The sequence below is a fragment of the Apium graveolens genome, chromosome 11 (genome assembly GCF_009905375.1).
Source record: "Apium graveolens cultivar Ventura chromosome 11, ASM990537v1, whole genome shotgun sequence".
Classification (NCBI taxonomy): domain Eukaryota; kingdom Viridiplantae; phylum Streptophyta; class Magnoliopsida; order Apiales; family Apiaceae; genus Apium; species Apium graveolens.
Genome location: NC_133657.1, coordinates 3,721,142 through 3,782,089, shown reverse-complemented (window position 1 = coordinate 3,782,089; position 60,948 = coordinate 3,721,142). Strand labels below are relative to the sequence as shown.

The 60,948-nt window shown below is 34.1% G+C and overlaps 2 long non-coding RNA genes and 4 other non-coding genes across 12 annotated transcripts; 5 read left to right on the top strand and 1 right to left on the bottom strand.

Annotated features, from left to right (window-relative positions):
* Positions 1 to 11,445: 11,445 nt before the first annotated feature.
* LOC141695201 (uncharacterized) lies at positions 11,446 to 21,772 on the bottom strand. 7 transcript variants are annotated; one of them, XR_012564364.1, is made up of 7 exons: positions 21,651 to 21,772; positions 19,916 to 20,454; positions 18,105 to 18,303; positions 17,115 to 17,347; positions 14,369 to 14,579; positions 13,002 to 13,231; positions 11,446 to 11,865 (listed from the first exon to the last, which is right to left on the bottom strand). It is a non-coding gene; the product is annotated as an uncharacterized LOC141695201 (long non-coding RNA). The 7 variants fall into 7 exon arrangements; XR_012564362.1 differs by having other exon boundaries at positions 11,446 to 13,231; XR_012564363.1 differs by having other exon boundaries at positions 11,446 to 13,231; positions 14,369 to 14,477.
* Positions 12,553 to 12,655, top strand: LOC141698814 (U6 spliceosomal RNA). The gene has a single exon (XR_012565315.1). It is a non-coding gene; the product is annotated as a U6 spliceosomal RNA (small nuclear RNA).
* Positions 15,215 to 15,410, top strand: LOC141699360 (U2 spliceosomal RNA). The gene has a single exon (XR_012565829.1). It is a non-coding gene; the product is annotated as a U2 spliceosomal RNA (small nuclear RNA).
* Positions 15,231 to 16,747, top strand: LOC141695200 (uncharacterized). The gene is made up of 2 exons (XR_012564359.1): positions 15,231 to 15,436; positions 15,514 to 16,747. It is a non-coding gene; the product is annotated as an uncharacterized LOC141695200 (long non-coding RNA).
* On the top strand, positions 16,624 to 16,739 carry LOC141698745 (U5 spliceosomal RNA). The gene has a single exon (XR_012565249.1). It is a non-coding gene; the product is annotated as a U5 spliceosomal RNA (small nuclear RNA).
* Positions 16,847 to 16,949, top strand: LOC141698918 (U6 spliceosomal RNA). The gene has a single exon (XR_012565415.1). It is a non-coding gene; the product is annotated as a U6 spliceosomal RNA (small nuclear RNA).
* Positions 21,773 to 60,948: the final 39,176 nt, after the last annotated feature.

Below are 60,948 nucleotides of genomic sequence, written 5' to 3'. Positions count from 1 at the left end.
CAGAACTTGTTAAACCTTGGCTTCATAAATGTTACCATGCCTGTATCCTTTCAGAACAACTTTGCATGTAGATTTGCTTACAACTTCACAGTGTTCTTCAAAGAAATCCACATGATAACCTCTGTCACAGAATTGACTAACACTCAGCAAATTGTGTTTAAGTCCTGAGACAAGAGCTACTTTTTCAATGATGACATTCCCAAGATTGATATTTCCATATCCCAGAGTTTTTCCCATGTTGCCATCTCCATAAGAAACACCTGGGCCAGCTATCTCCATAAAGTCTGATAACAGGGCTTTATTTCCAATCATATGTCCTGAACATCCACTGTCCAGAACTAGGATGTTTTTCCTGTTGCCCTTTAACTCAGCAGCATCAGAACTGTTATCAGCATTTTCCATTAAGGCATAGTTCACCTCACTTTCAGAATCAGAGGTGTCTGTCTAGCTTTTTTTCTTTGTGACAAGTGCCTTGCCTTTGTCACTCTTCACTTTCTTGCAATCAGGAGATATATGACCTTTCCCACCACAGCTGTAGCATTTGACATTTGAGTAATCTCCTCTGTCAGACTTTCCTCCTTTGCCTTCAGATTTTCTGAAACCCTTCTTATCAGAACTTGCACCTTTCCTGGAAAATTTCTTTCCCTTTCTGAATTTCCTGTATGCAATCATTGTGATTTCCTGTATGAGAGCTTTTTTCTTGCCTTTTCTTGAGGCAACTACTTTGGGGACATCCTCCTCATCCTTAAGAACAACTTTCCTTGACTTTCTTCCATTCCTCTTGCTTCTTTGTTCCATCTCAAGTTCATGAGTCTTGAGCATCCCATAAATTTCATCAAGAGTTGTTTCATCAAGAACATAGTTGTCTCTTATAGTGGTGGCCTTCAAATCCCAACTTTCAGGAAGAGCTAACATGAATTTAAGATTTGAATCTTCAAGTTCATATTCCTTGTCCACCAGTGACAGATCATTCAAGAGTTTGACAAATCTGTCATATAATCCAGTTAATGACTCATCAGGATTTGAGTCACAGTGCTCATACTCTTGAGTGAGTATAGTCCTCCCGTTCTTCTTAATTGAATCAGTTCCCTGACATCTTGTTTCCAAGGCATCCCATATCTTCTTTGCAGTCTTGCAGTTGATTACCCTGTTTGACATGACATTATCAATGGCACTATGCAGCAAATGTCGTACCTTTGCATCCTTAGCACTAGATGAGATATCTTCAGCTGTATATTCACTTTTTTCTTTGGTACTGTCTGTGCTGGCTGATCGGTAACTACAACAAAGAGCTTGGTTGGCTTATATGGTCCTTCATTGATTCTGTCAAGGTATTCTGGATCTGTAGCTTCCAGAAACATAGACATCCTCACCTTCCATATGGGATATTCAGATGGTTTCAGAATGGGAACCCTAATAGTCTCATATCGATTATGGATTTTAGTCCTTGGAGATTCTTCAGTTTTGGTGGGCTTGGTTGGAGTTTGTGTTTCTTCAGACATGATTGATTTTGGATCTTAAACTGTATGTATGCTAACAAATTGCTTTGATACCACTTGTTAGGTCACACACACTGTAGAAGGGGGTTGAATACAGTATTTACTACAATCAAATCGAATTAAAGAACACAAGTAACAGAACACAGATTTTATTCAACACAATAAACTCTGTTACAATATGGAACTGTCCTCTCTCAGTGATGAACAAATTATCATGAGAGCTGTTAGGGTTACAATGAATAATAATTTCGATTAAGATAACACATATAGTGTAAACCCTATACCTGTGTTTATATACTACACAGTTACAAGATAAACTTCTAATTGATATCGAATACAATTCTGCTTCCTAATATATATCAATGAGTTATCTTTTCTTCCAAGTAGTCTATTCTTCATAGAATTCTTCTTCATGCATATCTCTTCTTATATTTATCTTGATCTTCTTTCCTTTCAATCAGCCGCCTTCCTTATCTGAAAGTCTCCTTAAGTCCTGATATTATCTCCTGATAAATATCTCCTGCTAACTTAAGTTCTGATAACTTAAATTCTGATGTCTTGTTAAGTAAGATCTGAAAGCTAAACACAAATCATATTAGACATGACATCACAAATATATCTAACAACCACCATCAAGTGCGATGCAATAAAATCTTTTATTATATATTAATATTCTTTTTAAAATTTTAATTTGAATTAAATTCTTAAATTTATTTATTTAAAATTTGCAAATAATATTATTTCATGATAAACATATTACTACACGTATAGTTTCTTGATTTTCTTAATAAGAGGTATTTGAAACAGATAGTATTATTGATTAAACGATATAATTTTATTGATATTTGAACGTGTTTACAAATAAATAATCAAATTTTAATAAAAGCTAAGTTCAGTTCAAATAAAAATATAAAACAGTCATAAATTAATTTTGTTATATATAAATCAATAATTTATATTATTTTGTTCTAATTCGAGATCCATTACACCTACCAAATCCAACTAATTATTTGTAGTTTGAATTTAATTTTTTTAATGCCCATATCAATAGGATAATTTTGTTTTAATCTCGATTAATAGTATATATAATTTTGCTTGATTTGGTCGAATTATAATTTAATTTTAATTTTATTTTAGTTTGGTTCAATTGTTTAATTTATAGCCCCGATAAATATGTATTATTTTGTTTTAGCTCGGCTCAATAGTTTATATTTTAGCCGGATCAATAGTATTTATTATTTTGTCTTAGCCTGAGGCACATTATATTAATTAAATACAACTAATTATATTTAGTTTGCTTTATATTTTACCCCAAATCAAATAGTATAATTTTCTTTTAAGCCGAATAAAAAATGTAAATTATTTTGTTTTATAGAGACCATTACACCGAGAAATATATCAAATAATATCTATTTTACAGTTTGATTAAATTATTAAACTGCTTGTTATAATAAAGATTATTTAAAATTTATTTAAATAAAAATTAAATTAGTAGAATAAGTAAACTTCAATATCAATTAGAGTAATATAGATCTGAATAAATTAGAATTTATATTAATAAAATAAAATAATTTTAATATCAATTATAATAATATAGAGTACGATATAAATTAGAATTTAAATTTGGCGAGAAGTTAACCTAAATATCAATTAGAATTAGAATTGATCGACCGAACAACCGACTGACCAAAGTTTTAATGTTTGTCTATTATAAAGTAGTATAGTATTGAGAGATAGATATATGTTTCCTAAAATAAATAAAAATAATAATCTTAAAAATAAGATCCAATTTTAAATTATTTATAAATAATTATATTTAATATAATATAGATTTTATAAATCCTGAGAGATATGATCTGCCAAAATTAAAAGAATCGTATTCTTCTTGGTGTTCTTCTTTAATCTCCAGAGAAGAGGTGGGCGTGCGAGAATTTATAGCTCCTTGAAGAAGGTAAACAATGATATAAATATAAATTCATTACCGAATCGAAGTGTGTTCGCGTTAGAGCTGGCCAAACGAATGGTTTGGCTCGGCACGATCGCAATTCGGCTCACCAAAAAATCGTCTAACTCGGATCGCCACGTGTCAGGTCATTATTCGGCACAAACCGTCTAGGATAACGAACCGAATACGAACAGGAAATTCTGAAACCGGAACCAGCCCGGAATCGGCCCGCCAGAACGTATACGAATTTGTGAGTTTGCTTTAGTCGGCTCGGCACGCCACGTGCCGAATAATTCGCCTACAACTTCATTTAACTATGAGTTAAATTCTGTAATGAAATACAATTACTAGATCTTCAACTATGATATCTACATTATTATATGCCACGTATACAAATAAATTTTCAAAATTTGGAAACCTGCTAATCCATGTGCTCCATGTGTCAGATTGTGTGTCACAGTGTCAGTAAGGTAAGTAAGTACAATACAAATAAATAATAAATAATATATATCTGTGGAAGAACCGGAAAAAGTAACCGGTTTATTCGCCAATTCGCGAGTTGAATCGCGAATAATTCGGCACGGAACTCTTTCTTCACGTCTTATCAATAAATCGTATAATTCGTTTAATTCGCGGGCCGTTAACGATTTACTATTTTAATTGTTCGGCCCGGCTCGGCACGGACCGTTGTACTTCACGGGCCGTTCACGAGTTTAATGGTGACTTAACCGGCCCGCCAAAATTTCGGCCCGGCACGCTCGATCCGATCGTTTGGCCACCTCTAGTTCGCGTGTATTCAAGACAATTCCATTGTATATGGTAAACCGGAAAAATATTGTTAATTTTATAAAAGTATATAAAATTGAAGTTTTTTAGGTAAAATAGGCGTGTACCAATAAATAGATACCGTACCAAAAAAATTTAAAGATTCGTCTATTATATGTAGAATAGATGAGTTATAATTCTTCCAGAGAGAATTGTGTATATGATGACTATATAATTATTTTCAAAATATAGGGTAATTATTTATAATAAGGGTGACTATGTAAAATTTATTTTAAGGGTAATTCGGTAAAACCAGTGTATGCCAAAAAACAGGTTCAGTAAATATTTCGTCTTTTATATTATGTAATCAAACGAATAACAGTATCAACCAAATTTTTTATGTATAGTTTTTTATAATATAATAATAAGTATAGGATTAGAATTTTTATTCCTATTCTATAATAAAATATAATTAGATTTATAAAAGAAGTTGAATTTAATAGTAAGTACAATTGGAATAATTTAGTAAAGGTAAATGATCTAACGAAGTATTGTATTAACCAAATTTTTAATGTTTAGTGTCTCTTAACATATAATATAAATATAATATAGATAGATAGAAGCGTAATTACGTAAAAATCATTAAAAAGGACATGTACCAAAAGAGTTGCACAAAGAGACGGAGGGAGTAATGGAATTTTATGTTAATCACGTGCTACATTCTAACTGAAATAGAGAGATTATGTGTACGTGAGAGTGAGAAGGTTCTCGTAAGGGTTCTGTTCAGAGGCCCGAGGTCCGAACTGATGTACGCGTGGGTTTATTGAATATTGTCCTATATTAGTAATAATTTTAATAAAATAATATCAATATACTTTAATTGATATAAAATTTTTAAGTAAGGGTAATCCGGTAAAATCACGGTCTACCAAAAAACAGGTATCGTACCAAAACTTTTAATATTTTGTCTTTTATATGATAGTAATAGATAATCCGCGCAATGCACGGTTGTTTTCATCACTATATATTATAAATATATAATTTTAATATGTTGTCGTTAGGATCGCACAGTTGTTTTCTTCACTATATATTGTAAATCTATAATTTTATATGTTGTTGTTAGGATTCGAACCTATACCTAACTATGCTCATGATTTGATATGACAGTTCTGGATTGAGTGACCAGAGGACCGACAACCAAACTTCTAATGTTTCGCCTTTAATATAATAATATAGATAGATAGATAGATGACCTACAACCAAACTTTCAATGTTTTGTTTTTAATATAATAGTATAGATAGATGATTGTTTGTCTGATTTGTGTCTGAAAACCAAATATCATCTGCTGCTGCATCATGCGGTAAAATATGGTGGAGCACATGAAGAAATAAAAGTCAACTGAACTCTTGACACATTCATGTCTTTCTTCGGATCAGGATCTTTACCAAAAAGCTCAGCAACATAAGTACGTCAACTCATACCAGGGGTGACATCAGAAATAACAACATCACCATCAACAGGAAGCCCTAAAAAAATACCTACATCATGTAGAGTAATAGTGACCTCTCCCATAGGCAAGCGAAAGGTATGGGTCTCTGGCCGCCATCTCTCAACAAGAGTTGATATGAGACTCCAATCAAGCTGTAAAGATGCCACTCGAGCTACACTATAGAAATCCGTAGCCTGAAGTAAATGGACCATACGAAGATCCAGCAGTGGAAGATCATCTTGATTATTAGGATTTTTATGCCGACAGTTCAACATATCACCACCACCTAACCTCCAAATATCTGAAGATCTATGTGAAGCCTAAAGATGAAGAAGGCTAGGGTTAACATGACCCGGATGCACATCCTGGAAACATATATATGTACAAGTTAAAAAACACATAAACATATTATTTCAATTCATAAGACGCAATAAAGTAGAGTAGACACATAAAATAGATTAAACGGGACTGACAGTCATTGTTTACACGATAACTAATTCTTTCAATGATGGACAATTATGATCATCAATTTACAGAATTTTAGTACACTGTCATAATACAATAGCTGAAAATTGGGTACAATGAAATAGACTAAACTACCAGATCACAAAACACTTGTTGCTCTCCATATAATTTCCTAGATTTTTCCGAGTAATATATCAAATTAAAATTTAAAAAGGGCATACACATTTAAATGTAACAATGTAGAGATTACAATGATCGGAAACAATCTTTCTTACGGACATCTCAATCTACCCAGACCGTACTTACAAACCAAATTTATAATAACTCTCTCATTGTTCTATATCTATGGACTGTCTGTATGTCAACATAGACCATAGCAAGGAAATCCACCTTGCATCTCACTATCTATTGTTCTATATGTGGTGAGATGATGAATATGTAAACTTTTCCGGTTCCATTATGAATTTGCTTCAAATCAACAAATAGGATACAATTTAATATGGGAAGTAAAGAAACCAGATAAAATAGTCTTGTTGGAGGACATTAGTTTTAGGACCCAGTATAAACACCATAAGAGTAAAAGGCAATACAAGAATTATGTATAATCATACTAGATCTATTACGATTTAATGGTTTGTCAATAATTTAATTCAAATATATTTCTAAGACATGATAACTATGTTACACTTTACAGGTCTATAAATTTGGTCATGTAATGATAAATAAGATTCAACAACCTATATTAAAGGAATACTAATATCATGACAAATGACCAGTTATGACCTGCATCTTTATATTTTTATTCTTATAGCAACGTTTTATTTCTTAAATCAATCAGTCCAACTCATAGTTTCCTTCTTAACATATGGCGTTTCTTCATCCTTGACTCATTTGGCGAGTTTGCTTTTAGTAGATGTATATGATTCAATTCCTATTCTTGTTTGTAAATTATCCTTATTAGTTATGTATCTTCATATTTTTACACCAGAGTATAGTATAGTATACGGAGAGATACATCGACATTAAGCAGGTTTGGGATTATAAACTACTATCTCCTTGTGACTCATACACGGAATTCCAAATCCTAACTATGCCAGATGTCAATAATTCTCCCACGGGTTATTTCTATTTGCAATCATACACCCTACAGTATGCTACCTAAATGTCAGATATATTAGCATAGCTTATATACACTGATCTCTGCATTACCTTCTGGCCTCATAACCTAAAAATTCTACTACCTAAATTGCAGATATAATGGGAAACACCTCTCTATATGTATTCTGATACACAATTCTACCCATACAATTAGGTAACATATAATTTGTTCTTCAAATTCAAAGCAAAAATAGAACCCGAAAACAGATTTAATCCAATGGGTAGTTTAATCAAACTCCATTTATGCAATCAAATCATAAAAAACATAAAAACTCAAAAATTACAAAAGCACAATTATTTACCTCAAGGTTCATGATTATTGTAAGCATAAATGATTTTGAAGCTCTGTATCTCCTCTGCATGTTCGTGTATAATCCTAATGGACTTTGCGCTCGTCTTCGTCTCTGTAATAAAACCTGTAGTGAGGTTTTATTTTTTTAAAATAAAACACAAAACGGCAGACGATACTACGTTTTAGGGTCTTAAAAAAATGCTACATTATATAACGTGGTGAAGTGATACTTTGGGCTTTAATACCCAAAAGTGATAATTTGGGGATTATTTACTCAAATTGTGACAATTGGATTCATTTCTCCATTAGCATTAGCGTCATGGTAGTAACCACACTGGTCACCTTGATTTTGAAAAAAATCCTCCTCACTGAGGCTCATCAGAGCTGCATCAAACAAAGTCACATTTGTTTCCATTTATGTCACAATAATAGGCTAGATAGTTAATAACAGTTTTATCAACATCACTAAAAGAGTAGTAGAAATTATCATGGACATGAAACTTTCAAGCAATAATATGCGTTTCAAACGTGGTGATAAACTAGCTTTATTGCAAAAGTGGAACCAGACACTTGAGACTCTACACTTAATGTCAGCCAAGTGGTTGATTGAGACCAATTCAAGCACCACTTTTCTCTAATCTTCGGACATACTTAAAAACTTTTATTAACCCCTTTTAGATTTATTCTTATGAGTTATGCTATTAAAAACACCTCATATAACTTCATGACTCTCAAATCATCTCGCTAATCGCAGCATGCTCAACCTCGAACTCATATCGAAGCAACAAGTCAAAACCATGCAATTCAAACAAAATAAATAAATAACATCTCTCACTTTGAACAACAATATAATATCACTAAATCATAAAGAACAAATTATAATAAACAGAGTTTAGATCCAGGAGTACTAAACAAAAATAAAAAAATCATAATCAATATAGCAACATCGTAAACTGAACTTCAATAAATTCATGCAATATTATTGAATCAGATATCTACAAGTACAAAAACCTCAATAATCCATCGTATCAACTATCGATATTCATACTGCTTACATAAAAATAATTTAACATGCACAAATTTCGAGAAACGCGCCTACATACATTTGATGAAATGTAAATAAAATACAACTCTGACTTCAAACGTACCAGTTGATTTGAGACTTTATCTTGAAAATATTATGATTTCTCTCTATATATATATGTGTGTGTGTATGTATGCGTAGTGTGTGTATATTAATCTCAGCAAGTAATGTGTGCGAAAAACTAGTCCTTAATGACTAAAACCTGTATATACACTTGTACATGATCTAAAACACTTAAAACGGTGTAGTATTAAGTGTTGTATTGTAATTTTGTATGATATAATATAAGTAATAAGTTTAGTTATTATCATTTCTACCGAGTAGTGAAAGGGAACTCTTAGTTCTTAATAACCCTGTTTGCTTAGCACTTGAAAAAGTGTGTATGTAGATATAAAACAATAGATGATGCTGATATAATGTAGTCGTATAGGGCTAGATTGAAAGGAATAAGGAGGTGACGAATAGTTTATTGTCAAATATTTAGTTCGAAGATAAAGTGTGAAAACTGAAAAGAGCAAGAGAGGTGGTTAAATAAAATCTATTTCATTTTTATATAGAAAATGTAAGATCCACAAATTGTTTTAGCAAAATCACAGTGGGTATTGATTGGAATTAGGCTTGTAAATGGACCAGGCTTGGATGAGATCGACCTATATCCATATCCATATCTATTTATTTTTTCAGATTCAGATTAGTTCAACCTCAGATTTTTTATAGGCCGATTCATATCTGGATATGGATCACGAATTTCGAATCGGATATACGCTTCATTTATGTATATTTATTTTTTTTAACGTAACTTATTACAAAAGTTATTATAAATGGGAAACATACTAAAAGTTAAATATAGCATTGAATTGTAGAGTATTTGATTTTAACAATGCCAAAAAAAAAATTTTGTTGTATCCAAATGAAACTATTATGTGAATTGAGATAAGGGTATGTAGGTATGAAAAGTTAAAAGAATTAGAGTATAATTTAGAAATGAACCGGACTCTAAAGACCGGATCGAATGAAGTACAAACCATGGGTCTGAACTGAGGATAAAGATTCTAAATAAGGGGTTATTAACGGATTAGATCGGCCTAAATTCATATATGCTCCATTTATAATCGGATTTTTCTTATCGAATCGAATCTCGGATCAGATTTTTAATAGGTCGATCCATATCCGCTAAAATGGTCTTGAATCGTATCGGGTCGGATCAGATCTTCACTCCATCGACAGGTCTAATTGGCATTCACATAAATAGCCCTAATTAAAATATCACATCTCGTCACATAATTTTGTAAGTTTTTTTGTTCAATATTGTGCATGTAGCATTACTCTTTTTATATTATATTATTAAAATCAATGAAATTTAATTGTACTAAATTGTTGGGATTACTTTTAATATGTATTATATTATATTTTACATTTATACAAATTAAGGTTTTCTTTTATAAAAAAAAATTGATTATAATGTATTTTTCAATCAAGATTATAATGTTGAATTAATCATACTAAATGAAATAAAATTTAAATAAATAATTTCTAAAATTTATATAGTAATATAGTTATATGTGTTTAAACTAGAATATATTTATAATCGTAATATAATTAAATTTGTTACGATACATTTTAATTAAGTAAAAGTTTGTGGTTTGCAGACTATTGTGGGAGTCCATAGAGTTTACCCAGTACGCACCTATACGATGAAAAAGAAAAAAAAAGAGTAGAAGTTTATAGTATTAATAGGTTCAAGTACCTAAAACTGACTACCAAAGCAAGTATAAAAAACGAAGTACACTAAATTTATGCAAAAAATAAATTATCACAATAAAGGTGTTAATAAATTTTAATATTGATCCCGGCGAGTGAGTTTTTTTATTAGGAGATATTATCACTTTAGTTTTTATCAAATTTGACTATTCTAGTTTTCTGTAAAGGATTTTAGATATAATTTTGTAAAGGATTTTAGAAATAAAACCAACTTTAAAAATAATTTCGTAAAGAATTATAAAATTAGACATCTTTTTTACTTTTTTTGTAAAGGATTCTAGTATGTGCCCATGCTAAGAATAGTCTGATGAAATATTCACAAAATATTGATGAATACCTCATTAATAATTACACAAATTTCCACCAATAAAATTTTTACAACTCATCAATCACATTTTCTTAGCATGTGTCAATGTGCACACTAGACAAACTGTTTTTACTTTTATTTATTTAGTTCTTTTCTTTTTCTCCCATATTTATTTTGAATTATAAGTTGAATTAGATTTAATTTTAAATTGTTTTAAGTATTCACAGTTTGGTCAAAAGATTAGACATTGTCGAACCTTAACAAAAGAGTAGGAGTAACATATCAGCGCCTCCTTAGGAAACCTATTCATTCTACTACGCCCTTGATGTGCAAGAATAAATAGGTTTTAAAAATTCATACACATTTTATATAAAAAGATCTGCTTCAACTAAAAATCCCAATTCAATGATACCTCACAGCTCACACTACTATTTATTGTCTTAACTAGATCATTTTGACCCTTATAGGCTACTCCATCAGTTTCAACATACAAACACTTTCAAAAAAACCATGCACATTGAGAAAAGTGAACATATTATAATTAATTTGAATATAATATTTTAAATATGATTTATCTTGAAAATATAAATTAGAGAAATGTGAAATAGAGTTAATGTTGAAAATATAAACTTAAATAGAGACGACTAAATTGAAACAAAACTTTCTTCCAAATAGGACGTATTGTGAAACGAAGAGAGTAACATAAACAACGGCACTCACAATATTGCATTTTATATGCCTGCACAAACAAAGGTGGGCGTAATGCTACCGAGCATCATTTTAAGATGTACAATATGAGGCCCAGTGAGACTACAAGAACTATGCTAAAAATATGAAAACTCAAGGAATTGCCGCCCAGTGAGACTACAAGAACTATGCTAAAAATTTGAAGAGTTGAGGAATTGCCATCTACCTGTATACAAATCCCATTGTCGCCCTGGTTCAGCATTACACAAACTGTTGGTAACAAAGAGCTTGAACTATTCCAAGATCAGGTCCATATTCGCTTATCAAGCAATCACGACGTATTTTGAAGGGGACAAAATTGACAACAAGATGCAGAATCCACATAAAAAAGAAATTTGTTGCTATTAAAAATCTGTTGTGCAAGTCCAAAAAAAAACAATTCACTTCTATCAATTATGAGACAATTCTCTCATATAAAAAGTGACAATTCACTTCTGCAGACTCATTTCTGCTGTGATGTATATAGTCTTTAGCTTATAAAACCTCGTTTTAGTATAAAGTCCTGTGTTTCTAAGATTAGAATAACAGAATTCTATTTCCTAAAAGTTTATAGAATAAATCACTCTTACATTGCAAATGATTACTGTACACATAATAAGGATGGTTAAAAAAAACGAATAACCTAAACTCAGCAAAGACTTTTTTTGTCAGATAAACTCAGCAAGGTCTTGTTTGCATTTGTTTTACATTTTAATTAAGGTGTTTGGTTCCCAGTTTATTTCAATATTGTTACACTCATTAGCTTCGCTGTTATATTATATTATGTAGTAGTAATATATGTCTTATATATGGGGGCCTAGATGCTACTAAAGGATGGTTAGATTATATAAAAAAACTAACCAAACAAAATTTATGATAAACTAAAAAATATGGTGGACAAGTTGTGAATGTAAAGGTTGATATTAGAGCACAATTTTGGACTTGGGAGTTATGGCATCACTTTACTCTGATTTGTGTTAGAAGTTCAAATAATGACCCACATTGGCTAATGTAAGTTGCACTAGTATCGACATATAACCCAGTTGAAGGTCATCAATTTGTCCCTTCGGGGACATCCGATAAAATTGGAACGATACAGAGAAGATTAGCATGGCCCCTGCGCAAGGATGACACGCACAAATCGAGAAATGGTCCAAATTTTTTTGCCAATTTAGCAATCAATATTTTTTAGGATTAAACTATAAGTTGTGACCGTCTTTGGCGGGGATCAACAGACACTCTTACTATTTAATCCCCGTTTTCGATTAATTGGCAATCATTTTTTTACAGATTAGACTGAGTTGGCTATCTTTGGAGAGCACTGCACGCACACTCTGTCTAGCCGACCCTTGTTTTTCGGTTAAAATCACTTAAACTTGGGTCTTGGAGCAACTGACTCATAATCTAAACAAGATGTAAGATGAAAAACACTTAATTTGCATAAATCCAAGTTACCCTCTCATACTTCACTTGACAATAGAAGCAGCAATTTAAGATTAATTTCAATACCTGTTTCTCTGGTCTCTTCTATTTGTTATAGTCTTGACTGACTTCCAAAAATAATCCAATTACCATTTGGAACCAGCCCATCCCCATTCTCTTCGTCTTTTTTATTTGTCTTCGTATCAACTTCTAAAAGGAAGAAGAAGAAGATTGAAGATTGACAATTCACTGAGAGCTCCATGTTGTCCATTGAGAGACCAAAATCTTGAGCATGACTTTGACATATATTGAGTGCACTGAGTCAACCAAAAAGAACACTTGATAGAGTAGATTGCTCAAGAACTATATAATAAGAAGCATAACACAAATGATTGCTTAAACCATCAACCTTTCCAACATTTTTTCATTCTAAGAATAAAAAACTCAAGAACCCATTTTTCCACTATAACGAGAATTCCCGAGGAATATTCTTACGATGAAGAATTACACTTGTATTAACAATAACATAGGTCAGTGTTGCACGTCATAAGACCAATTCAATAAACAGCACGAAGAGAATACAAAAGTGTTTCCTAACCATAGATGACAAGAGTTTCAGAATCTCAGGAAGATGATCAGATACTTGCGTTTCATTTTTTTAATCACCTAGAAAAACGTGCAAAAAGTAGAGAACGGTCTATTTCTGTTTGGCACATCTACAGGATTTCAGAAGACTTCTTACATACTTCATATGTTTAATCTACGGTTTTTCTATGGCGGGCACACAAGGGCACACAAGGGCACCCAATAAAAACAAAATTTTATAACTTTAGCTTGTTTTGATTGGATAATGGTCCATAAATAATGAAGTTGACGCAATCATTATTGTAACTATTTTGCATGATTATGGACTCCTATCTATTACACAGTATTAGTTTAGATTTCCACTGGCTAGCTCTCTAGCATTTCCAAGTTTGGGCCGTAAGGTGGGATGGATGCATCCAATCAGGGAGATTTAGGTAGGAGTTCTTTGCTCAGAGAGATATTATACCCATCTGCACGTATTGTTCCCTAATATTGTAGTTTAAAGGCTTTCCCCTTGCAGTTCGAGACGCCTCTAGCTGTCGATTCTCCCACGATGCACTGTTTCAAAACTTTATTTACCTAAATTTACTTTGGTTTTCTGCCTTAAACCCTTCTTATCTTTGCATGTGCTAAACATTTAAGATGCAAATTTGATCCATCCAGGTATAATTACCATTCTACTCTCCCCAACATAGGATGTAACATTTTATACGAGGTTATAAAAGCATCACATTTTTAAAATCTTAATGTTCTTCAGAACACGCACACACACACAACCTCTCTTCTTCTCGTAATAAATCACATAAACTGGATTGATATGCAAAGATGATATAAGATAAAAGTAATTAAATCGCATAAATATAAGTTACCATCTCATGCTTCAGCTGACCAAGGAATCAGAAATTTCCGAGTACCTTGCAGTACTGCTTCTTTGAACCAGCCCATCATCACGCCTTTGTGTATTTTACTTGTCTTCGTCTAAACTTTCAAAAGGTAGAAACAGTCCACCGAGAATTACATGTCCATTGAAACCAAAATCTAGAGCATGGAGAGTTAAGGCTCGGATGTATATTGAACACACTGAGTCAACCAGAAAGAATACTCGCATTAATAGTTCTCAGAAGCATTACACAGATTATCGCTAAAACAGTCAAGTGGAGCCAAAATCATAATCTGTGACATGGTGGCCCGCGTTCCCGCACCCCTGCAAGTTGTAGTTCAAAATAGTGTCCTCCAATCCTATGTGGTTAAACTATAGCTGTACTACAATATATATATATATATATATACTTGAAGCACGTGACTGAAATTCCGAGTATTTTCCCTTGATATCTGTTAAGATTAAATTACACATACACACAATTTGGATGGGTTGAAAACGAAAAAAATTCTACAAATGCCAAGGAACTGTCAAATATAGTTCGCCATTTTAGTGAAGATGTGTTCTAGTCGTCTCTTGTAATATCTCATTCATTTGGGTATTTGTGTATGTTCTGTACCAAATAAAAAATTCACCATGGTCAGAAGATTTGTTTCCACTCGGACTAATTCCAAGTGATTTCAGCACACAGGTAACTCTCTTCTGTCCATAAATATGGCTGGCAAGCCGTGTGTATGTATTGTCAAAGTCAAAGACCTTGGTACCACATCGGGATAAATTTGGAAGAGGCATAAGGACTGATGTATAAATACAGAATTACACACAGAATAAAGTCATACCTTTCTCGGCCTTTTGGCTAAGATCAAGTGTAGTATCTGTTCTTATCAGTTTAATATCTGATATGTGGGCCATCGGTTCACACGATATTAAATTAATTTTTTAAGGGGGAAGGTCCATCACAATAGCTTGCTATTGGGGTCTTCATTTGTCGCCCAAGTGTTGCACTATTGCTCGGGCCTGGCGCACCCCACCAAATCATTTATTCAAAACATTTCAGGTTATTATTACAAATTTTATTCTAAATGGTAAATTTTATTCAAAACATTTCTGGTAAATTCCTCTCCAATATATCAGCAGAGAAGCAACAGGAAAATATCAAAGATTTGAAATGACTGCAGGAGCAGAATTTTCAGTATGGCTTATGGAAGAAAGCACAATCGAGGGAATTTGTTATCTAATTCATTTCCATCCGTGCCACATGGCAAAACAGAAATAATCAAAATATATATGGTCCTCTTTTCCAAAACATAAATCGGATTTTTTATCGTGAAAAATTGGCAAAAACGTCATGGTCGTTCCTTGGGTGGGCTCCTAAACAGGAAATGCATCGGGATGAGTCCAGGGAGTGCCTCCGGGGACTATATGAAGTGTTTCCAAGGTAGTGTAACTTCTTGTACAATAGCTTGCTATTAGGGTCTGCACGTGTCGCACAAGTGTTGCACTATTGCTCGGGCCTGGCGCACCCCACCAAATCATTTATTAAAAACATTTCAGGTAATTTTTACAAATGTTACTCCTAATGGTAAATTTTATTCAAAACATTTCTGGTTATTTTTACAAATTTTAGACTCCTAATGGTAAATTCCTCTCCAATGTATCAGCAGAGAAGCAACAGGAACATATCAAAGATTTGAAATGACCGCAAGAGCAGAATTTTCAGTATGGCTTATGGAAGAAAGCACAATTGAGGAAATTTGTTATCTAATTCATTTCCATCCGTGCCACATGGCAAAACAGAAATAATCAAAATATCTATGGTCCTCTTTTCCAAAACATAAATCGGATTTTTTATCGTGGAAAATTGGCAAAAACGTCATGGTCGTTCCTTGGGGAAATGCATCGGATGAGTCCTAGGAGTGCCTCCGGGGACTATATGAAGTGTTTCCAAGGTAGTGTAACTTCTTGTACTCACACCCTGCTCACCTATGAGGCAAGGACATGACGTAAAATTCCAGCAACGGATTCGTCAAGGTGACGGTTTCACTGTGATTTACCCAAAAGCTCTGACAAAAGGCTGATTTGTTTTTCAGATTTGCAGGGAAAACAAAACAAAAGGGAGCAGAATTCTCAATAGCAAGCCGGGTCATATTTTAGTGCCCAAACAGACCCATATAGAAAAGTTCAAGCAACCATGCTCCTCCCGCAGCAATATAAAGGGGCACTAATTCCTAACACATCTCACGCAGCCATGTAGAGAGCACAAAGCGAACTATTCTTTCGCCTTTTACTAAAGAATACCGTGTGCTCGCTACTTATAATGGCATACGATCATTTTTGGAGGGAGATTCCAGTGGAATTATCCCCTACAGTTCTAGTCTAATTTTTACTTAAATTTTATTCAAATGAACGGAATTGTCCCCTACGGTCCAAGTCTCTCCTATATAACCCAGTTTAAGATCATTTATTTGTCCCTTCGGGGACATCTGATAAAATTGGAACAATACAGAGAAGATTAGCATGGCCCCTGCGCAAAGATGACATGCACAAATCGAGAAATGGTCCAAATTTTTTTAACTTTCTTTTTGCAAAATTAGTAACCGATTTTTACTTTTTATCGGGGTTTAGACTAATATCACACTCTCCCTAGCTAGCCCTTGTTTTTTGGTGAAAATGACATTAACTTGGAACAACAAATTGCTATGTAAACGTTTAGATTGCATAAATATGTAAGTTACCATGTTACGCGAACCAGCGTCCCACTTCTTCGAACCAGCCCATCCTCATTCCTTTGTCGATTTTATTTGCCTTCGTCTCCTACTTCGAAAAGGTCAAAGACTGAAAATGGATTGTTCACCGAGAATCGCAACCTTTCAGATCGGAATCTTGACCATGGACGCCAAGGCAAAACATTTATAGAACATGTCAAGTCAACGAGAAAGAAAACATTGATCGGCAGTTGTGCTTGAGACTGAGAAATATACAATCAGAAGTATTACACTCATGCTCGTTAAAAAAAACCAAGCTTCAATACAATTCTTTAAATAAAAACCAAAAACTTTTTTAAAAGATTACTCGGTTACAACGTATATAATATATTTCACAATGGTCTATAAATTATGAAGTTGACACAGTCATTATTGTAACTATTTTGCATGATTATGGACAACTTCTATCTATTACACAGTATTAGTTTAGATTTCCACTGGCTAGCTCTCTAGCATTTCCTGGTTTGGGCCGTAAGGTGGGATGGATGCATCCAATCAGGGAGATTTAGGTAGGAGTTCTTTGCTCAGAGAAATATTATACCCATCTGCACGTACTGTTCCCTAATGTTGTGGTTTAGAGGCTTTCCCCTTGCAGTTCGAGACACCTCTAGCTGTCAATTTTCCCATAGATGCACCATTTCAAAATTTTATTTACCTAAATTTACTTTGGTTTTCTGCATTAAACCCTTCTTATCTTTGCATGTGCTAAACATTTAAGATGCAAATTTGATTTATCCAAGTATAATTAACATTCTACTCTCCCCAATATAGGATGTAACATTATATACGAGGTTATAAAAGCATCACATTTTTAAAATCTTAATGTTCTTCAGAACACGCACACACACACAACCTCTCTTCTTCTCGTAATAAATCACATAAACTGGATTGATATGCAAAGATGATATAAGATAAAAGTAATTAAATCACATAAATATAAGTTACCATCTCATGCTTCACCTGACCAAGAAATCAGAAATTTCCGAGTACCTTGCAGTACTGCTTCTTTGAACCAGCCCATCATCACGCCTTTGTGTATTTTAATTGTCTTCGTCTAAACTTCCAAAAGGTAGAAACAGTCCACCGAGAATTACATGTTGTCCATTGAAACCAAAATCTAGAGCATTGAGAGTTAAGGCTCGGATGTATATTGAACACACTGAGTCAACCAGAAAGAATACTCGCGTTAGTAGTTCTCAGAGGCATTACACAGATTATCGCTAAATCGATCAAGTTTCATAGCATTTGTGCAGTTTTAAAAATTTACAGAACTTCAAAACCATGTGATTCCTTTACGACTGAATTTTTTTTTTACCTATGATTCAAAATTCTTTATACTTAATTTATTCATGCTTTCTCGTTTTTCTTCCTGCTCTTTAATTTTTATCAGAGAATATATCAGAGCAGTTGCCCAAACATTGCAAACAAGAATATTGCATGAAGTATTAAGCTTCGTATTATCAATAACTTAGGTCCTTGTTGCACACGAATAGTTTACCTTCACATGAATAATCTATTACTAATATTACAATCCTACAAGTACACAATTAGAACCAATATAAATCACTTGCACCAATTGTAATATAGTAAACTATCAAAATATTCAAAATAATAAAAATTTATCAAGACAGAGATAAAAAATTTGGTAAATACTGAAAAGAAACCCGTGCATCGCGCAGCTTATAAGCTGGTAATTGTACTTTTAGAAAAGAATCTAATAACGATTCTAACTTAAACTGCATAACTGCATAAAAAACGTTAAAAAAACAAAACCTAATACGAGTTTTCGTAGAGAAGAGAAAAATTTAGTAGACTGATATTCAGTATCTAACAGCTACTTCCTAAATTCAACTTTTAACCGACTTAGTAAGTTACTTTAATTTATCTCACACACACATCTAAATTTCAGTTTGTAAGTCGGTTATGATTCACAGTAATAAGCACAAGCAAACTACACCTTAGTAGATAAAATAAGTCTTTTAGTTAAAATCAGTTTAAAACAATCAAGGATATACTACTTTGTATAGTAGGAGTTGCATATAACACTTTCTTGTAATCAATGTTCCCTCGTCGAATACAGATCAACAAACATGATGAAGGCCAATTGCCTAGGTTGGTGACCTCCGTTGCACATACGAGGGGTGCTTACCTAAGGTCTACCCGTATCTGTGACATGGTGGCCAGCTTTCCCGCACCCCTGCAAGTTGTAGTTCAAAAAAGTGTCCTCCAATTCTATGTGGTTAAACTATAGTTGTAATACAGGATATATCTACTTAAAGCACGTGAGTGGAAAATTCTGAGTATTTTCCCTCGATATCTGTTAATATAAATTACATATAAACACAATTTGGATGGCTTTAAAACGGAAAAAATCACCAAGAGTTGCAGGTTGTCCATTGAGATCGAAATCTTGAGCTCTTGACCATGGAGGCTAAGGCTTTAACATTTTATAAAACACCCCGAGTCAACCAGAAAGAACACTTGGACAGTATATCAACATTAGATATATCATAAGAAACAGTAAGCTAAAGCTTTATACACATCTATTAATTACAATCATAACGAATCTTCAATCATCTAATTACAGTGTCGATAGTTTATGTGCACGAATAATCCCAAGATATAATTTTACTATTCCTACTCTTTAATTTTTATCAGCAAAATTAGGAGCAATAGATAGAACATTATAACATTATGTATTTTCAATAATATAGGTCACTATTGCACACCATAAGCCAAAGAACAAGAGGGTTAAACGGTGATTTCTTTACCTACTTTGGAGGGGCAGATGAATCTACTCCTTGGGGGCAGGAACCGTTTTCTGGATGCCTTACAAATGTATCTGTTATTTCTCTCTACGTTACTTGTTCCAGTCACAACTCCAAAAAAGCAGCAGATTGAACAAGAACATTGTAATGAGAAGTGCAATGTGACACTCAGCTTATTTGGCATCCATCGAGACCATTATTGCATACAGTGGTGAAGGTTTTGACTTTCTTTTATCATCCACACAAGACTGGCATTGTTAGTTGCAAGTCTAAACATCAATGAATCACATGAGCAATACGATTTCAGTAGCTTTTATAAATCATCTATTGAAATACAATGTAAGGTTGGGCCTGTTGGGGGTTATTCACTGGCTTGCCCATTCCAAGTAGGAACAGGGTCATGGGCTTTAGGCGAAGGCCTGGAGTTCCTGGCCCCTAAAGAGGAGGGCACTGCGCTAGGCTGGCTTCACAGAGCAGCAAACACTTCCCTCTCCTGTCGGTGGAAGGATAACAGGCCAGTTCTCCACTTGTCCATCAAACACCTGATGGGGCAGTCAACCATACAACCATCTTTTTATATCTGGTTTTTTCGTGACTTCGAAACCAAACACACCTTACATTATCTAGCAAATTTCGCCAATTTTTTTTAAAGAGTGGCAGGATTTTTATATCTGGTTTCCATGACTTAAAACCAAAGACACCCTTACATTGTGTTAACAATGAGTACTGGTTTTCATGACTTAAAACCAAAGACACCCTTACATTGTGTTAATACTGACGTGTCTAACAAATTTCCCCAATTTTGAAAGGAAAAAAGAAAGGAGAGGCAGGATTTTTTTATCTGTTTTTAATTGACTTAAAACCAAAGACACCCTTACATTGTGTTAATAATTACGTGTCTAACAAATTTGACCAATTTTGAAAGAAAAAAAAGGAGGGGCGGGGTTTTTTTATCTGTTTTTTCATGAACATAAAGTTAGTTCACCAGATTCAAGTCACCGTGGATTTTTCTTGACATAATTACATGTAGACCCATTTCAAGCCGCTTTAAGCTGTTAAACATATGTCAAAAAACAGTCACTTAGACTAAAGTAAACATATGTCAAAAAACAGTCACTTCCACTAAAGTACATAGTTCACACACACGCAACATATGCTCATACAAAATAAAAACCTAAAGGTCATCTCACACGATCTAATCTACTTTTTTATGCCATCAATTAGCCACATAGATTTCTTCAAAAAATAAAATAGAATTAAGCAGCTCAGATCTCCTAAATCTTTCAATAATACATAAATCTAGATGTTACAAGAAGTAATTATAACATTAAACCCATACTTTTAACATATATAATTAGTAAGAGAAAGTATTATTCAATACATATATGTATAACTACAAAATAACTATCATCTCTCTCTATCCCTCTCCCTCTACCTCTCTCTCTCCCTCTCCCTCTCTCCCTCTCCCTCTCTCTCTTCTTTCTCTCTCTCCCTCTCCCTCTCCCCCCCTCTCTCTCCCTCCCTCTCCCGCTCTCCCTCTCCCTCCCTCTCCCTCTCCCTCTCCCTCTCCCTCTTCCCCTCTCTCCCTCTCTCTCTCCCCCTCTCCCTCTCCCTCTCCCTCTCCCTCTCTCCCTCTCTCTCTCCCCCCGACACATACACATGCATGCCTAATACACTAATACAAAAAACAAGAGAACAAACACAGCAGCGACCAAGAATAAGAGAAGAGTTTACTAACCGGAGATAAAAGGAAAAGCTTCAAAATCGCCGGATGATGATCGGAGAGATATCTCCTAGAAACTCGTGCAAAAAGTAGCGTACGCTTCGTTTCTGCTGGCCATTTGTTTGCCATGATTTTCTACCCACTAATTTTCAAATACATTAACTATTTTTCACTTTGTTAATGTTTAGCATCATTAATTTTTAAGTAAATAAATTTTTTGTAGTTTAGTCCCGGTCCGATGCCCGGTTAATATTTAATTTATTTAAAATGAACGTGTTAGTTTAGTGAAAAAATATTGGAAAATTTTTAATGATACTCTCTTAAAATTGATTTTTCCAAATGGTATATAAAATAGTTTTGGTTTACAAATGACACCATTCTACTATTATATCATTCTATATTGTTCCCCTATTATTAACTTCCGTTAGGAAAATGTTATAATTTTGGTATTATTCGGAAAAGTCGAGTACATTAATAATTTTTCTTAAATATAAATGATTAATGTGATATAGATGATATCTTATACAAATTAGGATATCCAAACTGACAGTGAAATATTCAGTCGACTAAAATTAGTCATTTTTTCAGAATTGTTATTTTCGTTATTTTTTTTGAAAATCAGTTATTTTTGTCAATTTGTTTCTACATATATCTCGTTCTAAATTTGAATTTTCTTTTATTCTCTTTTTTTTTAATACTAGAAGTGATAAATTTATAATCAATTTTTTAAATATATATATATATATGTCCAAATATAAGATGAAATGTTTTTACCTTAAAGTAAGCATAAAATTAAATGATTAACAAAAAAAAAGTATGTGGTCGTCTAGTTCTAGCTATTTTTAACTTTTGATTTTCTCGTAACTAAAAACTCTTTGATTTTTTATGTAATATTTCGTAATTTTTAGAATTGTAATATTAGAATAATTGAAAAAAAAGATTTAAAATTTGATAAAAAAACAGGATTAAAGTTAGAAGGTAGCGATGAGTCGATCAGATTTGAAAACAAATAACTTGTAAGTTAAGAATCACTAGTATATAGCCTAAAACCCGTGCGATGCACATATTATTTTTAATACTATATTATTTTTTGAATTTAATTTGAAATCAAATTTTTAATATTTGAAATTGATTTGCTTAAAATTTTAAGTAAAATGATTTGAAAATAACTATACATATATGTTAATCCCAAACAATCTAACTACAGAATTACTTAGGGGAGTTGAATGAAATTCTGATTTCTTTTGGAAATTAAAACTTCTTTACAGATATAAATATGACAATGTTTAAATAGGCTAATTGCGGATAAGAAATATTCAAGTATTCAAATACTAAGTAAATAAATTGGGATGTTTAAAACTTTCTGGTGGATTGTTATTTCCACCAGATATATATATATATATATAAATGTAGAAGATCTTTGTGATGCAAAAGCACACAGCTACTTACAAGAGTTCTTACAAACTAAAACTTGAGAGTTCTTAAAGATATAGCTTACAAATGCTCTCTTGTTTTGCTTGTTTTGATTATATCAATCTCACTTTTTAACTCTAGCTACTCTTGGTTTATAATATCACCAAATTACATGTGTTATAAGACAAAACAAAAGTATATTATCTAGGTCTAATCACATGTTTCTTTATTTCTCTGTCCAATGCAATCCAGATAGATATGGCATCTTTGAACGCCCATGTTTTGCATGGAAATGAAAATGATTCTTGATCTTCATAATCCTTATTACAGGCTGCCACATTCCTTTTGTATACAATCAACCCATGTGACTGTCAAGTCACTATCAACTCCTATTTGAATTTGTTGTTTGTCGAGACTCTGTTGATTATGCGTCGAGACTCTATTGGATCATCCATTGATTGAGACTTGGGTCATCCTTCGAAGCCTTGTAGAAACATCCGTTGAAAGTATTTTCATGGCAGTTGACTCAATTTCATTCATGCAAAATTATGAGGCATCTAATATCTACAATTAGCCAACCTATTTTGTATATCATTCTAGTAGCCAAAATGACTTAGAATATCCTACAATTTCTAATTCTCTAAGACATTACAGTATACATGAATGTGCTACAAAAACTTATTTAAACATAAACTACTCTTTCAACAGATGACAGAGTAAGATTATCCGTTGAAAGGTACAATTACACTTAATTAAATCTACTAAGGTATTTTGGTAAAATATTATCAAGCCTATAACATATTCGTAACAATATCCCCTAATTTATGTTTACTAGAATTGTAGGCATAAATTTAGGAGGACTTGATGATAACAAAACACCTTATACAAAAGGATCATTTAATAGGAGATAAAATTATAAGTGCTGTAAATTTTATTGAAAGTTGATGAAAGAAAGTTCAAAAGTCTCACAAGTTTTGTTCAAGTTGCTCCTCTAGTCCGAGCAAATTAATCTTTTTTCCTTAAATGTCTAGTCCTCTTTCTCAGCTTCACATTATTCTCTTCTATCTAGAGTTGGAGTTGTCTGTAGAATTCAGATTCATCCTCATTAGATAGATCCAGCATCTCTTGCATTTCCTTGAGAGTTTCATTGTTTGACATTTTTAGTTGGTCTTCTAGTTTGAAAAATCTTCCGGTGTTCCTTTCATCCTTGAACTCCATCAACCAATATGGCTTCAAGTGCACTCTACTTCCAGTGTAAGGAATAGTTAAGATTCTTGGTAGTGCACCTGGTTCTCTCCAGCTTCTTTGTATTTGTTGAATTTTGTTAAGTATCTCAGTTTTGGCCACCTGGGTGAATCCAAAATCCTTCTTGATTGCAGAGAATACTTTAACTGAGACAGTGTAGCCTTCATTGAGAATCCTATGAAGAGGCCATGTTATTTCCTTTCCACTTTTATACCTGAACACTAATCTTTCCGGGAGTCTGTTGTGGGCATCAATTGCTCTCACTTCATCTAGCTCATTCAAGTAAAGATTAATGTCTAAAAACTCCTTTATATCACAAATAAAGAGTTGATCTCCTTTGTTGACTGTTGTCTTGGGTTTAGATAAGGCTTTGGATTTTAATGGGATAGACTTGATTGGTTTTCTTGGTATATTCTTTCTTCTTTTAGAAGTGGTTGGTATTGGGATGTTCAGCTCATGAATATGTAGGCTTTCCCAGTCTATTGGTTCGTCCTTGGGAATGATTGGCTCACCATGAAAATTCATACCAGGATGGACCTTGATTTCAACTTGCTCCATTGTGGGCATAGTTGGTTGATTTATAGTAGTAGACTGAATTGGCTTTGGTTCTTCCTTTTTTTCTTCAAATATGTTAGGTCACACACACTATAGAAGGGGGTTGAATACATTATTTACTACAATCAAATCGAATATAAGAACTCAAGTAATAAAAAATAGATTTTATTCAACACAATAAACTCTGTTACAAAGAACTGTCCTCTCTCAGTGATGAACAAATTATCACGAGAGCTGATAGGGTTACAATGAATAATAAACTCGATTATGATAACACCTATAGTGTAAACCCTATGCCTGTTATATACTACACAGTTACAAGATAATCTTCTAATTGATATCGAATACAATTCTGCTTCCTAATATATATATCAATAAGTTATCTTTTCTTCCAAGTATTCTATTCCTTATAGAATTCTTCTCCATGCATATTTCTTCTTATGTTTGTCTTGATCTTTTTTCCTTTCAATCAGCCGCCTTCCTTACCTGAACATCTCCTTAAGTCCTGATATTATCTCCTGATAAATATCTCCTGATAACTTAAGTTCTGGTATCTTAAGTCTTGACTTCAGTATAGTACTGATTTCCAGTTAAGTACTGATTTATCCTGTTAAGTAAGATCTGAAAACTAAACACAAATCATATTAGACATGACATCACAAATATATCTAACAATCTCCCCCAACTTATAAATTAGCATAATATACAAGTTTAACAGATATTTGATGATGTCAAAAACATTAAGTATAAATGTATGAGAATTTAACTAGATAACTACAACTTACAGTCCTTATAGCTTTACCATCCTCAAAGTTTGATATCAGCTTCAGTCTGTATACACTTCAAAATTTAAGCAGTTGTAGATCTTTGACTTGGCTTCAATTTTTGATCTCTTTGATGTCAGGAGTTGTTCTGAGATAGTTCTTCAACAAACATCTCTCAGCATATTCAAGTTCATTGATCATCCTCCTTTTAGCATTCTTCAATTCAACTGTATCTTCACCAGTTTGAAAAATAGCTGCCCTGAGATCATTTATTTTAGCTTTCCTTATATCCTGATCTAGTCTGATGATGTAGGCTTTATCAGACTCTGGATTGAATTCAAGTCCCTTAATACCAGAAAATGTAGTGATAATTTTAGCAGTATTAGGCTTCATTTCAACAATTTCTCCACTGTGAGATTTGTAACTGGGACAGTATGGGCTGTCAGACTTTACAGAGTAAAGCTTCTTCTGTCTTTAAATATTTGACTTTAAACACCCTGCAGCACCATCTGTTGAACTGTTTTTAACTTGAAGCAGAAATAGAACATGTTCCAGATCTTCAAAATACTTCAATGAAATTGCATTCTCCCTGATATGGAATACCCTCCCATCTGTCATAAAGTATAACATGATGTCTTCTTTCAAAAAAAATGGTAAACCATTTGTACAGATTCAAGTTGATTCAATCTCTCAGGAGTTGCTCCTACACCTGGTTCACTTAAGGAAGTTGGATCATTGGTAGTATTGTTTACTATCTTCTCTTTTGAACTACCCAATCCAGATTTATCTCTTGCTTCCTTTCCTGTAACAAATCTTGCTTCAAAACCACCTGATGTAGTCTTCAAAGGTTGAGTCTGTTGAGCTTTTGTGAATCCTGGCAGTAACATCTTTGAAGATTTAACATGAGCAATATCAGAGGTTTCATTTTCCTTATCTTCTGATATCAAGCCAACTTGAGCTATGTCAGAGGTTGCTTGCTTCACTGTCATATCAGAACTTACTACATCTTGACTCTGAACAACTTGAGCCATGTCAGAGGTTGTTTGACAAATCTTCCTTTTCATCAGAGTAAGACTAGTATCTTCATCAGATATTTCTTCATCTATGACTGGCACATATACCTTTACAGGTTCATCAACTTTTTCTTTGCCCTTGGATCTTGGATCTACCTCCACTTGTGATTTGGCTTTGGTTGCCTCAGGATTTGTCCTTTCTTTTATCACAATGCCCTTAGGATTTGGAAGTTTCTTTTCAACAACAGAAGCTTTAGACTTGGAGTTGACTTTTTCTGCTTTAAGTCTAGCTTCTTCTTCCTTTAGACTTTCAAAGTCCATTCCAAGATTTTCTTTAAGAAATAATCTCATTGAAATTTCTTCATCGAGTTCCAGATGTTCAGTAGAACTTATCCTTTTACCAGTACCAGAACTTATTCTTCTCCCAGTATCAGAACTTGTTCTTTGTGTAGAAATTTCAGTTGTCTTTGATGAAGAACCTTTGCCACTTTTGCCTTGACCATGACCTCTACCCATTCCAGAGTTTCCCTGGTCATCATTTCCATCATTCTTTCCTTTCAGTGATTGAGTAGATTTGCATTTGGACTTAATTACTTTCTTCCCCTTTTTGACATCAGCGGGTAAAAGAAGAGAGAAAATCAATTCCACTGAGGATTGGATCTCATTGAGTTGAGTTTGATGAGAAACTTGATTCTTTAGAATTTCATCAATCTGAGCTTGTTGCTTCTCCTGAGTTTTTTCAATATACCAATTATGTCAAAGGCTGGCTTGAAAAACCTGTTCTTTTCTAATTTTATATTCATATCTTACTGGATCAAAGATTCTTGAATTTTATTCACCTTGTCATGAGTTATGGAGTGTTGACCTTGAATGTGCCTTGTACTCATTACAGTAACTCTCAGCTGTGCTTTGAAATCATCATTTATCAACATTTAATCAGCTTTGGCAAGGTGCTCAGCAAGAATTTTTTCAGTAGGAACAAAACTAACTGAGTTCCATTCTTTAGTCCACTCCTTTCCTCTAGGAGTTTCACTCCAAGGTACTGGTGCATCCTCCTTAACAAACTTCTTGATCAAATCAGCTTTACATGGAGCTTGTTGAGGTGCATGTCCAGATGGACCAGCTGCATCGGCATCTACATTTTCAACAGCTTCACCAGTAAGTTCAGCATTATCAGCATCAGAACTTACAGAGCCTGCAATATCAACATCCTCTGATAAAATGACAGTAAGTGAGGCTATAGAGGCTTTAACATCATCCTCTAAGTTCTGATCTGCATCTAAGTTCTGATCAACAGCCAAATCTTGATGCCCACCTAAAATCTGATTTTCATCATCCAGATTCAAAATTGGTGTAGTTGGAACATCTTCATTGAAATCAGCATCTTGAATTGGTGTTGCTGGTGGAGTGGGTTGAGTTGGTGGAGCTTCCAAGTACAGAACCTCAGGCACAATCAAGTTATGAATATCAATTTCAGCACTTGTACCTGGGTCTTCAGTATGCACTGGATCTAGGGGTGTACACGGATCGGGTTGGGCGGGTTGGGAGAATTTAGCAACCCAACCCAATTAATTCGAGTTTTCAAAATTTCAACCCAACCCAAACCGTTTAAATTTGTAACCCAAACCAATTTGTATACTTCGGTTTGGTTCGGTTTGGATCAGTTTGATCGGTTTATTAAATATACAAAATTAATTTAAAATTTTTTAATAAAACATAAGGTTTCAAAGTTTAAAATACTTTAAAATAGTTCAAAACAATATTACAATTCTCCATATTGAATAGTCTTAAGCATCTAATTTTAGACATCAAAAGTACTAATAATATTGCTTACGCTTTAAATATTGGAATGAATCATAAATGCAAAAAATATAATACTAATCAAACATCTATTGTTGTTACGAAATGAACTATGAACATGGAGGTTATAAGTTACATTTAGAGTCAAAGATATATGGATCTATGTAAATGGCCTAAACATAATTTTGGATTAACTTATTAGCATGTACATATATATTTTAATCGGGTTGGGTTGGATTGGTTTAAAATAATCGAAAACCATATCCAACCCAATTAAATCGGGTTGACATTTTTTCAACCCAACTATATATCGGGTTGAAAAAAATCGGTTTGGTTCGGCCGAAATAGGGTCGGTTCGGTTTGGATTGGTCGGGTTGGCCAAAACGTGTACACCCTTAACTGGATCACTTATTGGAGACACAGGAGGTGTAGACACTGTCTCTGGAATATCCTCTTATTTTTGAATAGGAGACTTTTGAGCTGATTCAGCAGTCGGAAGTAATTCAATGACTATAGGTTCTGTTGGGATCAGAGATTCCTGACCCCCTTCCTTAGCTGCTTTCAGATTATCTTCAGAGTGTGATGATACACTTATAGCCCTCCTGGCTCTTTGCTTCTTAAGTCGCTTTGCAGAATTAGAGACTTTGGGAGTTTCATCATCAGTATTTAGCTTTCTAAGCCTATTGAGGGGCCTAGAACTCCCAGTTTCATTATCTTTCTGGGAAAAAATCTTCTCAGCTTCTAAAACAACAGGTTCCGATATAGGAACTTGTTCCTCATTGTATGACTCATCTCTCAGAACAATTTTCCTTCTCTTCTGTTGGGTCTGAGCTTAGTCCTCTTGGGTTTGGAAGATGAAGGCTTCACTGAATTTGCTGATGGTTGAGGTTGAGATGACTGTGATGGTTTGAAATATGTCCTGATGGAGGGTTGAGGTTGAGAAGTTTGAGGTTGGTGAGAGATGGTAGGTTCTGATGGCTGTTGAGTTGGTTGTGATATGTTGGTGGGTTGAACATCAGGGTAAACAAATGTGTATGTTTGTGGATCAACATTTACCAAGATCTGTTTTACTAACTGAGGAATCTGTAAGGGTCTTTGCACTTGTTTCTTAATGTCAGCATTTAACAGATCATTAAAAGCTCTTTTTGCAAGCTTAAAGGGTGGAATTAAATTACTGGTAGGTTGGGGTTCATCATCACAACAGAAAGTATATATAAGTTGATAGAATCTAGCAAAGTATACTACATTCCTATCATCTGTCATCCAATCCCCTATGAAACCTAGCACAACACTTGCAAAATCAAAATGAGTTTGATGAATAAGGGCATACCCGATTTGCTGACTCATGATGGGAATAACATCAAAATTGGAGGACTTATTGGCGAATGCCTTAGTGATACAATCAAAGAAAAAGCTCCATTCCTTTCTGATATTTTCTCTTTTTAGTTGACCCAGCTTTCCCAAACTTTTCTCATAGCCCAAACTGGCCATGAGCTGCTGTAAGACAGGATCCTCCACTGTTGAGAATGTGCATCATTCAGGTAATTGAAGAGCTTTACGAACTGCTCCAGGAGTAACCACATGCTCGACATCTCCTGATATGAAAACGATGCTTGGAGTACCAGTAGCACCACCATCATCAAAAAACCCAGTTCTCCAAAATGTCAGCACTTGTTAACTTGAAATAGTTTGAGGTTGGGTCAAAGCATACCCAATCTCACTATGAGCTAATAAATCTTGCACAAAATGCAAATCTGATGGAGCTCCAGCCTTATTTAAGATTGCAGCATAGTTATTTGGTACAAACTTGGCTCCATCAACAATTAAATCTTTGGGCGCCATCAGAAATAAATGAGAAATTAGAGTGCCTATAAGGTGTTTCAGAAAATGTATGTAAAGAAAACCGTCAGAAAATGTGAGAGAGAATAAGAAAATAGAGAGAGAAAGTAGAATAAAAATGAATCTTTTATTTCTTTTACTTAGACACCCTACGTGACAGCAGTTAATAAGAAGTGGAACAGACCTTTACACCTGTCAGGCATGCAGCAGTTAAGACAAAAGTTAATGGGCACGGTAAATAAGTAATAATTACATTGCACGTTCAGTTTAAAAAAAAACTGTTCCCACTAAAGAAATGATTATGACTGCTTTATCTCACATAAACCAATATTCTATAAAAATATGATTGTTCAAGTAATGACCAAAAATAAACCAAGTAGATAAATACAGCCACGTCAACATCAGAACTTGATTATTATCAGGATTTAAAAGTCATCAGAATATGGCTCCTTAACTTGAAAAGTGAATGTTTATTCCTGTAATTCTTCACACAAATACTGATATGGGTACATCAGAACTTAATCATCAGAACTTCCATCAGAACTTGTCCTCAGAATTTATGCAACTGACACTTATACTGTTCATCTAAAACAACATTTATCACCACAATAATTTTCATCATTCATATGGAGTGTATGTGTGTACAATAAGCTAGATATCAGACAAAGAGTAAAGTCTGATTCACTTCAGTACATCTTAGAAATAAGGCATAACTATGAAATTTGCTCAAAATCAGTCATTATTCTGAAGTCTACTATAGAATGAGTTCATGCATGAGTCCACCTCAACTGTTTTGTGCTCATTTTATGCATCTTTTGAAATTCTTTTTACAGTGGCTTCTCAGTGTAAGTGAGTCACGACTGCTTATCAGAATTTATGCTATTATCAGAGTATTTCTCCAGTAATCAGAGAATGTGAAAAGTCACCAAGAAAATTTTATTTTGCTTTTCTAATGCATATTACTTAATACCAGCAATGCACTTGGGTCTTTTCTTCCACATTTTTACTCTAGATCTCAAAGGAGTACCTGATTTTTATTTTTTTTCTTTTTCTTTTGATAAGTGAGGCTTATCAGCACTTAGTACATCCATCAAATTTACTAACATCAGAACTTAACATATAAGAATCACTATTCTAGTTTTTGACTTAGTAATAAGATACACAAAGTAAACTTCAACTAAGCTCAGTATCAGAATTTGCTTGTGTTAAAAGACTTCCACATAAACAATTACTTCATACATGGGATCTTTAGTATATTAAAGACTACTAGGTCAGCATCTAGCACAGTTATCCTCATTGGATTGAATAGTCACAGAAATATTCATATCACTATCAGAGTTTAGAGATTCACATCAAACAACAATCATCACTTAGAAAATTTCAATTTAAGCACATAATACACAAAAATAGTAATATCTGTAGATACTGATCATAAAGTCTAATGTATCAAAACATAAACTTTGACAGATTTAGAAAAAGAACCTGAAACCATTTTAAGTTCATTTACCAATCTTGTAAAAGTAGCTTCACACAGTGGTTTTGTGAAGATATCTGCTAGTTGTTGATCTGTTGGAACAAAATATAATTCCATTGTACCTTCATCCACATGTTCCCTTATGAAGTGGTACCTAATACTGACGTGCTCTTTTATTGAGTGTTGAACTGGATTACCTGTCATAGCAATAACACTTTGATTATCACAGTAAATAGGGATTTTAGAATATGTTAACCCATAATCCAGTAACCGATTCTTCATCCAAAGAATCTGTGCACAACAGCTTCCTGCAGCAATGTATTCTGCTTCTGCAGTTGATGTGGAAATTGACATTTGTTTCTTGCTAAACCAAGAAACTAATCCGCCTCCAAGAAATTGCCAGCTTCCACTTGTGCTTTTCCTGTCAATTTTGCATCCTGCAAAATTTGCATCTGAGTAACCTATTAGCTTAAAGTCTGATTCTCTAGGATACCACAATCTCATATCAGATGTACCCTTAAGGTACTTGAATTTTTTTTCATATCTATTACGTGAGGTTCTCTTGGATCTGCTTGAAATCTTGCACAAAGACAGGTAGCATATATGATATCAGGTCTACTTGCAGCTAGATAGAGTAGTGAGCCAATCATACCTCTGTAATCAGTAATATCTACTGATGTACCAGTATCCTTATCCAATTTTGTTGCAGTGGCCATAGGAGTGGATGCACTTGAGCAATCTTGCATTCCAAATTTCTTCAACAAATTTCCGGTGTACTTAGATTGACAAATAAAAGTTTCTTCTTCATTCTGCTTGACTCTGGATTGAATTCAAGTCCCTTAATACCATAAAATGTAGTTATAATTTTAGCAGTATTAGGCTTTACAGAGTAAAGCTTCTTCTGTCTTTAAATATTTGACTTTACAGAGTAAAGCTTCTTCTGTCTTTAAATATTTGACTTTAAACACCCTGCAGCACCACATGGTTGAACTGTTTTTAACTTGAAGCAGAAATAGAACATGTTCCAGTTCTTTAAAATACTTCAATGAAATTACATTCTCCCTGATATGGAATACCCTCTCATCTGTCATAAAGTATAATATGATGTCTTCTTTCAAAACAAAATGGTAAACCTACGTGACAGCAGTTAATAAGAAGTGGAACAGACCTTTACACCTGTCAGGCATGCAGCAGTTAAGGCAAAAGTTAATGGGCACGGTAAATAAGTAATAATTACATTACACGTTCAGTTTAAAAAAAAACTGTTCCCACTAAAGAAATGATTATGACTGCTTTATCTCTCATAAACAAATATTCTGTAAAAATATGATCGTTCAAGTAATGACCAAAAATAAACCTAGTAGATAAATACAACCACGTCAATATCAGAACTTGATTATTATCAGGATTTAAAAGTCATCAGAATATGGCTCCTTAACTCGAAAAGTGAATGTTTATTCCTGTAATTCTTCACACAAATACTTATATCGGTACATCAGAACTTAATCATCAGAACTTCCATCAGAACTTGTCCTCAGAATTTATGCAACTGACACTTATACTGTTCATCTAAAACAACATTTATCACCGTAGTAATTTTCATCATTCATATGGAGTGTATGTGTGTACAATAAGCTAAATATCAGACAAAGAGTAAAGTCTGATTCACTTCAGTACATCTTAGAAATAAGGCATAACTATGAAATTTGCTCAAAATCGGTCATTATTCTGAAGTCTACTATAGAATGAGTTCATGCATGAGTCCACCTCAACTGTTTTGTGCTCATTTTATGCATCTTTTGAAATTCTTTTTACAGTGGCTTCTCAGTGTAAGTGAGTCACGACTGCTTATCAGAATTTATGCTATTATCAGAGTATTTCTCCAGTAATCAGAGAATGTGAAAAGTCACCAAGAAAATTTTATTTTGCTTTTCTAATGCATATTACTTAATACCAGCAATGCACTTGGGTCTTTCCTTCTACATTTTTACTCTAGATCTCAAAGGAGTACCTGATTTTTATTTCTTTTCTTTTTCTTTTGATAAGTGAGGCTTATCAGCACTTAGTACATCCATCAGATATACTAACATCAGAACTTAACAGATAAGAATCACTATTCTAGTTTTTAACTTAGTAATAAGATACACAAAGTAAACTTCAACTAAGCTCAGTATCAAAATTTGCTTGTGTTAAAAACTTCCATATAAACAATTACTTCATACATGGAATCTTTAGTATATGAAAGACTACTAGGTCAACATCTAGCACAGTTATCCTCATTGGATTGAATAGTCACAGAAATATTCATATTACTATCAGAGTTTAGAGATTCACATCAGACAACAATCAGCACTTAGAAAATTTCAATTTAAGCACTGAATACACAAAAATAGTAATATCTGTAAATACTGATCATAAAGTCTAATGTATCAAAACATAAACTTTAGCAGATTTAGAGAAAGAACCTGAAACCATTCCAAATTCATTTACCAATCTTGTAAAAGTAGCTTCACACAGTGGTTTTGTGAGTTGTTGATCTGTTGGAACAAAATATAATTCCACTGTACCTTCATCCACATGTTCCCTTATGAAGTGGTACCTAATACTGACGTGCTCTGTCATTGAGTGTTGAACTGGATTACCTGTCATAGCAATAGCACTTTGATTATCACAGTAAATAGGGATTTTAGAATATGTTAACCCATAATCCAGTAACTGATTCTTCATCCAAAGAATCTGTGCACAACAGCTTCCTGCAGCAATGTATTCTGCTTCTGCAGTTGATGTGGAAATTGACTTTTGTTTCTTGCTAAACCAAGAAACTAATCCGCCTCCAAGAAATTGGCAGCTTCCACTTGTGCTTTTCCTGTCAATTTTGCATCCTGCAAAATCTGCATCTGAGTAACCTATTAGTTTAAAGTCTGATTCTCTAGGATACCACAATCTCAGATCAGATGTACCCTTAAGGTACTTAAATTTTTTTCATATCTGTTACGTGAGGTTCTCTTGGATCTGCTTGAAATCTTGCACAAAGACAGGTAGCATATATGATATCAGGTCTACTTGCAGCTAGATAGAGTAGTGAGCCAATCATACCTCTATAATCAGTAATATCTACTGATGTACCAGTATCCTTATCCAATTTTGTTGCAGTGGCCATAGGAGTGGATGCACTTGAGCAATCTTGCACTCCAAATTTCTTCAACAAATTTCCGGTGTACTTAGATTGACAAATAAAAGTTCCTTCTTCATTCTGCTTGACTTGAAGGCCCGGAAAATAGCTAAGTTCTCCCATCATACTCATTTGATATCTTGACTGCATCAGCTTGGCAAACTTCTCACAAAGTCTGTCATTTGTAGAACCAAAAATGATATCATCAACATATATCTGCACCAAAAGTAAGTCCTTTCCATGGTTGAGATAGAATAAGGTTTGGTCAATACTCCCTCTGTTAAATCCACTTTTCAGAAGAAACTGAGCTAATATCTCATACCATGCTCTTGGAGCTTGCTTAAGGCCATAAAGTGCTTTATCAAGTCTGTAGACATGATGAGGAAATTTTGAATCTACAAAACCTGGAGGTTGTTCAACATATACTTCTTCTTCTATTTCTCCATTAAGAAAAGCACTTTTTACATCCATTTGAAAGACTGTAAACTTTTTATGAGCAGCATAAGCCAAAAATATCCTTATGGCTTCCAATCTAGCAAGTGGTGCAAATATTTCATCATAATCAATTCCCTCCTATTGAGAGTATCCTTTTGCCACCAGCCTTGCTTTATTCCTTACAATTATGCAATCACTATCAGTTTTGTTTCTGAACACCCACTTTGTACCAACAATAGATCTGTTCTCTGGTCTTGGCACTAGGGTCCAGACTTTATTTCTTTCAAATTCATTTAACTCTTTCTGCATTCCTTGCACCCAATCAGCATCTTGAAGTGCTTCTTCCACTTTCTTTAGTTCAGTCAGAGAAAGAAAAGAGTGATAGAGATATTTATTTGATGTTATTGTTCTAGTTCTTATACCTGCTTCAGGATCTCCAATAATCAAGTCAGGTGTATGTGCTTTAGTCCACTTCCTTGCAGATGGAAGGTTATCTCTAGAACTGGATGCTCCCCCATAATCCATGTTGTCTCCATCAACATTTTCTGATGCTCCCCCTGAAATTATGCTCTCTGAGTTGGATCCTTCAGAATTTGAGTTTCCAGAATTATCAGAACTTGGCCCATCAGAACTTGATGAATCAGAACTTGAAGAGCCTGTTCTGGATTCTGATGCTTCTTGAGATGTGGTTGAATCTTCAATATCCTCCCCCTGCACATGTGCATTTTCCTTTGGCATAGTCACCACAGTTTCAATAACATCAGAGTTTAACCCATCAGAGTTTGCAGTATCAGGATTTAGACTGTCAGGATTTAGACTATCAGGATTTACTTCATTCTCAAATCTCAGCTAATGATAATCATTGAAATCTTCAAGTACAGTAATCTTCTTATTATCAAAAGAGACATTGATGGATTCCATGGCAACCCTTGTTCTCAAATTGTAGACTCTGAAGGCTTTCGTGGAAAGTGAATATCAAACAAAAATTCCTTCATCAACTTTTAGATTAAATTTGGATAGCTGTTCAGGATGAGTCTTATAAACAAAACACTTGCATCCAAACACATGAAAATACTTCAGATTTGACTTCTTTTTCTTCACCATCTCATATGGTGTCTTTCCATGCTTGTTGATAAGTGTTACATTCTGAGTAAAACAAGCAGTCTGCACAGCTTCAGCCCAAAAATAGGTTGGTAACTTTGCTTCATCAAGCATAGTTCGTGCAGCTTCAATAAGAGTTCTATTCTTTCTTTTAACAACTCCATTTTGCTGTGGAGTTCCAGGAGCAGAGAATTCCTGCTTTATTTCATGGTCTTTGCAGAACTCTTCCATAATCAAATTCTTGAACTCAGTGCCATTATCACTTCTTATGATTTTCACAGAGTCTTTAACCAATTTATCCAGTTGCTTGACATGATCAATCAAGATATATGCAGTTTCACTTTTTGTGTGCAAGAAATACACCCATGTGTATCTGGTGAACTCATTCACTATGACCATAGCATATTTCTTCTTTGCAATAGACATGACATTCACTGGACCAAATAGATCAATATGTAGTAGGTGATAAGGCTAAAGAATTGAAGATTCAGTCTTGCTCTTGAATGAAGATTTTCTTTGTTTTGCCTTTTGACATGAATCACAAAGGCTATCAGGAGCAAATACTGATTTTGGCAGTCCTCTCACAAGATCTTTCTTGACTAGTTCATTTATATTGTTGAAATTTAAATGAGAGAGTTTCTTATGCCAATTCCAGCTTTCTTCAATTGATGCTCTACTTAACAGACATATTGCAGAACCATCAGTACTTGTTGAAATCTTGGCTTCATAAATGTTACCATGCCTGTATCCTTTCAGAACAACTTTTCCTGTAGATTTGCTTACAACTTCACAGTGTTCTTCAAAGAAATCCACATGATAACCTCTGTCACAGATTTGACTAACACTCAGCAAATTGTGTTTAAGTCCTGAGACTAGAGCTACTTTTTCAATGATGACATTCCCAAGATTGATATTGCCATATCCCAGAGTTTTTCTCATGTTGCCATATCCATAAGAAACACCTGGGCCAGCATTCTCCACAAAATATGATAGCAGGGCTCCATTCATATGTCCTGAACATCCACTTTCCAGAACTAAGATGTTTTTCATGTTGCCCTGCAATCACAAAGACCACTAATGATTAGTTTTAAGGACCCAGACTTGCTTGGATCCTTTGGCCTTATTAAGTTTATTAACATTTGCAGCAGATTTAGCATCAGAATTTATGTTAACAGTTTTCTTATCATAATTTGCAATATCCGACTTTGCATCAGAACTTACACTAGAAGGAATAATGCTAACTTTCTTTAAAAAAAGGTTTTATTTGATAATAATCATAGTACAAACTATGATATTCCTTACAAGTATAAATGGAATGCCATAAACTACCACAATGAAAACAAGGATTTTGTGGCCTATATCTAACAGACTGACTCTTAACTCCTGATTTTGAAGGTATGGAGTTTATGTTCTTATTCTTCCTGTAAAAAGAAGCCAGATGGTTAGAATTTCCATAGTTATAACATTTCTTTCTAGGAGCATTAGGAACAGGCTTATAATCATTGCTTTTATTCACACCTACTTTTCCCTTCCTATTTTTCCTAGGTGGCTTTACCTTGTTTACATTCTTAACATCTTTCAGCTTATGCTTAAGCTGCTTCTTTGTCATTAAGCCTATGTTAACTTCAGTTGGCTTATCCTGTTTTGGTTTGTCGGAAGTTAATTTCTCTTTTATTTCTGATTTATCAATATCAGACTTTACATCTACAAACTTAACATGATTTACCTTTGGCTTTTGTTTAACAACTATAGGCTCAATTTCTATAGTTCCTTTATCATTCTTATCATCTCCATAACCTAAGCCCTCTTTCCAGTTTCCACTACTTAACAGATTCTGAGTTATTCTGTCAGAGTTAGTCCAAGTCCTGATAATCTCTCTTTCCTTTTCTAACTCAGTTTTTAGAGGTTCATTCATTTTAAGCACTTCATCTCTAATATAGAAATCATCATCTCTATCTTTATGAGTTTGATGGAATATAACTAACTCTTTTTCTAAATAATCATTCCTCTTTTTATAAGCAAGATTTTCAGAAGTTAATCTTTCACATGTTAAAGTTTGATCTCTATAACTAATGAACATGGTTTTAAGATATCTTCTCACCTCAGTTATATCATCAGTATAGAAAATATAAGTTGTTTGAGGTACCTTTAACTCAGCAGCTTCAGAACTTTTATCAGCATTTGCCATCAAGGCATAGTTCACCTCACTTTCAGAATCTGAAGTGTCTGTCCAGCTTTTCTTCTTTGTGACAAGAGCCTTGCCTTTGTCACTTTTTTCTTTCTTGCAATCAGGAGATATGTGGCCTTTTTCACCACAGTTGTAGCATTTGACATTTGAGTAATCTCCTCTGTCAGACTTTCCTCCTTTGCCTTCAGATTTTCTGAAACCTTTCTTATCAGAACTTGCACCTTTCCTGGAAAATTTATTTCCCCTTCTGAATTTCCTGTATGCAATCTTTGTGATTCCTTTCACCATAAGAACACACAACTTCATCATCTCTTCATCAGGGTCCATCTCAGATAGACTTTCAGTTTCTGAATCCTCATCACTATCAGAACTTGATGACTCAGTATCAGACTTTGTGATGAGAGCCTTTCCTTTGCCTTTCTTTGAGACAACCACTTTAGGGAATTCTTCCTCAGCCTTAAGAGCATCTGTCCTTGACTTTCTCCCATGCCTCTTGCTTCTTTGATCCATCTCAAGTTTATGAGTCTTGAGCATACCATAAATTTCATCAAGAGTAGTTTCATCAAGAGCATAGTTGTCTCTTATAGTTGTGGCCTTCAAATCCCAACTTTCAGGAAGAGCTAAAAGGAATTTGAGATTAGTATCTTCAAGATCATATTCCTTATCCACCAGTGACAGGTCATTCAAGAGTTTGACAAATCTATCATATAAACCAGTCAATGACTCATCAGGTTTTGAGTCAAAGTGCTCATACTCTTGAGTGAGTATAGTCCTCCTGTTCTTCTTAATTGAATCAGTTTCCTGGCATCTTGTCTCCAAAGCATCTCATATCTCCTTTGCAGTCTTGCAGTTAATTACCCTATTTGACATGACATTATCAATGGCACTGTGCAGCAAATGTCTTACCTTTGAATCCTTTGCAATCGATGAGATATCTTCAGTTGTATATTCACTTTTCTCCTTTGGTACAGTCTGTGCTGGCTGATCTGCAACTACAACAGAGAGTTGGTTGGCTTATGTGGTCCTTCATTGATTCTGTCAAGGTATTCTGGATCTGTAGCTTCCAGAAACATAGACATCCTCACCTTCCATATGGGATACTCAGAAGGCTTCAGCATGGGAACCCTTATAGTCTCATATCGATTATGGATTTGAGTCTTTGGAGTTTCTTCAGTTTTGGTGGGCTTGGTTGGAGTTTGTACTTCTTCAGACATGATTGTTTTTGGATCTTTACTGTATGCATGTTAACATATTGCTCTGATACCACTTGTTAGGTCACACACACTGTAGAAGGGGGTTGAATACAGTATTTACTACAATCAAATCGAATATAAGAACTCAAGTAACAGAAAACAGATTTTATTCAACACAATAAACTCTGTTATAAAGAACTGTCCTCTCTCAGTGATGAACAAATTATCACGAGAGCTGCTAGGGTTATAATGAATAATAAACTCGATTATGATAACACCTATAGTGTAAACCCTATGCCTATGTTTATATACTACACAGTTACAAGATAATCTTCTAATTGATATCGAATACAATTCTGCTTCCTAATATATATCAATCAGTTATCTTTTCTTCCAAGTATTCTATTCCTTATAGAATTCTTCTCCATGCATATTTCTTCTTATGTTTGTCTTAATCTTCTTTCCTTTCAATCTGCCGCCTTCCTTATCTGAACGTCTCCTTAAGTCCTGATATTATCTCCTGATAAATATCTCCCGATAACTTAAGTCCTGACAACTTAAGTTCTGATATCTTAAGTCCTGACTTCATTATAAGTATTTATTTCCAGTTAAGTACTGATTTGTCCTGTTAAGTAAGATCTGAAAACTAAACACAAATCATATTAGACATGACATCACAAATATATCAAACAAAATACCAGCTTCCTTTTGGCTCTTTCCTTTATTCTTTTTACATATTTCTGCTTTGGTTCCTCCATTTCAGTTTCAGTTATGATGGCAGGCTTCTCACTTTCTGACTTGGTAGTAAGTTTTTCAACTTGTTTCTTAGCTTCTAAGGCAACCTGCCTTTTCTGATACTTAAGCCTCAATTTTTCTTCTTTCTTGGCTTCTCCAAATTGGAGATGTCCAACAATCACACAAATCAGTTTGCCATGCCTGTAAATCTTTGCTATTCTTTTCTTCAAGACTGAGTCTCTTGGATCCTTGTGATTTGCAATGGAGTGACCAAGCAACTTCTTTTCATCAGGTTGAGGAGTTGCATAGACTAGGTTAATTGGATTTTTTCTTCAATGTTTTGATGAGTGATTCTTGGTCTTCAAAATCACAGTGGTTTTTTGATGTCTTCTAGATGATGTTTGACCCCTTTTTATATTCCCCAATCTCATTTCACTTATTGGAATTTGTCTCAAATGAGTGAAGTGTTTCACATATTTCTCTTGATTTGCAATTGGACAAAATACCTTTTCAATCTTCTCATCAATTTTCTGCCTTTGTTCTTTCAGCTTGAGTTTACCTCCTGCTATGTTGATTAGATCAATACTATCTAACACTTGTGGTTTTGAGAAGATAATGGCTGGAACAATTACTTTACTGACTTGTAAATGCATAACATTAATTCTCCCCCCTTTTGTTATCATCAAGTAAAGCAGGGTTGGAATTTTGAGCAGCCACCAGTTGTTGTAGTAGTTGAGTTTGAGTTTGTTGATTTCAAAGAATTTGAGCAACTGAGTTCTCCACTTTTGATAGTCATGAACCTAAATCCTCAACTTTCCAATTCAAGTCATGATTTTTCCTGAGGTTTTGGTTTAAGCTAATCATTGTAGAATCAGGAAGTTTGGCAACCAATCTCTTAGAGATATCCACCTTGACTTGCTCAATATCATGCTTCAGTTCATCTACAATTTGATTATGTTGGAGACCTTGAATTTTGTGGAACTGTAGAGACTCTAGATGGGCTTGAAGAAGACTTTTGGTGATGGCATTATTGGTGTCTTAAATGGCAGCTTGAGTTTGATGAATAAGTTTGAACAAGGTGGATTTGAAGTGATGATAGTTGCAGTCCTTTGTAAATATCCAAGCTGGAGTTTCTGCTTCTCCCCCTATGTTCCTGCCTACCTCTTCAGCATCCTCTCCAAGAGAGTCATCACCAATAGAACCACCAGAGGCACCAGAAGGATAGTCAAAATTATCACCAGCTGTAAAAGGAAGTGAATTGATTGCATCATTTGCCCTTAGCATAGAAGCTGTAGCATGCACTAAGTTTAGAATCCTCTCATCATCCTCATTGCCCTGTCCATCTAGAATTTGATATGCTGGAACAGGATGAGTAAATGTCTCAGCATCAAAAGAGACAGAATATAAAACAACTTGATATTCTTGCTGAAATAGTTGCTTCTTTTCTGCATCATTGACATCCTTTAACTCACTAGCAGTGGGATCTTCCCATTCTTCTGGACCTGCTTTTTTCTCAGTGTCTCTCTTTTGTTGCAGTAAGGGCTCCCCTTGGCTCCCCACCCTCACCTTCAACATCTAAGATGGGACTCCTCTCACTCACTTTTGCCATGCTGGAAAAAATAGCATGCATTTGTTCACTCTTTTCCTCTCCTTTTTCCTGAGAGCAACTCAGCCTCTCACTCAAGTCATTCCCTTCCCCCAATCCTAAGAGTGATTGAACAACCACTAATTCATCTATACTAGTAACATGTTTAGAAATTTCAAGTTGTGTAGAGACTTTCAACGGATGAGATATATCCGTCGAAATAGCAGTTGTGAATGTCGACGGATAATTGCTGTGAAGCTTATCCGTCGAGAGACAATCACTTATCGACGGATGAGGAATATTCGTCGAGAGAGTAGAAATGATAGAGTTAGGAGTTGAAACTAGTGTAGAATCTGTGGTGATTGATTTGAGATTCTGCACAGATTTCCCAATAGCTTCAGAAAGAAATAGGAAGTGGGCCAACGAATCATCAATAAGATGATGCTCACTTGCTTTAGATTTGGGTTCATCAATAAAATGTACTAAACTATTTTCTAAAGAAACATTTTTCTATTTCCATTTATAGCTTAGCAAATTTGTGCAGAATCTTGCAGGTATGTGGCCATCCTTTGTCTAGTTAATCTTGACCCTTGATCTTGTATTCTCCTCAGCTACTTTGTAGACTTTTCAATCTAGTTAATAGATTGTTTGTTGACTGATAATCTTGAATCTTCATTTATTTGCATTCTATATTTGAGAGACATACCGAGATCTCCAGTTTATTCTATAGAGAAGTGACAACTCGATAAGTATAATGACTTATCGAGATCGATAAGTATAATGACTTATCGAGATCTCTGAGTTCTCTATAGGTTTATTTGACTTGTCGAGGTCTCTTGATATTTGCATGCTAAATGACTTGTCGATATGTCTGAGATCTCTACATGTAGAATTGACTTGTCGATATCTCAGAGATCTCTATTGATAATTTGACCTGTCGATATGTCCAATCTTCACATCTTCATTTTGACTTATCGATATCTCTGAGTTATGTACATGCAGAAATGACTTGTCGATATCTCCAACCTTCATATCTTCATTTGACTTATCGATATCTCTGAGACTTCTCTATTAGACATTTTGGACTTCTCTATAAGTCATTCCGGAGTTCTCGAATGACTTCTCTATATTGCTTGATCTGTGACTTGTCAATATCTTGACTTAGTATATTTTTCATAGAACAGATTTATTCAACTTCAAGCTTCTGTATCATTTCTCTGAGGCATGATCTAACTTGATCTTCTTCCAGAGTTTATTCTTTAGGCTTGAACTGTTTACAAAAAAATACTCGGGTCTAATCCTTTAACCATTTTTCCAAACTCAAGTAATACAATATAAAATACAAAGTTGATTATCAAACAACTAAATCTTAGGGTTGTCAAATTGGCTTAGTCTTGTTATTGTATAGGCATGTCTTGCACAACACTTTTTAGAATAAATTGAATATACTGGATATAATAATTAAATGAAAATGCACATAGTTAATGGTTATTTAGCAACAACAATCATATTAAAAATAGATAAGAATGGTGAATCACGAACGCGGTCGCATCAAGAATAGAGAGAGGTTTGGGTGTCGGGAGATGAGCGGTGAAAAGGGCATAAGGATGAAATAATTAAACTACTGATTTATTATGTTTTAAATATAACAGAATATAATATGTAGTATGGTTAATTCGGTAAATTTAACATTTATTAAAGAACATGTGTTGGGCTTGCTAAGCAGGCCTAACTACACACTAGTATGACAGTGTCCGCTTTGGGACGAGTCCTCACATGTTTATTTTTGGATCACTCCAAAAAGGCTTCATACTAATGGAATTATTTATATTGTCCGCTTTGGACCGAGCCCTCAAGGGTTTATTTTTGGGTAACTCCCAAAAGACCTCATATTAATGAAGTTATCTGGCTGCTTATATTCTAGCAAACTACCTCTCCCACAAACGACGTGGGACAACTCGTAATATGTACCACTGTTAGGTCACACACACTGTAGAAGGGGGGTGAATACAATGTTTACTACAATCAAATCGAATTAAAGAACACAAGTAACAGAACACAGATTTTATTCAACATAATAAACTCTGTTACAATATGGAACCGTCCTCTCTCAGTGATGAACAAATTATCACGAGAGCTGCTAGGGTTACAATGAATAATAATTTCGATTAAGATAACACATATAGTGTAAACCCTATACTTGTGTTTATATACTACACAGTTACAAGATAAACTTCTAATTGATATCAAATACAATTATGCTTCCTAATATATATCAATCAGTTATCTTCTCTTCCAAGTATTCTATTCTTCATAGAATTCTTCTTCATGCATATCTCTTCTTGTATTTGTCTTGATCTTCTTTCCTTTCAATCAGCTGCCTTCCTTATCTGAAACTAAGAGTCTCCTTAAGTCCTGATATTATCTCCTGATAAATATCTCCTGATAACTTACGTTCTGATATCTTAAGTTCTGACTTCAGTATAAGTACTGATTTCCAGTTAAGTACTGATTTGTCATGTTAAGTAAGATCTGAAAACTAAACACAAATCATATTAGACATGACATCACAAATATATCTAACAATCTCCCCCAACTTGTAAATTAGCATAATATACAAGTTTAAGAGATAATTGATGATGTCAAAAATATTAAGAACAAATGCATGAGAATTTGACTAGATAACTATAACTTACAGTCCTTATAGCTTTACCATCCTCAAGGCTTGATATCAGCTTCAGTCTGTATATACTTCAGAATTTAAGCAGTTGTAGATCTTCGACTTGGCTTCAATTTCTGATCTCTATGATGTTAGGAGTTGTTTTGAGATAATTCTTTAAAAGACATCTCTCAGCATATTCAAGTTCATTAACCATCCTCCTTTTAGCATTTTCAATTCAGCTGTATCTTCACCAGTTTGAAAAATAGCTGCCCTGAGATCATTTATTTTAGCTTTCCTTATGTCTTGATCAAGTCTGATCAGATATGCTTTGTTAGACTCTAGATTGAATTCCACAGCCTTATAACCCAGAAAAGTAGTTATGATCTTAGCAGTGTTAGGCTTCATTTCAACAATATCACCTTTGTGATCTCTGTACTTGGGAAAGTATGGGCTGTCAGACTTTATAGAGTAAAGCTTCTCCTGTCTTTGAATTTGTGACTTTAAATAACATGCAACACCATCCGTTAATCTATTTTTCACTTGAAGTAAAAATAGAACATGTTCCAGTTCTTCAAAATACTTCAGTGGAATAGCATTCTTCCTGATCTGGAATACCCTACCATCTGTCATAAAATATAACATGATGTGTTCTTTTAAAACAGAATGGTAAACCATTTGTACAGATTCAAGTTGATTCAATCTTTCAGGAGTTGCTCTTACTCTTGGTTCACTTAAGGAAGTTGGATCATTGGTAGTGTTGTGTATTCTCCTTTCATCAGAACTACCCAATCCAGATTTATCTCTTGCTTCCTTTCCTGTAACAACTCTTGCTTCAAAACCACTTGTTGTAGTCTTCAAAGGTTGAGTCTGTTGAGCTTTGGTGAATCCTGGTAGAAGTATCTTTGAAGGTTTAACATGAGCAATGTCAGAGGTTTCCTTTTCATTAACTTCTGATATCAAGTCAACTTGAGCTATGTCATAGGTTGCTTGCTTCACTGTCATATAAGAACTTACTACATCTTGACTTTGAACAACATGAGCCATGTCAGAGGTTGCTTGAGAAATCTTCTTTTTCATCAGAGTAAGACTAACATCTTCTTCATCAGTTATTTCTTCATCCATGACTGGCATATAAACCCTTACAGGTTCATCAACTTTTTCTTTGCCCTTGGATCTACTTCCACTTATGATATAGCTTTGGTTGCCTCAGAATTTGTTCTTTCTTTTATCACAATACCCTTAAGCTTTGGAAGTTTCTTTTCAACAACAGAAGCTTTAGATTTTGTCTTGACACTTTCTGCTTTGAGTCTAGATTCTTCTTCCTTTAGACTCTCAAAGTCCATTCCTGGATTTTCTTTAAGAAATAATTTCTTTGAAATTTCTTCATCAAGTTCCAGATGTTCACCAGAACTTATCCTTTTACCAGTATCAGAACTTATTCTTCTCCCAGTATCAGAACTTGTTCCTTGACTTGTAATTTTAGCTTTACTTGATGAAAATACTTTGCCTTGACCATGACCTCTACCCTTATCAGAGTTTCCCTGGTCATCATTTCTATCATCCTTTCCCTTCAGTGTCTGAATAGATTTGCATTTGGACTTAATCACTTTCTCCCCATTTTTGGCATCAGCAGGTAAAAGAAGAGAGACAAGCAATTCCATTGAGGATTGGATCTCATTGAGTTGAGTTTGATGAGAAGCTTGATTCTTTAGAATTTCATTAATCTGAGTTTGTTGCTTCTCCTGAGTTTTCTCAATGTAGGCAATTCTGTCAAATGCAGGCTTGAAAAATCTGTTCTTTTCAAGTTTCACATTCATATCTTGCTGGATCATGGAATCTTGAATTTTATTCACCTTGGTATAAGTTGTTGAGTGTTGACCTTGAAGGTGTCTAGTACTCAATGCAGTAACTCTCAGCTGTGCCTTAAAATCATCATTTATCCGCATTTCATCAGCTTTTGCCAGATGCTCAGCAATAATCTTTTCAGAAGGAACAAAACTAACTGTGTTCCATTCCTTAGTCCACTCCTTTCCTCTAGGAGTTTCACTCCAAGGTACTGGTGCTTCCCCTCTAACAAACTTCTTGACTAAATCAGCTTTATTAACTGTTTGTTGAGGTGCATGTCCTGATGGACCATCTGCATCAGCATCTAGATTAGTAGCAGCTTCACCAGTAGTTTCAGCATTATCAGCATCAGAACTTATAGATCCAGCAGTATCAGCATCCTCTGATAGACCAACAGTATTCTGATCTGCAGCTAAGTTTTGATCAACAGCCAAATCTTGATGCCCACCTAAAGTCTGATTTTCATCATCCAGATTCTTAATTGGTGTAGTTGGAACATCTTCATTGAAATCAGCATCTTGAATTGGTGTTGTTGGTGGAGTGAATTGAGTTGCTGGAGCTTTCAAGTACAGAACCTCAGGCACAATCAAGTTATGAATATCAAGTTCAGCACTTATACCTGGGTCTTCAGTATGTACTTGTTCAATTATAGGTGACACAAGAGGTGTAGGCACTCTGTCTTGAGGATTTTCTGGTTGTGCAGAAGGAAGTGATTCAATAATAATTGGTTATGTTGGGATCATAGATTCCTGACCCCCTTCCTTAGCTGCTTCTTCATCTTCTGAATCTGACTCAATTGTGTCCCTGTGAGCTCTTTGCTTTTTCATTTTCTTCAAAGGTGGAGACACTGTAGGAGTTTTATCATCAGGATTTAGCTTTCTAAGCCTTTTGAGAGGCCTAGAACTCCCAGTTACAGTATCTTTCTGAGAAGAGACCTTCTCAGCTTCTACAATAACAGGTTCTGATATGGGAACCTGTTCCTCAGTATCTGACTCATCTATCAGAATAATTATCCTCCTCTTCTACTGAGACTGAGGTACATTCTTTGTCCACTTTGGTCTTAAAGATGAAGGTTTCACTGGATGTGCTGATGGTTGTGGTTCTGAAGTTTGAGGTGGTTGTGTGGAGGTGGTAGGTGCTGATGGTTGAGGTTCTGATGATTGGACATCAGGATATAGTTCAGTGTATTTAACTGGATCATAGGTTATTAAGGCTTGTTTGACAGATAAAGGAACTTGGAGGGGTCTTAACACCGCCTTCTTATTATCAGTAGATAATAAGTCATTAAAAGCTCTTTTAGCTAGTCTGAATGATGGAATTAATTCACTAGCTGATTGGGGCTTATCATCATAACAAAAACTATAAATAAGCTGACAGAATCTAGCAAAGTAAACAGTATTTCTGTCTTCTGTCATTCTATCCCCAATGAAACCTAAGACAACACTTGCATAATCAAAATCAGATCGGTTAATGAGAGCATACCCGATTTGTTGGCTGAATATGGGGATTGCATCGAAATTAGAACATTTGTTTGCAAAAGCCTTGGTTATGCGGTCAAAGAAGAAACTCCATTCCCTCCTTATATAAGATCTCTTCAACTGACCCAGCTTTGCCAATGTCCTCTCATACCCCAAACTGGCCATCATGTTTTGAAGAACTGGCTCCTCAACAGTAGAATAAACACAGTTCTCAGGCAGCTGCAGTGCTTGTCGAACCATGGCCAATGTCACGACATGCTCATCCTCCCCAGATGAAAAAATAATACTTGGGGACCCTTGAGCACCACCATCATCATATACTCCGTTTCTCCAGAACTCCAGCACTTGAGTACGTCTTTTGGTGCCATCTCTATAAGAAATTAAGTGAGTAAGAGAATTTTTGCAAAGTGTTTGTGAAAAGTCCTGAGTGAAAAACAACTTCAGAAAATAAGAGAGAGAGAGAGAGAGAGAGAGAGTAAAAGAGATTTAGAATAGAAAAGTAAGTAAAAGATGAAAAAATCTTTTATCTCTCATATATATACTCTCTCCACTCAAAAATTGTATTTTTGAAGCATGTGGTACACTTTACACCTGGCACCATGTGAACAGTCAATAAACGGTTAGAGCAGGAGTTAATGGGCATGTAAAATAAGCAATAATTACCGTGCACATGCAGTTTTTCAGGACCTACACGTTAACCACTAACCCATAACGATTATGACCGATTTATCTCACATAAACCAATATTCTGTAAAAATATGATCGTTCAAGTAATGACCAAAAATAAGCCAAGTAAATAAATACTGCCACGTCAGCATCAGAACTTGATTATTAGCAGAATTTAAAAGTCATCAGAATATGGCTCCTTTACTCGAAAAGTGAATGTTTATTCCTGTAATTCTTCACACAAATACGGATATAGGTACATTAGAACTTAATCATCAGAACTTCCATCAGAACTTGTCCTCAGAATTTATGCAACTGACACTTAAACTGTTCATCTAAAACAACATTTATCACCACAGTAATTTTCATCATTCATATGGAGTGTATGTGTGTGCATTAAGCTAAATATCAGACAAAGAGTAAAGTCTGATTCACTTCAGTACATCTTAGAAATAAGGCATAACTAAGAACTTTGCTCAAAATCTGTCATTATTCTGAAGTCTACTATAGAATGAGTTCATGCATGAGTCCACCTCAACTGTTTTGTGCTCATTTTATGCATCTTTTGAAATTCTTTTTACAGTGGCTTCTCAGTGTAAGTAAGTCACAACTGCTTATCAGAATTTATGCTATTATAAGAGTATTTCTCCAGTAATCAAAGAATGTAAAAAGTCACCAAGAAAATTTTATTTTGCTTTTTTAATGCATATTACTTAATACCAACAATGCACTTGGGTCTTCCCTTCCACATTTTTACTCTTGATCTCAAAGGAGTACCTGATATTTATTTCTTTTCTTTTCTTTTCTTTTTGATAAGTGAGGCTTATCAGCACTTAGTACATCCATCAGATTTAATAACATCAGAACTTAACAGATAAGAAACACTATTCTAGTTTTTGACTTAGTAATAAGATACACAAAGTAAACTTCAACTAAGCTCAGTATCAGAATTTGCTTGTGTTAAAAGATTTCCACATAAACAATTACTTCATACATGGGATCTTTAGTATATTAAAGACTATTAAGTCAGCATCTAGCACAGTTATCCTCATTGGTTTAAATAGTCACAGAAACATTCATATCACTATCAGAGTTTAGAAATTCACATCAGACAACAATCAGCACTTAGAAATTTTTTAATTAAGCACATAATACACAAAGATAGTAATTTCTGTAAATACTGATCATAAAGACTGATGTATCAGAACATAAACTAAGCAGATTTAGAGAAAAAACCTGAAACCATTCCAAGTTCATTTATCAATCTTGTAAAAGTAGCTTCACATAGGGGTTTTGTGAAGATATCTGCTAGTTGTTAATCTGTTGGAACAAAATGCAATTCCACTGTACCTTCATCCACATGTTCCCTTATGAAGTGATACATAATTCTGATGTGTTTTGTCATTGAGTGTTGAACTGGATTACCTGTCATAGCAATAGCACTTTGATTATCACAGTAAAAAGGGATTTTAGAATATGTTAACTCATAATCCAGTAACTGATTCTTCATCCAAAGAATCTGTGCACAACAGCTTCCTACAGCAATGTACTCTGCTTCTGCAGTTGATGTGGAAATTGACTTCTGTTTGTTGCTAAACCAAGAAACCAATCTGCCTCCAAGAAATTGGCAGCTTCCACTTGTGCTTTTCTTGTCAATTTTGCATCCTGCAAAATATGAATCTGAGTAACCTATTAGCTTAAAGTCTGATTCTCTAGGATACCACAATCCCAGATCAGCTGTACCCTTAAGGTACTTGAAAATTCTTTTCACAACTATTAAGTGAGGTTCTCTTGGATCTGCTTGAAATCTTGCACAAAGACAGGTAACATAAATGATATCAGGTCTACTTGCAGTTAGATAGAGTAGTGAGCCAATCATACCTCTGTAATCAGTAATATCTACTGATGTACCAGTATCCTTATCCAATTTTGTTACAGTGGCCATAGGAGTGGATGCACTTGAACAATCTTGCAATCCAAATTTCTTCAACAAATTTCTGGTGTACTTAGATTGACAAATAAAAGTTCTTCTTCATTCTGCTTGACTTGAAGGTCCAGAAAATAGCTAAGTTCTCCCATCATACTCATTTGATATCTTGAGTGCATCAGTTTGGCAAACCTTTTGCAAAGTCTGTCATTTGTAGAACCAAAAATGATATCATCAACATATATCTGCACCAAAAGTAAGTCATTTCCATGGTTGAGATAGAATAAGGTTTTTTTAATCGTCCCTCTGTTAAATTCACTTTTTAGAAGAAACTGAGCTAATATCTCATACCATGCTCTTGGAGCTTGCTTAAGGCCATAAAGTGATTTATCAAGTCTGTAGACATGACGAGGAAATTTTGAATTTACGAAACCTGGAGGTTGTTCAACATATACTTCTTCTTCTAATTCTCCATTAAGAAAAGCACTTTTTACATCCACTTGAAAGACTGTAAACTTTTTGTGAGCAGCATAAGCCAAAAATATCCTTATGGCTTCCAATCTAGCAAGTGGTGCAAATGTTTCATCATAATCAATTCCCTCCTATTGAGAGTATCATTTTGCAACCAGCCTTGCTTTATTCCTTGTAATTATGCCATCACTATCAGTTTTATTTCTGAACACCCACTGTGTACCAACAATAGATCTGTTCTTTGGTATTGGCACTAGGGTCCAGACTTTATTTCTTTCAAATTCATTTAACTCTTCCTGCATTGCTTGCACCCAGTCAGCATCTTGAAGAGCTTCTTCCACTTTCTTTGGTTCAGTCTGAGAAAGAAAATAGTGATAGAGACATTCATTTGATGTAGCTGTTCTAGTTCTGACACCTACATCAGGATTTCCAATAATTAAGTCAGGTATATGTGCTTTAGTCCACTTCCTTGCAGATGGAAGGTTATCTCTAGAACTGGATGATCCCCCATGATCCATGCTGTCTCCATCAACATTTTCTGATGCTCCCCCTGAAATTATGCTCTTTGAATTGGATCCTTCAGTATTTGAGTTTCCAGAATTATCAGAATTTGAGTTTCCAGAATTATCAGAACTTGGTCCATCAGGACTTGATGAATCAGAACTTGAAGAGCCTATTGTAGATTCTGATGCTTCTTGAGATGTGGTTGGATCTTCAATATGCCCCTCCTGCACAGGTGCATCTTGCTTTAGCGTAGTCACCACAGTTTCAATAATATCAGAGTTTAATCCATCAGAGTTTGCAGTATTAGGATTTAGACTGTCAGGATTTAGACTGTCATGATTAACAGAATCAGAATTTAAAACTTCATTTTCAAATCTCAGCTGATCATGATCATTGAAATATTCAAGTCCAGTAATCTTCTTATCGTCAAAGGAGACATTGATAGATTCTATGACAACCCTTATTCTTAAATTGTAGACACTGAAGGCTTTTGTGGAAAGTGGATATCCAACAAAAATTCCTTCATCAGCTTTTAGATCAAATTTGGATAGCTGTTCAGAATGAGTCTTAAGAACAAAACACTTGCATCCAAATACATGAAAATACTTCAGATTTGGCTTCTTTTTCTTCACCATCTCATATGGTGTCTTTCCACGCTTGTTGATAAGTGTTGCATTCTGAGTAAAACAAGCAGTCTGCACAGCTTCAACCCAAAAATAGGTTGGTAACTTTGCTTCATCAATCATAGTTCGTGCAGCTTCAATAAGAGTTATATTCTTTCTTTCAACAACTCCATTTTGTTGTGGAGTTCCAGGAGCAGAGAATTCCTGCTTTATTCCATGGTCTTTGCAGAACTCTTCCATAATCAAATTCTTGAACTCAGTGCCATTATCACTTCTTATGATTTTCACAGAGTCTTTGACCAATTTATCCAGTTGTTGACATGATCAATCAAGATAGATGCAGTTTCACTTTTTGTGTGCAAGTAATACACCCATGTGTATCTGGTGAACTCATCCACTATGACCATAGCATATTTGCAATAGACATGACATTCACTGGACCAAATAGATCAACATGTAGTAGGTGATAAGGCTCAAGAATTGAAGATTCAGTCTTGCTCTTAAATAAAGATTTTCTTTGTTTTGCCTTTTGACATGAATCACAAAGGCCATCAGGAGCAAATACTGATTTTGGCAGTCCTCTCACAAGATCTTTCTTGACTAGTTCATTTATATTATTGAAATTTAAATGAGAGAGTTTCTTGTGCCAATTCCAGCTTTCTTCAATTGATGCTCTACTTAACAGACAGATTGCAGAACCATCAGAGTTTGTTGAAAGCTTGGCTTCATAAATTTTACCATGCCTGTATCCTTTCAGAACAACTTTGCATGTAGATTTGCTTACAACTTCACAGTGTTCTTCAAAGAAATCCACATGATAACCTCTGTCACAGATTTGACTAACACTCAGCAAATTATGTTTAAGTCCTGAGACAAGAGCTGCTTTTTCAATGATGACATTCCCAAGATTGATATTGCCATATCCCAGAGTTTTTCCCATGTTGCCATCTCCATAAGAAACACATGGGCCAGCTTTCTCCACAAAGTCTGATAACAGGGCTTTATTTCCAATCATATGTCATGAACATCCACTGTCCAGAACTAGGATGTTTTTCCTCTTGCCCTTTAACTCAGCAGCATCAGAACTGTTATCAGCATTTGCCATTAAGGCATAGTTCACCTCATTTTCAGAATCATAGGTGTCTGTCCAGCTTTTCTTCTTTGTGACAAGTGCCTTGCCTTTGTCACTCTTCACTTTCTTGCAATCAGGAGATATATGATCTTTCTCACCACAGCTGTAGCATTTAACATTTGAGTAATCTCCTCTGTCAGACTTTCCTCCTTTGCCTTCAGATTTTCTGAAACCCTTCTTATCAGAACTTGCACCTTCCCTGGAAAATTTCTTTCCCTTTCTGAATTTCCTGTATGCAATCCTTGTGATTCCTTTTACCATAAGAGCACACAGCTTCATCATCTCTTCATCAGGATCCATCTCAGGTAAGCTTTCAGTTTCTGAGTCATCATCACTATCAGAACTTGTTGACTCAGTATCAGACTTTGTGATAAGAGCTTTTTCCTTGCCTTTTCTTGAGGCAGCTACTTTGGGGACATCCTCCTCATCCTTAAGAACAACTGTCCTTGACTTTCTTCCATTCCCCTTGCTTCTTTGTTCCATCTCAAGTTCATGAGTCTTGAGGATCCCATAAATTTCATCAAGAGTTGTTTCATCAAGAACATAGTTGTCTCTTATAGTGGTGGCCTTCAAATCCCAACTTTCAGGAAGAGCTAACAGGAATTTAAGATTTGAATCTTCAAGTTCATATTCCTTGTCCACCAGTGACAGATCATTCAAGAGTTTGACAAATCTGTCATATAATCTAGTTAATGACTCATCAGGTTTTGAGTCACAGTGCTCATACTCTTGAGTGAGTATAGTCCTCCTGTTCTTCTTCATTGAATCAGTTCCCTGACATCTTGTTTTCAAGGCATCCCATATCTCATTTGCAGTCTTGCAGTTGATTACCCTGTTTGACATGACATTATCAATGGCACTATGCAGCAAATGTCGTACATTTGCATCCTTAGCACTAGATGAGATATCTTCAGCTGTATATTCACTTTTCTCCTTTGGTACTGTCTGTGCTGGCTGATCGGTAACTACAACAAAGAGCTTGGTTGGCTTATGTGGTCCTTCATTGATTCTGTCAAGGTATTCTGGATCTGTAGCTTCCAGAAACATAGACATCCTCACCTTCCATATGGGATATTCAGATGGTTTCAGAATGGGAACCCTAATAGTCTCATATCGATTATGGATTTTAGTCTTTGGAGTTTCTTCAGTTTTGGTGGGCTTGGTTGGAGTTTGTGTTTCTTCAGACATGATTGATTTCGGATCTTAAACTGTATGTATGCTAACAAATTACTCTGATACCACTTGTTAGGTCACACGCACTGTAGAAGGGGGTTGAATACAGTGTTTACTACAATCAAATCGAATTAAAGTACACAAGTAACAGAACACAGATTTTATTCAACACAATAAACTCTGTTACAATATGGAATTGTCCTCTCTCAGTGATGAACAAATTATCACGAGAGCTGTTAGGGTTACAATGAATAATAATTTCGATTAAGATAACACATATAGTGTAAACCCTATACCTGTGTTTATATACTACACAGTTACAAGATAAACTTCTAATTGATATCGAATACAATTCTGCTTCCTAATATATATCAATGAGTTATATTTTCTTCCAAGTAGTCTATTCTTCATAGAATTCTTCTTCATGCATATCTCTTCTTATATTTGTCTTGATCTTCTTTTCTTTCAATCAGCCGCCTTCCTTATCTGAAAGTCTCCTTAAGTCATGATATTATCTCTTGATAAATATCTCCTGATAACTTAAGTTCTGATAACTTAAGTTCTGATATCTTAAGTTTTGACTTCAGTATAAGTACTGATTTCCTGTTAAATACTGATTTGTCTTGTTAAGTAAGATCTGAAAACTAAACAAAAATCATATTAGATATGACATCACAAATATATCTAACAACCACCATCATGTGCGATGCAATAAAATCTTTTATTATATATTAATATTCTTTTTAAAATTTTAATTTGAATTAAATTCTTAAATTTATTTATTTAAAATTTGTAAATAATATTATTTCATGATAAACATATTACTACACGTATAGTTTCTTAATTTTTTTAATAAGAGGTATTTGAAACAGATAGTATTATTGATTAAACGATAAAATTTTATTGATAATTGAACGTGTTTACAAATAAATAATCAAATTTTAATAAAAACTAAGTTCAGTTCAAATAAAAATATAAAACAGTCATAAATTAATTTTTTTATATATAGATCAATAATTTATATTATTTTGTTCTAATTCGAGATCCATTACACCTACCAAATCTGACTAATTATTTGTAGTTTGAATTTAATTTTTTTAATGCCCATATCAATAGGATAATTTTTTTTAATCTCGATTAATAGTATATATAATTTTGTTTGATTTGGTCGAATTATAATTTATTTTTAATTTTATTTTAGTTTGGTTCAATTGTTTAATTTATAGCCCCGATAAATATGTATTATTTTGTTTTAGCTCGGCTTAATAGTTTATATTTTAGCCGGATCAATAGTATTTATTATTTTTTCTCAACCTGAGGCACATTATATTAATTAAATACAACTAATTATATTTAGTTTACTTTATATTTTACCCCAAATCAAATAGTATAATTTTCTTTTAAGCCGAATAAACAATGTAAATTATTTTGTTTTATAGAGACCATTACACCGAGAAATATATCAAATAATATCTATTTTACAGTTTGATTAAATTATTAAACTGTTTGTTATAATAAAGATTATTTAAAATTTATTTAAATAAAAATTAAATTAGTAGAATAAGTAAACTTCAATATCAATTAGAGTAATATAGATCTGAATAAATTAGAATTTATATTAATAAAATAAAATAATTTTAATATCAATTATAATAATATAGAGTACGATATAAATTAGAATTTAAATTTGGCGAGAAGTTAACCTAAATATCAATTATAATTAGAATTGATCGACCGAACAACCGACTAACCAAAGTTTTAATGTTTGTCTATTATAAAGTAGTATAGTATTGAGAGATAGATATATTTTTCCTAAAATAAATAAAAATAATAATCTTAAAAATAAGATCCAATTTTAAATTATTTATAAATAATTATATTTAATATAATATAGATTTTATAAATCCTGAGAGATATGATCTGCCAAAATTAAAAGAATCGTATTCTTCTTGGTGTTCTTCTTTAATCTCCAGAGAAGAGGTGGGCGTGCGAGAATTTCTAGTTCCTTGAAGAAGGTAAACAATGATACAAATATAAATTCATTACCGAATCGAAGTGTGTTCGCGTTAGAGCTGGCCAAACGAATGGTTTGGCTCGGCACAATCGCAATTCGGCTCACCAAAAAATCGTCTAACTCGGATCGCCACGTGTCGGGTCATTATTCGGCACAAACTGTGTAGGATAACGAACCGAATACGAACAGGAAATTATGAAACCGGAACCTGCCCGGAATCGGCCAGGAACCGGCCCGCCAGAACGTATACGAATTGGTGAGTTTGCTTTAGTCGGCTCGGCACGCCACGTGCCGAATAATTCGCCTACAACTTCATTTAACTATGAATTAAATTCTGTAATGAAATACAATTACTAGATCTTCAACTATGATATCTACATTATTATATGCCACGTATACAAATAAATTTTCAAAATTTGGAAACCTGCTAATCCATGTGCTCCATGTGTCAGTAAGGTAAGTAAGTACAATACAAATAAATAATAAATAATATATATCTGTGGAAGAACCGAAAAAAGTAACCGGTTTATTCGCCAATTCGCGAGTTGAATCGCGAATAATTCGGCACGGAACTCTTTCTTCACGTCTTATCAATGAACCGTATAATTCGTTTAATTCGCGGGCCGTTGACGATTTACTATTTTAATTGTTCGGCCCGGCTCGGCATGGACCGTTGTTCTTCACGGGCCATTCACGAGTTTAATGGTGACTTAACCGGCCCGCTAAAAATTCGGCCCGGCACGCTCGGCCCGATCGTTTGGCCACCTCTAGTTCGCGTGTATTCAAGACAATTCCATTGTATATGGTAAACCGGAAAAATATTGTTAATTTTATAAAAGTATATAAAATTGAAGTTTTTTAGGTAAAATAGGCGTGTACCAATAAATATATACCGTACCAAAAAAAAATAAAGATTCGTCTATTATATGTAGAATAGATGAGTTATAATTCTTTCAGAGAGAATTGTGTATATAATGACTATATAATTATTTTCAAAATATAGGGTAATTATTTATAATAAGGGTGACTATGTAAAACTTATTTTAAGGGTAATTCGGTAAAACCAGTGTATGCCAAAAAACAAGTTCAGTAAATATTTCGTCTTTTATATTATATAATCTAACGAATAACAGTATCAACCAAATTTTTCATGTATAGTTTTTTATAATATAATAATAAGTATAGGATTAGAATTTTTATTCCTATTCTATAATAAAATATAATTAGATTTATAAAAGAAGTTGAATTTAATAGTAAGTATAATTGGAATAATTTAGTAAAGGTAAATGATCTAACGAAGTATTGTATTAACCAAATTTTTAATGTTTAGTGTCTCTTAACATATAATATAAATATAATATAGATAGATAGAAGCGTAATTACGTAAAAATCATTAAAAAGGACATGTACCAAAAAGAGTTGCACAAAGAGACGGAGGGAGTAATGGAATTTTATGTTAATCACGTGCTACATTATAACTGAAATAGAGAGATTAACATTTAGGTGATTGTGTAAGTGAGAGTGAGAAGGTTCTCGTAAGGGTTCTGTTCAGAGGCCCGAGGTCCGAACTGATGTACGCGTGGGTTTACTAAATATTGTCCTATATTAGTAATAATTTTAATAAATTAATATCGATATACTTTAATTGATATAAAATTTTTAAGTAAGGGTAATCCGGTAAAATCACCGTCTACCAAAAAACAGGTATCGTACCAAAACTTTTAATATTTTGTCTTTTATATGATAGTAATAGATAATCCGTGCAATGCACGGTTGTTTTCATTACTATATATTGTAAATATATAATTTTAATATGTTGTCGTTAGGATCGCACAGTTGTTTTCTTCACTATATATTGTAAATCTATAATTTTATATGTTGTTAGGATTCGAACCTATAAGTAACTATGCTTATGATTTGATATGACAGTTCTGGATTGAGTGACCAGAGGACCGACAACCAAACTTTTAATGTTTCGCCTTTAATATAATAATATAGATAGATAGATAGATAGATGACCTACAACCAAACTTTCAATGTTTTATTTTTAATATAATAGTATAGATAGATGATTGTTTGTCTGATTTGTGTCTGAAAACCAAATATCATCTGCTGCTGCATCATGCGGTAAAATGTGGTGGAGCACATGAAGAAATAAAAGTCAACCGAACTCTTGACACATTCATGTCTTTCTTCGGATCATGATCTTTACCAAAAAGCTCAGCAACATAAGTACGTCAACTCATACCAGGGCCAGGGGTGACATCAGAAATAACAACATCACCATCAACAGGAAGCCCTAAAAAATACCTACATCATGTAGAGTAATAGTGACCTCTCCCATAAGCAAGCGAAAGGTATGGGTCTCTGGCCGCCATCTCTCAACAAGAGTTGATATGAGACTCCAATCAAGCTGTAAAGATGCCACTCGAGCTACACTATAGAAATCAGTAGCCTGAAGTAAAGGGACCATACGAAGATCCAGCGGTGGAAGATCATCTTGATTATTAGGATTTTTATGCCGACAGTTCAACATATCACCACCACCTAACCTCCAAATATCTGAAGATCTATGTGAAGCCTGAAGATAAAGAAGGCTAGGGTTAACATGACCCGGATGCACATCCTGGAAACATATATATGTACAAGTTAAAAAACACAGAAACATATTATTTCAATTCATAAGACGCAATAAAGTAGAGTAGACACATAAAATAGATTAGACGGGACCGACAGTCATTGTTTACACGATAACTAATTCTTTCAATGATGGACAATTATGATCATCAATTTACAGAATTTTAGTACACTGTCATAATAGAATAGCTGAAAATTGGGTACAATGAAATAGACTAAACTACCAGATCACAAAACACTTGTTGCTCTCCATATAATTTTCTAGATTTTTCCGAGTAATATACCAAATTAAAATTTAAAAGGGGCATACACATTTAAATGTAACAATGTAGAGATTACAATGATCGGAAACAATCTTTCTTACGGACATCTCAATCTACCCAGACCGTACTTGCAAACCAAATTTACAATAACTCTCTCATTGTTCTATATCTATGGACTGTCTGTATGTCAACATAAACCATAGCAAGGAAATCCACCTTGCATCTCACTATCTATTGTTCTATATGTAGTGAGATGATGAATATGTAAACTTTTCCGGTTCCATTATGAATTTGCTTTAAATCAACAAATAGGATACAATTTAATATGGGAAGTAAAGAAACCAGATAATAATAGTCTTGTTGGAGGACATTAGTTTTAGGACCCAGTATAAACACCATAAGAGTAAAAGGCAATACAAGAATTATGTATAATCATACTGGATCTATTACAATTTAATGGTTTGTCAATAATTTAATTCAAATATATTTCTAAGACATGATAACTATGTTACACTTTACAGATCTATAAATTTGGTCATGTAATGATAAACAAGATTCAACAACCTATATTAAAGGAATACTAATATCATGACAAATGACCAGTTATGACCTGCATCTTTATATTGTTATTCTTATAGCAACGTTTTATTTCTTAAATCAATCAGTCCAACTCATAGTTTCCTTCTTAACATATGGCGTTTCTTCATCCTTGACTCATTTGGCGAGTTTGCTTTTAGTAGATGTATATGATTCAATTCCTATTCTTGTTTGTAAATTATCCTTATTAGTTATGTATCTTCATATTTTTACACCAGAGTATAGTATAGTATACGGAGAGATACATCGACATTAAGCAGGTTTGGGATTATAAACTACTATCTCCTTGTGACTCATACACGGAATTCCAAATCCTAACTATGCCAGATGTCAATAATTCTCCCACGGGTTATTTCTATTTGCAATCATACACCCTACAGTATGCTACATAAATGTCAGATATATTAGCATAGCTTATATACACTGATCTCTGCATTACCTTCTGGCCTCATAACCTAGAAATTCTACTACCTAAATTGCAGATATAATGGGAAACACCTCTCTATATGTATTCTGATACACAATTCTACCCATACAATTAGGTAACATATAATTTGTTCTTCAAATTCAAAGCAAAAATAGAACCCGAAAACAGATTTAATCCAATGGGTAGTTTAATCAAACTCCATTTATGCAATCAAATCATAAAAAACATAAAAACTCAAAAATTACAAAAGCACAATTATTTACCTCAAGGTTCATGATTATTGTAAGCATAAATGATTTTGAAGCTCTGTATCTCCTCTGCATGTTCGTGTATAATCCTAATGGACTTTGAGCTCGTCTTCGTCTCTGTATTCTATCACTGA